The sequence below is a fragment of the Periophthalmus magnuspinnatus genome, chromosome 17, assembly GCF_009829125.3.
Source record: "Periophthalmus magnuspinnatus isolate fPerMag1 chromosome 17, fPerMag1.2.pri, whole genome shotgun sequence".
Classification (NCBI taxonomy): domain Eukaryota; kingdom Metazoa; phylum Chordata; class Actinopteri; order Gobiiformes; family Gobiidae; genus Periophthalmus; species Periophthalmus magnuspinnatus.
This window is the reverse complement of record NC_047142.1, coordinates 10,485,812-10,546,759: the sequence shown is the minus strand read 5'-3', so window position 1 is coordinate 10,546,759 and position 60,948 is coordinate 10,485,812. Positions and strand designations below refer to the sequence as shown.

The 60,948-nt window shown below is 41.5% G+C and overlaps 3 protein-coding genes and 1 non-coding gene across 4 annotated transcripts in view; 1 reads left to right on the top strand and 3 right to left on the bottom strand.

The window, feature by feature from the left end:
* Positions 1-22,151: 22,151 nt before the first annotated feature.
* cldn18 (claudin 18) lies at positions 22,152-29,243 on the bottom strand. The gene is made up of 5 exons (XM_033982618.2): positions 28,945-29,243; positions 27,286-27,450; positions 26,230-26,392; positions 25,066-25,179; positions 22,152-24,130 (listed from the first exon to the last, which is right to left on the bottom strand). The coding sequence occupies exons 1-5, from the start codon at positions 29,162-29,164 to the stop codon at positions 24,049-24,051; spliced, it is 744 nt and encodes a 247-aa protein (XP_033838509.1). The 5' UTR covers positions 29,165-29,243; the 3' UTR covers positions 22,152-24,048.
* A 3,131-nt stretch (positions 29,244-32,374) lies between these two features.
* On the bottom strand, positions 32,375-34,225 carry LOC117385584 (transcription factor SOX-14). The gene is made up of 2 exons (XM_033982875.1): positions 33,815-34,225; positions 32,375-32,635 (listed from the first exon to the last, which is right to left on the bottom strand). Exons 1-2 carry the CDS (start codon positions 34,223-34,225, stop codon positions 32,375-32,377), a joined length of 672 nt encoding a protein of 223 aa, XP_033838766.1.
* A 16,503-nt stretch (positions 34,226-50,728) lies between these two features.
* Positions 50,729-50,800, bottom strand: trnap-ugg (transfer RNA proline (anticodon UGG)). Its single transcript has one exon. It is a non-coding gene; the product is annotated as a tRNA-Pro (tRNA).
* Positions 50,801-52,470: 1,670 nt separating this feature from the next.
* septin2 (septin 2) overlaps positions 52,471-60,948 on the top strand; it is a 14,925-nt gene continuing 6,447 nt past the window's right edge. Inside the window, exons 1-7 of the mRNA XM_033982082.2 lie at positions 52,471-52,613; positions 53,553-53,593; positions 55,804-55,918; positions 59,482-59,568; positions 59,653-59,776; positions 60,096-60,230; positions 60,627-60,744. Coding sequence (XP_033837973.1) covers positions 53,570-53,593; positions 55,804-55,918; positions 59,482-59,568; positions 59,653-59,776; positions 60,096-60,230; positions 60,627-60,744 — 603 coding nt within the window. The 5' untranslated portion in view covers positions 52,471-52,613; positions 53,553-53,569. The remainder of the gene's footprint in view (positions 52,614-53,552; positions 53,594-55,803; positions 55,919-59,481; positions 59,569-59,652; positions 59,777-60,095; positions 60,231-60,626; positions 60,745-60,948) is intronic.

The window sequence follows — 60,948 nt, the reverse complement described above, 5'->3', positions numbered from 1 at the left end:
TTGTATCTCAAGATCTTTCTGATGATTTTGTTCCTGAAGCTTTTTGTTTTTCTCCACTTCATCCTGGTGCAGAGAGGAGACCTCCTTCAGTCGTGCACTATATGTATTGAGTGTTAAATGCATACTCTCCAACTCATCCTTTATTGATTCCATCTTATTTTGTAATGGACAATTATTGTTGCAGACGATTTCCTCTTCTCGAGTAATAGACTGACAATTGTCCAAAGGAGAGCTAACTTCTGGCTCCACCAGTTTCTGCTCCATTTCTGCAGGGTGCAATATCTCAACTGAACTGTGTGTGTTCTGATCAAAAGAATTGCAATTTTGACCATCCATCTCAAAAAGAATAAAATCTGAGTTTTTAAATAATCTAAAACTAAAAGGTCGTGTGAAGTTTCTATCACTATTAACTTGTCGGCTGCTGCTTCAAAGTGTGGCTTCTCTGTTCGGTAAAATGTTCAGACCAACCACTTACATCGGTAGGGCTGGCTACAGCTATGACATCACAAAGCCTTTGTGATAAAGGCTTTGTGATGTCATAGCTTTATGTCATAGCCAGTCCACGGTTGCTATGACAACACTAGGTGGGTTGCTATGAACACATTAGGTGGGTCGTAGCAACAGAACTGGATCTGTAGAATCTAGAATGTGTTCTGCAGTGCTAAGTTACCATGTTGCTATGGCAACATGGTAACTTAGCTTTAAGAAAAAAAAACAACACACATTTTCAGAGAGAAGCCGCATAATGGCATGTCAGGGGCTATAGAAATCTTAGAAGCCACGCCACTGTTCTGAGGCTATGAAGTGTGTTCCAACAGAACCACCTCCATGTTGGTACAGGACACTTGAGCATTCTACCATAAGAATCAGTGCAATTAGAGGTCCACCAAAAGTCATGTTTCAACGACCTTTACACATATTTTACATTTTGTATCAACAGCCAATATGCCTCTTTTATACAATAGAGTTGGTTTGGATTTTATATGTTAAGATTTTTATAGCAACAAGTTTCACCATATTAAATACCCCTCCAGATCCCTCTTGTGGCTGCTAACGTGTACTACACTTAACAATTAATTTGCCTGTCAAAACGGATTTAATCAAATCATTTATGAATGACAAGGAATGAAATCGATGGTAACAATAGTTTTCTGGTACTTACGTTTTGTTTTGTTAGTTTAAATATCTTTATTACCAGTATATGATAGATGTTTATTTTCTAGTCTTAACTGGGCTTTAACTATTACATTTACTGGCTGCTAGCTTAGCTAAACACATTTCAAGCAGTAAGTTAGTGTAAGTGAACTTTACTTGTGAAAGGATTATCCATTTTTTCATGGCGTGGTTGTTTATAGAATTAAAATGACCAAATAACAAAAGCTAAATCTAAAGGCTTGTTAGATGCAACTTGAGCAACACCAACAGCTATTGTCCCAAGATGGCTGCCACATCAGACAAACGCAAAGCCAGAGATTTTACTTTATTTATTTGGTCATTTTAATACTATAAACAACAAAGCCAGGATAATCCTTTCACAAGTGAAGTTCAGTACACAAATGTACATAAGTACGTAAGATATGTGGTGTGTCTTGTAGACCACACAGACAAATGGTTGTTACTTATGTTTTTTACTTTTGCCAGCAAGTAAACATGTTCACTAATGTATCCAGGATTTACGGGGCTTGATGAAATTAAAATGACGTAAGTAAAATTGTATGACCCACTATATTTTTGCATATTTGTCCAGCATAATGTTACATTTAAGAAATGTTTATTATGTGTTTTTTAGCATGTATGCTAATTTCACAAATGTTAAACATCAATGCAAAACAGTGCTACGTGTGGGGCCATAAAAAATTTCGAGCCATAAACAAGGCTCTGGTGTGGTCAAGTGGCCGAAAACAGCCATGGCTTTTCATAGCTTATGATGTTTGGAGGCTAATGATAACTCTCCCATTGAAAATGCTTTGGAGCTAATGTATGGAACAGTATCAGCTAATGGATGGACAAATAAACAGAATTTGATAGGCATACAAGACAATACAAGATATTAGATTTTTAAAATGTATTATTATTATTTTTTCCTTATATTGAAAAAAGAAACGGTGATGAGAACATTACCGAATAAACACTTTTAACCCTCTTTTAATCAAACGCCGACGCAACCAAAAACGGTTCCACTGCTCTGTTGCTGTTTTCTTCCTCGCACTCACCTTCCCCAACATTTGTTCACATGCAGCCAACAAGGTTCTTTCCACATTCTCAATATCCGGAGGATATTGAGCTTTGTAATCTTTGAAACTTTGAAACTGGGATAAGAGCAAGTTTAGGCTCCAGGGGTAGATGGGCTCCTGCCAGTCTGCCCCAGGACAGCTGTGGCTACAGTAGTTTGTTTCCACCACCAAGAGAGAAGAGGAGAGAATGAATAATGCTCAGTAAAGTGTCTATGAGTGTCAAAAAAATACATGAAAAATCTGCAATTTCAAAACAGTTTCATATGGTTTTAGAGCATAAATAATTTAGAACTGCAAGGACCACAAAAATAATGCAAATAAATGACCACAGAGAGTGTCTCCCTCTAGTGGAGCTACTGCAGTATTGTATTGTCTTTGCTCCAGAGATTTTGTTCAGAGTTTTAGTGTTTCCTGTCGCTGTGGGCCTCAGAGCACAGTAGTACACAGCAGAGTCTGTCACATCCACATCCTGGACCTTCAGAGAGAAAGAGTCCTTCTCAGCTTTTCAGTGAACTCTGCAGATTTTGGTCTCAGACCACTTTGACAGAGATTTAATTTCCTTCATGTATTTAGGAGCTCCTCGTCCTTCTTGCTTGTACCAGAACAGGGTTGGACTTGGGTCACTGGTTTTTAAATATCACTGTATTGTGGCTGTGTCTCCTTGTGTCTGGGTCACTGTGTCTTCTCCTTTACACTCTGGGGAAGAACACAGGAGCACAACCAGAGCTGAGAGCAGTGTACACAGCGCAGACTCCATCTTAAAAGCTCAAATCCTCTCAAGTGTCTGTGTCTGCTCCTCTCTTACAGTCTGGCTCCTCCCTCAGGTCTCTCTTGTCACAGCAGTCGTTCAGTGGCTCGTGAGTTCATTCTTGAACTTGACCCCAGTTCATACTGTTGATACCAATATTTGTTGTGCTGCCTCATTCTTTGTTTGTCTTTTGGAACAGACTAATGAATCAAAATGTAAATGGAAAAGCTACATAGTTATATTGCTTCATGTTTACACAAATTATTTTATATCTCAGATTGAACCATTTATTATTTGTGATCTTTACTTCAACTGAAGATGCATTTGTGGGACTTTATATGGATTTTAAAAGCTTATTGTTATCATGCCACAGAAGCAGGATAAATATTTGATGTTGGTATCAGCTCAAAAACTCCATATCGGCCCAAACTGTTTTTGTGTCCTCCTGTGTGAGTGTTTGGTGTTGGTCGAGGGGATAGATGGGCTCCTGTCAGTCTGCCCCAGGACAGATGTGGCAACAGTAGTTTGTTTCCACCAGCGACTGTGGAGAGAATGAATAATGCACAGTAAAGTGTCTTGGAGTGTCCAAAACACACTTTATAAATCAAAGGCTTTTTATTATTCTTCAGTCTGTGAGTGCATTATGTGAATGTGGTTTTGCACATGGTGCAGAAGTGCTTCATTTACAATGGCACAGTTTCTCTTTGCTTCCGTTTTATTCATCACAGCAATGGTCAAGCAGTGAAATAGTGGAATGACAATCACTACATTCACCTGCACGCTGAGAAAAACAAAACTCTGGCCTACTCCCAATTTCTAAAGTTTATGAACTGTGACTGATCATGATCTGAAACTCTCAAATGAGTTGTTTCTTATCTATATTAACAAAAACATTGTTGTATGTGTTAGCTGTTTGTAAAGCCATAATAGCTACAGCTCTTACCAGAATCAGAACAAGTTTTATTGCCATTGTCGCTGAACAGAATTCATAAACGAGGAACTTGATTCAACGTTTTGGTGCAACATGAAACAATAATATTAACTGACAGAATAAAATAAGACCATGCATTAAAATAAGATCAATAATAGACTTTGATAGAAAAATACAAAATATAGTCAGAGCAAAACAACAGAGCAAAGATATCAGTGCAAACAGCTTAAATACAGCTTAAATGACACAGTGACAGGTGTTATACACTGACAGGTGTTACACACTGACAGGTGTTACACACTGACAGGGGTTATACAGTGACAGGTGTTATACACTGACAGGTGTTATACAGTGACAGGTGTTATACACTGACAGGTGTTATACACTGACAGGTGTTATACAGTGACAGGTGTTATACAGTGACAGGGGTTATACACTGACAGGTGTTATACACTGACAGGGGTTATACACTGACAGGTGTTATACACTGACAGGGGGCTTTCCTGAAGTCTTCCATCATGTCTGTTCTCTTCTGATCATGTCCACTGTCTTTTGGGCGTTGAGCTCTGGGTTGTTGTCACTGTCCCAGGTCACCAGCCGGTCCATCTCTCTCCTGTTGCAGACTCATCGCTGCCCGAGATGAGCCCGATGAGAGTGGTGTTGTCTCAAACTTGATCAGATTCACAGAGTGGTGGCTGGAGATGCAGTAGTTGGTGAACATAGAGAAGAGGATGGGGAAAAGTGCACAGCCCTTTGGAAACCCTGTGCTCATAGTCCCAGTGTCCAAGACATTCTTCCAGTGTGTCCGCAAGTCGTGATCTACCTGCAGGTGGAGTCGGGAAGAGCAGAAAGAGCTTGTCCCAGAGCAGAGCAGGGAGGATGGTCTTAAAGGCAGAGCTGAAGTCCACAAGCAGGATCCTGGCGGAGGTTCCTGTGGCGTCCAGGTGCTGCAGGACGAAGAGTAGGGCCAGGTTGATCTCTGCCTCTACAGACCTGTTGATTCTGTAGGTGAACTCCAGGGGTCCAGGAGGGTTGAGGTGACGGACTTGAGATGGGACAGAAACAATAGTTCAAAAGTCTTTGTTACTACAGGCGTCAGAGCCCGTTCACAGCTGTTCTTTGCCCTGCTGTAGTCTGGGACATGAGTCTGATCTGGGCATGTAAACATAGTGACTGTGATGTCTCATAGCATTCATGTCAGAGGCGTTGAATCAGGAGTGACAGACAGACATAGCTACAGCAGGTGTCTCCCTCTAGTGGATGTGTGGAGTACTGCTGTTTTCTCTCAGAGGTTTTTGTTCAGTGTCTGTGGGTTTCCTGTCACTGTGGGCCTCACAGCACAGTAGTACGAGGGTCATTCATTCAATAAATAAGGTGAATTTTTTTGGTATAAGGACTTTTAATACACATAGAAGCTTACTTTTTAAATATTTTTTTTTGTTTTTCACATGGATTTAATTTCTTTTGCAGATAAAAAAAAAACTTTGAGACTTTTGTCGATTATCAAAGATGGCCGACCAAGAAGCATGCTCCAGGATTGAATAGCGGTCAGTTATCAAGTTAAGTTTTTGGTTTGTGAAGGGTGCAAACCCATTGAAATTCATAGGAGAATGTCAACTGTGTATGGTGCCACATGTTTCAGCCAAAAAAATGTCTACAAGTGGGCTAAATTGTTTAAAGAAGGACAGAGCGGTGTTGAGGATGAAGGCAGGCCTGGGAGGCCTACATAAGTAAGGTCTCCTGAGGTGATCGAACCATTTATCCGGGGCTGGGTCGCGGGGGCAGCAGTCTCCTGATGCCCGAGCCACCTCAACTGGTTCCTCTTGACGTGTAGGAGCAGCTCCTCCAGTGTGACCGAGCTCCTCACCCTATCCCTAAGGGGGCGCCCGGCCACCCTACAGAGAAAACCCATTTCAGCCTCTTGTATCCGCGACCTTGTCTTTTCGGTCATTACCCAGAGCTCATGACCATAGGTGAGGGTAGGAACGCAGATTGACCGGTAAATCGAGAGCTTCACCTTTAGACTCAGCTCCTTCTTTACCACAACGGACCGATACAGCGACCGCATCACTGCAGACGTTGCACCGATCCGCCTGTCAATCTCAAGCTCCATCCTTCCCTCACTCGTGAACAAGACCCCGAGATACTTGAACTCCTCCACTTGAGGCAGAGACTCGCCACCCACCCTGAGAGGGCAAACCACCTTTTTCCGGTCAAGAACCATGGCCTCGGATTTGGAAGAACTGATTCTCATCCCAGCTGCTTCACACTCGGCTGCAAACCGCCCCAGTGCCTGCCGCAGGTCCTGGCTCGAAGAAGCCATCAGGACAACATCATCTGCAAACAGCAGAGATGAAATCTTGTGGTTCTTGTGGTAGAAATTCTGCCCATAAATATAATGAACAGAACCGGTGACAAAGGGCAGCCCTGGCGGAGTCCAACATGCACCGGGAACAGGTCTGACTTACTGCTGGCAATGCGAACATATAGCCCTTAGCAAAGAGCCCCGGACCCCATACTGCCAGAGCACCCCCCAAAGGATACCACGAGGGACACGGTCAAATGCCTTCTCCAGATCCACAAAACACATGTGGACTGGTTGGGCAAACTCCCATGAACCCTCAGGGACCTGTAAGGTATTTTTTAACAATGTAATACTACCCCAGATGCCTGTAGCCCTATTCACCAAAGACTGTGTGACCCCCACCCTGAGAGGGTCATAAAACAATCTGCGAGCACTGGGGCCAAGAAGATAACATCTATGATCAGGGCCACTTCCTATCTGTAGCCCTCTTCACCAAGGATTGAGTGACCCCCACTCTGAGAGGGTCATAAAACAATTAGATTGTTTGACTTAAAAACACACACTGTTGGATTTTGCCAAAAGGTTTTTAATGTGTAACCACATGTTGACGAGAAGAAAACCCGCCTCTGGGAGACCTATAAAAGCTGGAAACACAAACATCTCAGGACTCTCTTCCTATCCTTTCCTGAGAGTCCGGTGCTCCATTGTTAACTTTACCTGTGAGGAACTCATTAAACCCTTCTGACTTATACTTCAGTCTCTTAGTCCTCTTTGACGCTTGCATCAGAAATGAACATTTCTTACAGACCCGATGGAGAGTATAGAGCTGGTCCAGTGTTCCGCGACCAGGACAAAAACCACACTGCTCCTCCTGAATCCGAGGTTTGATTATCGGTCGGATTCTCCTCTCCAGTACCCTGGAATAGACCTTACCGGGAAGGCTGAGGAGTGTGATTTCCCAGTAATTGGAACACACCCTCCGGTCCCCATTCTTATACAGAGGGACAACCACCCCGGTCTGCCATTCCACAGGTATTGTCCCGGACCGCTCCGTGATGTTGCAGAGATGTGTCAGCCAAGACAACCCCACAGCATCCAGAGACTTGAGGTACTCAGGATGGATCTCATCCATCCCCGGAGCCTTGCCACCAAGGAGCTTGCCAATCACCTCGGTGACTTCAGCCAGGGTGATGGACGAGTCCGCCTCCGGGTCCCCAGTCTCTGCTTCCTCCTCGGAAGACGTGACCGTGGGATTGAGGAGATCCTCAAAGTATTCCTTCCACTGCCCGACAACATCCCTAGTCGAGCTCTCCACCCGCACTGTAAACAGTGTTGGTGAGGCACTGCTTCCCCCTCCTGAGGCGTCGGACGGTTTGCCAGAATCTCTTTGAGGCCGTCCGATAGTCCTCCTCCGTGGCCTCCCCGAACTCCTCCCAACCCCGAGTTTTTGCCTCTGTGACTGCCTGAGCCGCGGCATGCTTGGCCCGCTGGTACTCATCAGCTGCCCCAGGAGTCCCATGAGCCAACAAGGCTCGATAGGACTCCTTCTTCAGCCTGACGGCATCCCTTACTTCCAGTGTACAGCACCGGGATCGGGGATTGCCGCTGCAACAAGCACCGCAGACTTTACGACTACAACTACGAGCAGCCGCATCGACAATAGAGGTGGAGAACATTAAAACTGTAAACTCTGTTTAAAACTGTAAACTCTGTACTTAATGCTCCACAGTCTGTCTGTGTTGAGCCCACTGTTGAAATGTGTGACAGTTTCCTTAATTTCTTTGTCTCTAAAGTTCAATACACCAGAGCTCTTATTAGCCCTCCTCTGTATAATCCCCCTGCTCTTGTCATGCCCTGTGATGTTTTTGATCACTTTGAATGTGTTACTTTGTTAACTTTAAGAGAAACTGTCGATAGCTTGAAGCCTTCTGGGTCCGCCCATGATCCAATTCCACCTCGATTGTTTAAAGAGGTTTTCCCAATTGTTTCTCAGCATGTGCTCAATATAGTAAATTGCAGCCTATTAAAAGTGGCGGTACCCAGGAGTTTTAAGCTTGCTGTAGTGCAGCCTCTTCTTAAAAAACCTGGTCTTGATACCGCTGACATGGGAAATTTCAGACCCATATCAAAGCTTCCTTTTGTTTCGAAAATCTAAGAAAAGATTGTTTACTGTCAACTGAGGGATTATCTAGAGGGCCATGACATCCTCGAAGTGTTTCAGTCTGGCTTTAGACACAGTACTGAGACCGCAATATTGAGGGTTTTTAATGACATTTTCGAGGCTACTGATTGTGGACATAGTGTCATTTTGGTACTTTTAGATCTGACTGCGGCGTTTGACACAGTAGACCACCAGATCCTCCTGTCACGACTGCAGCATTCTGTTGGTATACAAGGGTGGGCACTCGAATGGTTTAAGTCCTACCTAACAGATAGACAATTTTGTGTCCACATTGCAGCCACTGAATCCTCTGCTGCTGCCCCTCTCACTTGTGGAGTACCCCAAGGCTCCATTCTTGGGCCACTTCTCTTTTCTTTGTATCTCCTCCCTCTTGGGTCAATTTTTCGCAAGCATGGCATTTTGTTTCATTTTTATGCAGATGATGCACAAATTTACATGCCACTTAAGAAGGAAAATTCCTACAGTGCTAAAACTCTCAGAGACTGTGTTGAGGAAATCAACAATTGGATGTCCTTAAACTTGCTGTTCTTAAATGACAAAAAAACTGAAATTGTAGTGTTTGGGCCTAGTGAGGCAAACACCGTTAGTACTGATCTTGGCTCTCTTGCCCAATATGTGAAACCTGTTGTGACAAATCTTGGTGTGAGGCTGGATAATGATTTAAAACTTGATGTCCAGATAAGCGCTGTTGTCAAAACTAGCTTTTTTCAAATTCGTCAACTCGCGAAAGTCAAACCTGTCCTGTCACAGCATCATTTTGAGATTTTAATTCATGCTTTTATCACCAATCGTTTGGATTACTGCAATGCTCTTTATATTGGTCTGAACCAAACTTCTGTCGCACGTCTCCAACTTGTTCAAAACGCAGCTGCTCACCTTTTAACTGGTACAAAAAAATGGGAACACATTACACCTGTTTTGATGTCCCTACATTGGCTCCCTGTCTCTCATCGAATTGATTTTAAAATTCTTTTATTTGTCTTTAAATGCTTCCACGGCCTCGCCCCACAATATCTGTCCAACCTGCTTCATCCATATGCCCCTCCTCGCTCACTCAGGTCTGCAGATCTTTCACTGTTGGTGGTCCCCAAAACGAGGAGGAAACTTCGCGGGGACTGGGCCTTCTCTGTGGCTGGTCCCAAACTGTGGAACACGTTGCCCCTGCACATTAGACAGGCTGAGTCACTCTCTACTTTTAAATCAGCTCTTAAAACGCACTTTTTTTCTTTAGCTTTTCACTGATATGTTGACTTTTATAGTGTACAGTTTGTAGTTATTTATTTGTATGTTTGTCATTGATCCATGTTTTTTAAAATGTCTGTTGTGTACTGCACTCTGGTCAACTCTGTTGTTTTTAAAGTGCATTAGAAATAAAATTGGATTGGATTGGAACATGGCCCACTCAGAGTCCATGTCCCCAGCCTTCCCCGGGATCAGGGAGAAGCTCTCCCGGAGGTGTGAGTTGAAGACCCATCTGACAGAAGGCTCCGCCAGACGTTCCCAGCAGACCCTTACGATACGCTTGGGCCTGCCAGGTCTGTCCAGCTTCCTCCTCTGCCAGCGGATCCAATTTACCACCAGGTGGTGATCAGTCGACAGCTCAGCCTCTCATCACCCGAGTCCAAGACACGCGGCCGGAGATCAGATGACACGACAACAAAGTCGATCATCGACCTCTGATCTAGGGTGTCCTGGTGCCATGTGCACTGATGGACACCCTTGTGCTCGAACATGGTGTTCGTTATGGACAAACTGACTAGCACAGAAGTCCAATAACAAAACACCACTCGGGCCATTCCTCCCAATCACGCCCCTCCGACTGTCACTGTCATTACACACATGGGCATTGAAGTCACCCAGGAGAACAACGGACTCCCCGGTTGGTGCACTGTCTAGTACCCCTCCCAGGGACTCCAAGAAGGCCGGGTACTCAGCACTGCTGTTTGGCCCATAGGCCGACACAACAGTGACCTTCTCGTTCACCGGGGATGAACTCCAACACGTGGTGGCTGAGCTGTGGGGCAATGAGCAAGCCCACACCAGCTCGCCGCCGCTCCCCGCAGGCAATGCCAGAGAAATGGAGAGTCCAGCCCCTCTCAAAGAGTTGGGTTCCAGAGTCCAAGCTGTGCGTGGAGGTGAGGCTGACTATATCTAGCCGGTAACGCTCAACCTCCCGCACAAGCTCAGGCTCCTTTCCCCCCAGCGAGGTGACATTCCATGTCCCCAGAGCTAGTCTCCATGTCCGGAGATCCGGTCGTTGAGGTCCCCGCCTTCGACTGCCACTCGGATCTCTCTGCACTCGCCCCTCATGGCTCCTCCCGCAGGTGGTGGGTCCATGGAAGGACGGCCCCACGTCGTTCTTTAGGGCTGGGCCCAGCCAGGCCCTGTGGGGAAAGGCCTGGCCACCAGGCGCTCGCTGCCGAGCACCCACCCCAGGCCTGGCTCTAGTGTGGGGCCCCGGTAACGCCAGTCCAGGCGACCTAACATTTCCATATTGTGAAATCAGGAATTCTGGAGATTTTCCAGGATGTTGTTGGTACCAGACTTACCACTCGACAAAATCAGGAGCAGTGCTGCCATTAACAGGAACTAAAAGAAGAGACCACATCAGTCCTGTACTAAAAATTCTGCACTGGCTTCCTGTCGAGCTTAGAATCAAATTCAAAGTCCTCCTCCTGACATACAAAGCCTTAAACGGTATGGCCCCATCCTATCTGCAAGATGCTATTGTCCCGTACCATCATTACGGCAGCGTGGCAGAAACAGGGCTTCATTTATGAGGGGAGGAGAGTAACCATTGATCATGATTATGCACCGGAGATTTTGATGCAGCAGAAAGAATATATGGAGGCAAAGAAACTGCTCGAAGAAAGGAAAATACGCTTCCAAAGCCATTTCCAGCAAGGCTCCGGGTGTTTTATGATGAAGGGATGCAGATGTACAACACAGCGACGGAGGCGACCAAGGATATGGCCACGAGGGGCTACCAGGTGACTGTGGTGACACCGGTGGAGGATGTGTTTGAGAGGATGAAGCGCTTAGGAGAAGAATTGATAGTTTTTCAGTAATGCTTAAATTTGATGAAAAGTTCCTTCCAGATAAAGTCTTGATTTCATGTGCTATAATGTTTGGCCGTATATTCCTCCACCGCTTCGATGTTTCAAATGTCAAAAGTTCGGACATGTCGTTGCCGTATGTAGAGGAAAGCAGAGATGTGGAAGATGTGCAGGAGAGCACGAATACGGCAAATGTGAGGAAGGGGCAAAGATAAAGTGCTGCAACTGTAGAGGGGAGCATAGCTCGGCATATCGAGGATGTGAAGCCAGTAAAAGAGCGGCTGAAGTGCAAAAACTAAAAATCACGACGGGAGTGACGTATGCAGAAGCTGCAAAAAAAGTGCCTGTGGGGCCCAAGAAAATGGCCACTGTAGTAACAAGTAGCGTGCCAAAATGTCATAGCTGTAGTAAAATCACAGGAAATACATTGATGATGGAAAAACAGAACTTCTTATTGTTCATGGTTGAAGCTATAAACTGTAGTATACAGGTGAAAGGAAAAAACGAAAAAATTGTCATTATTGTAAAGGCAGCGGAGAAGTACTTAGGCATTTCAAATATTACATGGGAATCGATTCAGGAAGAACTGATGCTGAGAGCAAAAAAAGCTTCCTCTAAGCAACCTCAACAATGGAGTGGTACATCTACTTCTGGATGTTGATTGTATTCCAGTGGAATGCAAGGAGCTTGATAAGTAATGGGCAGGAATTCAAAAAGTATATCTTAAACTTAGAGGAAAAGCCTCATGTACTTTGCATTCAGGAAACATGGCTCAAACCTAGATTGGATTTTGTTATTCCGGGCTACACATCAATAAGGAATAATAGGCAACAGAGGCAAGGTGGAGTTGTTGCAACATTTGTTCAAAATGGTTTGAGTTTTAAGGTAGAGGAAATAGGGCAAGATGATGAATCAATAAATGTGTCGATATGGACAAGCAAGGGTAAATTTAATGTGATCAATTTTTACAACCCTTGTAACAGGCTGAGCACAAAAGATCTAGATAACCTGAATATTGAAGCTCAGGGAAAGGTTATATGGTGTGGGGACTTTAACTCTCACAGTTCACTATGGGGAAGTTGTAACATGGATGCTAACGGTGTGGTCATTGAGGAATTTATTGAAACTGACCTCTGTTATTATTCAGGCAGCAGAGGCTACTATCCCGAAGGCTGGAGGGAGAGGAAGAACTAAAGATGTCCCGTGGTGGAATGAAGGGTGTAGTGAAGCTATAAAAAACAGGAATAAGGTATATAAGCAGCTAAAGAAAAATCATTCTATGGAAATGCTTATTGAATTCAAAAGAACCCAGGCCCTCAGTCAGGAGGACTATTAGACAGTCAAAAAGAACTTTTTGGAGGAAATACTGTAATACAATTGGACAAGACATGAAACTATCGAATATATGGGGAGTCATTAGAAAAATGAACGGAATAAAGAGAAATTATTTAATGCCGGTTTTACAAAGTAACGCAATCATAGCAGTTAATAACAAAGATAAAGCAGAAATGTTGGCAAGAACGCTAATTAAAATACACAGTTCGAATAACCTCTCTGATGATTCAAAAGAGAGCAGAGATAGAACCCTTGCAGAAAACCCAGAAGTGACTACCCGGAAAAATCCCTCAAACGATAACTTGGATAAACCTTTTACTATATTTGAATTGACGAAAGCTGTAACGGTCCCTCATATTTATGTGTTCAATGTAATGTTTGTCTTAAATTTCGCATTTACGCCATCTAGTGGTAAAACCCACGGAACAAACAATTTTAAATAAAGTTCCGCCCGACCCTAATCAGATGCGCACTCAGCCATCAGCGTTTTGCCACAGCCACGTTTTCAAGATCTCCGGTAAGATAATAAATTGGCCAAATATAGAAATAATAAACAACATTTGACATCTTTATTAAATGTATTTAGAATAAGAAGAAAGAGCCCAAGATACCAATTAGCCCCTCGTGGATGTCGGTTCACGAGGTCTGTGTACTTTAATTTTGTGTGATTTAAGTTTTATGTAATATGTATATATTGTTTGAAATTAATTTATATTTATGTATTGTTTCTCTGTCGTGATAGTTCTCACGGGTTGTTAAGAAGAATAAACCTTGTTTTCTCTACCTCGTGCTCATGCTAAATCCTTGAGGGTGCTACAGTGAGAACTCTTCTGCTCCGCATGGGTAGACGAGACGGTGCCAGTGCCAGCAACGGGAGGGACGACAGCGCCTCCATAAGCCATAGCCAAACGCACGTAAAGACGCAACGATCGCGGGAAATCCAGGTTCTCCCAAATGAATGTTGCATCAAGGACTTTCATTAAGATTATTTCATAAGCAAATAAGACAAGTTGAAAAGAGACTGCAATAAGATATTTTAGTTTCTGTTTTGATCAAAAGGACTGAGATCATTTTATTTTCCTTCTGTTCAAGTTGAAGTGTTTTTATACAATAGTAACATTTATTTTGTGTTAAGTAACCTGGATATTGTTCATAGTCAATGATTCCTGGTAACAGTAATGAGATGATGTAAGATTACTGGTTTATTCAAGACATGTAATGGTTGCTCATAGCATACAGTAAATTAAGTTCATTATTTAAGTTATAGTAGAAGGATAATATTATATTTTACCATGTCTTTAAGTTAAAGTTGTATTAGTAACCAACCCAACATTTAACTGTTTCCTTACTACAAAATACTTACTAATCTAAATCACTCCCTTGAATGCTTAAACTCAAACCCAAACTAAACAATGGCAGAATTTGATGTTTTGTCTGAAGTTGGTGAAGATGCTGATGCAACACTTCAGTCAAATGAGCAACCACCAGAAGCTGAATGCACTGGAGATGATATCCCCACTACCTCACAAGATGCACAAAGGAGCCAAAGAGTCCGTACGCTAACGGAAAAAGGGCAAGAGCTGCATGATGAGCAGGTAAAGAAGGCTGCACATCGCTTCAGCACGTGCTATGAGAAGTGGAAGGCTATAACTAAAGAGGCTAAGAAAGCTATGGATGGACAATGCTCAAAAGATCTTCTCCATGAACATGTCACCAAGATAACAAGTGCTGCAACCAATGTCTGCAATGCATATGATGATTTAAGACGCATTGACTCTCCTGACAATGATACAAGACGCAGGATGGACACGTGTGATGCAGTAACAAGAACTATCATTGAAGCTCCTGAAAGGTCTCAAAAGGCAAAAAGTGTAGAAGGTCAAGGGGATGAAGAAGTATGGAAAGATGCAGAATCACTGTTTAAGTCTGCCGCCCCAGCAAAGATGAGTGTTAGGTCTCACCACAGTGGTTCTTCTTTTGCAAAGACACTTTCTAGGCATTCAAGCAGGAATTCTATTAAAAGACAAGAGGCAGCAGCTGAAGTCGCTGCAAATGAAGCTGCCTTGGAAGTTCTGCTCTAACAAGAAAATCAATTAAAGGAAATTGAAATACAAGAAGCAGAAATTGCACAGAAGCAAAGAGAGCTGGAAGCAAGGTGTAGAGAAGTAAACTGGCTAGAGATGATTAAAAGACTTAAAGCTGCTAAGGCAAGACAACAAGTATATGAGCAGAGTGAATGTTCAGATGAAGAAATATATGGTCTGCTTCACCAGCACACCTCTGACAAGGAAAATGAGGTCAAGTCTGAAACCAAAAGCTCACCGCTCAGAATGCCTTTTGCCCCTCAAAATATGACTCTCACACAAGAAGTCAACACAACAGAGCTAGTAAGAGCCTTTGCAGAGTCTCTCAATGCAAGTCGTCTCCCAGTCCCTGAGCCGATTATATTCAGTGGCGACCCACTCAGATACAATGACTGGAAGATTTCCTTTCAGACTCTCATTGACAGAAAGGGCATACCAGCTGAAGAGAAGACGTACTACTTGCGAAAGTATGTGGGTGGACCTGCCAGAAGAGCCATAGAAAGCTACTTTCTTCTTGGCACAGAATCAGCCTACCATGCAGCATGGACAGTTCTTGAAGAGAGGTATGGCAATCCATTCATCATTGCTAAAGCATTCAGAGACAAACTCGATGCATGGCCAAGGATAAATTCCAAAGGCAATGTGGAACTTCAAGAATATGCTGACTTTCTTCGTAGTTGTATGGCAGCCATGCCACAGATCAAAGGTCTTGAAGTACTCAGTGACTGCAATGAAAATCAAAAAATGCTCACGAAACTTCCTGACTGGCTCACATCAAGGTGGAACAGAAAAGTTACGGAAGTGCAAGAAGAGAGCCACACATTTCCAAGTTTCAGCCACTTTGTTGAATTCATCTCACGTGAAGCCAAAATCGCATGTAACCCGATAACATCTCTCTATGCTTTGAAACCAAGTGAAGGTGAAAGGACAAGGGTGCCAAGAAACAGAAGTCATGGAGCAAAGGTTATGGCAATAAACTCCAATGAAAAGGCTGTCAATGGAAGCTGTGTCTACTGTGAGAAGGCAGGCCACAGTCTACAAAAGTGTTTTAAGTTTATGAATGAGAACATTGGAGAAAGACTAAAGTTTGTACAAGAGAAGAAGTTATGCTTTGGCTGCTTGAAGTCAGGCCATCGCTCTAAAGATTGTGAAAACAGAGAAACCTGTGGCACATGCACGAAAAAACACCCAACAAGTCTTCATGACACTCGCACTAAAGAAGAAAGAACTCAGACAAAAAACAATCAAGCAAAGAGCGGTGACAAGACAAAGCAAAGGAAACCAGATTCAATCTCACCAGACACAAATGTCACACAACCAATAAGTGAAGCAACTTCAAATAGAGTAATGCAGAACGTCAAGGATACTCACACGTCCTCTATCGTTCCAGTGTGGGTTTCAGCTGAAAGCAAGCCAGAGCGCGAAGTTCTAGTGTATGCACTCCTTGATACACAGAGTGACACGACCTTCATCTTACAAGAAACAGCAAGAGATCTGCATACTGTATGTCAACCAGTTCAGTTAAAACTTACCACAATGTCATCAAGAAACGCAGTTGTGTCCTGTCACAAGCTCTCCGGTTTGCAAGTAAGAGGATTTTATTCAGACATAGTCATTCCTCTGCCAGTAGTGTATGCAAGAGATTTCATTCCAGCAAATCGAGATCATATTCCAACACCAGGAACTGCAAATGCTTGGCCCCATCTCGAACACATCGCTGATGAAATTGCTCCTCTTCAAAGTTGTGATGTTGGCCTTTTGATTGGCTACAACTGCCCTCAAGCACTAGTACCTCGTCAGGTGGTGTCTGGCAAAGAAAATCAACCATTTGCACAAAGGACTGATCTGGGCTGGAGTATTGTGGGCTTTGGAAATCCATGCCTTGATTATGGAGATGCTTTTGGAGTGAGCCACCAAGTCATTGTGAAGCAAGTGGTGCCAGGTGTTCAGCCATCTTCAAATTTAACAAGTGAAGTGCACTACGTGTGCAGAACTCAAATAAAAGAAATGATCTCACCTGCTGACGTCATCAAAATGTTGGAGTCTGACTTTGTAGAAAGAGCTGCAGAAGACGTTAATATCTCTCAAGAAGATCTCAGGTTTCTTGCAAGGATGAAGGAAGGCATTAGGCTCAAAGAGGATGGACATTTTGAGATGCCACTTCCATTTAAAAGTGATAAGCCTAACTTGCCTGACAACAAATCATGCGCCGTTCATCGGCTCAGGTGCTTAGAAAGAAAACTGAGAAGAAACAAGCAGTACTACTTGGACTACAAGAAGTTCATGGAGGAAATCATAGCTCACGGTGATGCTGAGAAGGTTCCTGAGCAAGACATCGCCAAGACCCCAGCATGGTACATCCCACACCATGGGGTCTACCACCCACAGAAACCAGGAAAAATTCGAGTTGTCTTTGATGGCTCCGCCAAATTTCACGGAACATCCATTAATGACCATCTTCTGACTGGCCCAGAGCTTACAAATACCTTGCTTGGAGTCTTGTGTCGCTTTCGCAGAGGCCCGGTTGCTATAATGTGCGATATAGAACGCATGTTCCATCAGTTTCATGTGTGTGCTGCTGATCAAGATTATCTAAGGTTCTTATGGTGGGAGAATGGTGACTTCAACACTCCTTTTGCAATCTACAGAATGAAAGTTCATCTGTTTGGTGCGGCTTCCTCCCCAGGCTGCGCTAACTATGGCCTCAAGCACTTAGCAACTGAAGGAGAAGGACGCTTCAGTGAAGACACCATCAAGTTTATTAAAACAAACTTCTATGTCGACGATGGATTAGCAAGTGTCAATACAGAAAGTCAAGCAATACATCTAGTAAAGGAGGCACGTGAGCTCTGTAGTACTGGCAGTCTTCGGTTACACAAGTTTATCTCAAACAGCACCAAGGTCCTAGATTCACTGCCGAAAGAAGAATGTGCTGTAGCTGCCAAAAAACTCGACATGGCTTTGAGTGAAGTGCAAATGGAGAGAGCACTAAGTGTGCAATGGTGTGTGGAATCAGACCAGTTTCAATTCAGAGTGACTGTTAAGGAAAATCCACTCACTCGAAGAGGAGTTTTGTCCACAGTTGCCTCCGTGTTTCATCCGCTTGGATTTGTGTCACCCTTCATACTGCTAGGAAAGCAGATCTTGCAGCAGATGTGTCGAGATAAACTCAGCTGGGACGACACTTTACCCGAAAGTCTTCAACCACAGTGGGAGTCTTGGCTGCTTGATCTGAGAAACTTGGCAAAGGTAAAGATTCAAAGATGCTACACTCCAACTGACTTTAAGGCAGAGCATTATGAACTGCATCATTTCTCCGATGCAAGTGCATCTGGATATGGCATGTGTACCTACCTCAGAGCAGTCAGTACATCAGGTGAAGTCCACTGTTCTCTGGTTATGGGTAGATCAAGAGAGAGAGTTCCACCATCTAAACTCACCACAATTCCACGACTTGAGTTGTCAGCTGCTGTAGTTGCTGTTCGCACCAGTGATATGCTGAAAAAGGAACTAGAAGTAGAACTTTTACAAGAAACCTATTGGACAGACTCAAAGGTTGTCCTTGGATACATTGGAAATGAAGCCAGGAGGTTCCATGTGTTCGTCGCAAACAGAGTTGAGCGTATCAAACAAAGCACAGAGCCTACACAGTGGAGGTATGTGGCATCTGAAGAAAACCCAGCAGACCATGCCTCTAGAGGCCTTACAGCTGAACAACTTGTAGCCTCGAACTGGTTTAAAGGTCCAGACCTTCTCTGGCAAAAGGTTATGCTCAGCGGTGAAATCAAGGTGGGAGAGTTATCAAGCAGTGACCCAGAAGTAAAAAAGGTTCAAGTACTCAAGACACAAGCTATAGAACAAAGGTCACTCCTAGATCGCTTACACAAGTTCTCCGACTGGTCAAGAATGATCAAAGCCATTGCCAGACTCAAGCGCCTTGCAAAAGAAGTGAAGGAATGTAAGAAAAGATCCTGTGAAGTCAGTAATCTTGAAGAAAGAAAGGAAGCAGAGCTAACAGTCATCAGAATGAGTCAAGAAAAAGCCTTCTCACGTGAAATAAGGTCTCTCCAACGGCACACTGTAATCCAAACCAAAGACAAGGTCAATAAGCTACACAAGTTGAGTCCATTTCTAGATGACCAAGGCATACTTCGAGTTGGAGGGTGTCTCACGCATGCTGCTCTACATTCCAACGTGAAGTATCCAATGATCCTATCAAGAGATAGCCCTTTGTCCACATTACTTGTCAAGCACTATCATGAGAAAACATACCATCAGGGGCGAGGGATCACTATGAATGAACTCCGTGCAAATGGATACTGGATCCTTGGATGCAGCAATTTTGTATCCTCTCATATTTACAGATGTATACAATGCAGAAAGTTCAGAAGGTGCCCAGAACAGCAGAAGATGGCAGACCTCCCAGAAGATCGGATGGAGGCCACTCCGCCATTCACCTACTGCGGTATGGACTGCTTTGGTCCTTTTTATGTAAAGGAAGGCCGGAGGGAGCTGAAGCGCTACGGCTTGCTAATCACCTGCATGTGCTCCAGAGCCGTACACATTGAGATGCTTGATGATTTAAGCACAGATTCCTTCATCTGTGCCCTGCGTGCATTCATTGCCATAAGAGGTCCAGTCCGACAGATAAGATGTGATCAAGGTACAAACTTTGTTGGTGCAAGAAATGAGTTTGCAGAAGCACTCAAGGAAATGGATCAAGCAAAACTGGGAAAACTGGAATGTGAATTCCTCATGAACACCCCAGCTTCAAGTCATATGGGTGGTGTCTGGGAACGACAAATACGTACCATAAGAAGTGTCCTGACATCAATCCTAGAACAATCAGCCACACAACTCGACAGTTCTTCTTTAAGAACATTCCTGTATGAAGTCATGGCAGTGATAGACAGTCGACCACTGACCACGGATCAACTATGTGACCCATCAAGCCCAGAACCTCTAACACCGAACCACATACTGACCATGAAGTCCACGATCATCTCTCCACCTCCAGGCAAATTTGTTAAAGAAGATCTTTATCTTCAAAAGAGATGGCGTCGTGTTCAACTCCTTGCCAATACCTTTTGGACAAGATGGAAAAAGGAGTACCTGCTGAATCTTCAAAGTAGACAAAAATGGACCAAACAACACAGAAACGCCAAGGTCAATGATATTGTACTTCTTCAAGATGAAACAGCCCCACGAAATCAGTGGAAGTTGGCGAAGATTGTTGACGTATATCCTAGTAAGGATGAGAGAGTAAGAAAGGTTAAACTACTAATGAGTGATCCAACTCTGGATGGAAAAGGAAAGCCCATCTCCAAACCTGTTTACCTGGAGAGGCCCATTCAAAAGATGGTTGTTCTGTTGGAAGCAGAATGAAGAAATCAAACCCTTACTTCCAAAAAATAGTAATTCATAAATAGTTCATAATTCATAGTTGTTAAATTAATTAATTCATAAGTTTAAAAAGCAATGTTTAGTTCTATAAATCACAAGTGATTTGGTGGGAGTGTAACGGTCCCTCATATTTATGTGTTCAATGTAATGTTTGTCTTAAATTTCGCATTTACGCCATCTAGTGGTAAAACCCACGGAACAAACAATTTTAAATAAAGTTCCGCCCGACCCTAATCAGATGCGCACTCAGCCATCAGCGTTTTGCCACAGCCACGTTTTCAAGGTCTCCGGTAAGATAATAAATTGGCCAAATATAGAAATAATAAACAACATTTGACATCTTCTGTTGTTAAGAAGAATAAACCCTGTTTTCTCTACCTCGTGCTCATGCTAAATCCTTGAGGGTGCTACAAAAGCTATTACATATGCAAGGCAATCTGCCCCCGGGAAAGATAGAGTCTGTTACACCATGCTGGCGAGAATGGAGGATAGATCTCTGGAAGCTGTGTTACAACTATTTAACTTAGTCTGGGAGACAGGGAAGATTCCTGATGCGTGGAAACAATCCATTATTGTACCTATCTTAAAGCCAGGCAAAGAAGCCTCAGATCCTTCAAACTACCGTCCTATAGCTCTTACCTCGCAACTGGGAAAAACAATGGAGAGAATTATTACAGCAAGACTTGATTACTTCCTGTAGGAAAATAAAGTACTTAGCCCTTTCCAAAGCGTCTTCCGTAAAGGAAGGAATACTGTGAATGCTATATTGTGTTTAGAATCAGAGATAAGAAAAGCCCAAACAAATAAAGAAATGGTCCTGGCAGTTTTCTTTGATATTGAAAAAGCTTATGATATGCTCTGGAAGGGGGGGATGCTAATAAAACTGTCTAAACTTGGAATAAGAGGAAAACTGTATAACTGGGTTTTGGATTTCTTATTTGGCCGAAAAATTGAAGTGAGAGTTGGATCAGTGTACTCCAACATGTACTCTGTTGAGAATGGAACTCCACAAGGCAGTGTGTGCAGCCCAGTACTTTTTGATATTATGATTAATGACATATTTGAAAATATAGAAGGTCGTATTTTAAAGTTTTTACAGCGGAAAATGCAAAATGCAATTAAGGAAGTGGAACTGTGGTCTAATAAATGGGCTGGTAAAATGTCTGTAGCAAAGACTCAAGTTATTTGCTTCTCTAAAAGACATAAGAGTGTAACGCTGAACCTGTACGGACAAAAGTTGGAGCAAGTTAAGAATGTGAGATTTTTGGGAATGATATTTGATGAAAAACTTACCTGGAAACTACATATTGAGTCAGTGCAGATTAAATGTAAAAAAGTGAATAATCTATTACGGTGCTTGGCAGGCCAGGACTGGGGAGCAGTGAGGGGAGACTTGCTGAGAGTATACCAGGCCCTTGAGGTCATCTCTTGATTATGGATGTTTTGCATATATGTCTGCTGCTGAAACACATTTAAAAAAAATGGAAAGAGAACAAACGCAAGGGCTAAGAACATGCTGTGGAGCATTTAAAACGTCGCCTCTAACAGCACTCCAAGTGGAGACAGGGGAGCTCCCCCTTCGTCTAAGGAGAATTAAACTCATGCTAGCATACTGGATCAACCTTCAAGGACATAATGATACTCACCCAACAAAGGCTGTTCTTAAAGACTGCTGGGAGCATGAAGAGTCAGACCTTTTCAGCTTCGGATGGATAGGTAATAAAAGCACAGCAACTCGGCCTCACTGACTTTAAATGTAGTCTCACTGTCCTATGCTCTCCAGTTCCTCCGTGGTTTTTTGTTGCCCCAACAGTGGACCTCTCTCTTCATAAAGTAATCAAAGAAAAGGCTAGAAGTACTCCAGAATGGTTTATTGCACAAAAGGACTTTGAAAAGCATACAGACAGTCTTGTATTGTATACAGATGGGTCAAAGGACCCCGAGAGCGGCAGGACAGGTGCAGCAGTGAATATTCCTCAATATAGAAATTGCATCAGAAGAAGAGCATCAAACCATCTTGCTGTCTACACTGTTGAAATGGTTGTAATCTACTGTGTTCAGTTCAATCCAAAATGCAGAGATTTACGAGCAAGGAAGACATTTATCTGACAGTTTAAACACTGACATAACAAAATAAAGGTGTTGTCATGTATTTTTTATTCTTTAAATTAAAGCTATTGTGCAATTTAGATAAGGTTTGGCCTTTATTAACATTGTGGTTACTAGGTAAAATGCCTCTACATACGCACATTTGCTTACTTTTTGTCCAAACAGCAAGTAAAATTATAAAATTTACCAACGTGACAAAACTCAAACACTTTTAGTAAAATCTTAAATATAATCGTGTGAACTATATTTTAGAGAAATGAGTGGTCTATCCTGTCATGTGCACTTTAACTTGTGTCAGCCCCAATGTCCAAAGTGACAGTATCAAAAGTGAACTATAGTGTCGACAAAGTAAATATGACTTTAAAATGTAGTGCGGTGAGTTTCAGCTTAATAAGTAAAAGATGGTTGTCAATACGTTTAGTGAAAAATGATTTTAATTCAACAATTGTAGAGATATGTCATAATAACAATTTAGTAGAAACGGAGGTGTCATGATGTGTGTAGTTCTGTTCCTGTTTTGTCTCCCTGTGTGCTCTTCCCCCTCCCTCACCTGTCTGTACCTGGAGCTGGGCGGAGCTCTCAGCTCCTCCCGCGCGCACCTGCTGGTCATCTGGCTAATCACCACACCTGCCGTGGATAAGAGGAGCTGGGAGAGGACACTCAGGGCGAGATGGCTGTTGTGAGTGGTGTGGAGTCTCTGAGACCGTGGTGCATGTTATGCTGCACTGTCCAGTATATAGTGTTCAGAGAAGTGACATGTTTAGGGGGCTATCTAAGATAGGACTCAACAACTTTTCCCTGAGGACAATACTAGGACATGGAGCTTACCCCAAGGAGAGGGCTCAGTTGGTGACCCGATTTCTAATTCAAACAGGGGTGTATTATAGAGTTTAGGGAAGAGCAGCTGTAATGTCTTTTTCCTTAGGCGAGCACTCGCCACGCAGTAAAACCCACATGAAATCTCCTGACCAGTGGAGGGCAGCAATGCACTAACCGTGCCCAGTCTGCCGGAAATAACCACAACAACAACAACAACACTCAGGGCGAGATCGTCTGTCGTCCCTTTCGTGCCTGTGTTGCTTCACCCTGTTCCGTACTGGATTATCTGCATTTGGTGCCGGACCCTATGTGTGCCTTCAGCCCTGCTTCGACCCTGCTTTTACCCTGCTTCTCAGCCCTGGTACTGTCTTGGTTTTTCCCTGCACTCCACGTTCCTGGATCCTGGCCCGCACCTGGCTTCCTGCTCAACATCAGATCAACCCTCAGTTTTGTATTTTGTCTCAATCTGTACAATAAACACTGTAAATATTCCCCGAGTCTGCACTCTTTGGTCCGCTACACCCACCGTTACGACAGGAGGTCAGAAAACAGTCAGATAAATGGGGTCACACAAACAATTCATCACACACAGGGGAAACCGCAGATCACTACATATAAAATGTTCCCAGTGCACATGCCTGACACACAGTGACTCAACAGTGTGTAACAAAGATCAAATATATGAATTTGAATAACACTATGATGCATATACCACTTCATCACTTATTTTATATTGAAATAACAGAACATTTCTAAATACGGTATAACATCTAGAATACACATTATACATACACATTTATCAAGGCAAAAACATTAAAAAAACAAAGATATAAGCTGTGAAGTTACACATATTTTTGGCCCCCCTCTAATGGGTGGTCCTCTCCTTTGGTGTGAGACTGAGGTTTGTACACCACTCCTGGATACCTGCAGCAGAGAGAATGGAACCAATAATCCTCCCGTTATATAGGCGTTGTATCTGTTTCTATTCAACCTGATATGATTATGCAGTGGTTATGGTTAGGCCTAGTCAAAGTGGCACTGGCTGTGTTTACATGCATGTCGTTATCTGATTTCTGGAGTGATCGGGTTATTTAAATGCCAAGAAAACTACATCTGATCAGCGGTAGAAGAAGTAATCAAGTACAGATACCAGAGCAAAACAAATACTCAAGTAAAAGTATCACATGACAAAATCTACTTAAGTAAAAGAGTTTAACTACCTGTTCAAAAATGCACTTTAAGAGTAAAAGTATTTCATGCTGATTTTTAGGTCTTATAAATCTTCAAATGTAGTGATTTTGATAAAGATTTGTGCTGAATTTTGTTCAATATAAACAACAATATCAGGCATTTTATATTTGTGTTTCCTCAAACTACGAACATGTTAAAAATAAACCGTCAGCCTTTTCAGCAGGTCTCAAACAATAATAAAAATACTTTTACTTTTCAGTCCTGAAGAAAGTACAGATACCAGCTCTCAAATGTAGTGAAGTAAAAGTAAAAAGTATCCACTGTAAAATCTACTTGAGTAAAATATTTAGGTATCTTTACTTTTCTACTTTTACTTCGTTACGTTCCACCGCTGATATGAGTAATCTGATTTCTTTTTGAGTCACACCTGTGCAGGTTTTGACAAGGAAAACTGTCCAAAGGGTCTAACTAATGTGATTAAAAACAGCTATTTAAAGAGATAATGTTAATGTTTGAAGAGTTATTTTAAAATGTATTGTATTTTGTCTTCCAACACACAACAGTTAGTCTAAAACTTCACTGGTTTTGTGCCAGAATCCGGTGTAAGTATTGTGTTATCGGATTAGTGATGTGATTTGTACTGTCCATGTAAACACACACTGTCTCACCTTGGTTTCTCATCTTTCACCATTTCCCTGAAGGCCAGAGACTTGAGAATTCCTCCGATCAACAGGACCCCACCTCCAATCCACGCCACAAAGAGGGCGGGGCCAAATGTGTAACTGCAACACAGGTGCACAAAGTTACACTACAGGGATGTGTTATTAAAACATCTAGATAGAACCTGGTTTCTGTTGCCGTGGCAAACGTGGCGGCCATCTTGTGAGTGGAGCAAGAGCTAAAGTTTGATTGAAAATAATGTAAAAACGGCCAGAAAATTCATTGATTAGTTTTTTACTGGTGTGTGTTTCGTGCAGAATTAAGCTATGTTTGTATGTCAGTACACCATATAGTCACAGCCATTGATAATTATTCTATCTACTTCACACCTATTAATATAAAACAATAGTTTATTACGTAAAAAAACCCACAAAAAAACCCACACATTTCAAGATTTGTTTGCATTAGTTTGGTAGAACATGGGCATTAGATAAAGTACAAATGCAAAAAAGCCAAATTATCAAAGTTGTAAGGGAAAATTTTAAATGAAAAGGAAGTGTTTGTATGTTTTCTTTCTTGGGCAGTGTTTGCAAATGTGCACATTGTGTTACCATGGCAACTGGTGAACATTCCTCCATAGACATACATGCAGAGCACACCCACAATGATGTCACTCCAAAGTATCAGTTAGTTTGTACGAGTTCTTGAGTAGGATTCAATCCACTCTCAACCTGTCGGCTGAAAGTGGACAGTCTTTACTACAGGTTACCATGGTGATGATGTCTCTAGAGTCTAGTACCTTATTATAGACTTATTTGTTGTATTAAAATCTTGCTTGCATACATTTTACAGGCTCTAGTATTTATTCTGTGTACTTTTTCTTCGCACTACAAGGTACTTTTTCCTTAATTTTATGTAGTATTAGGCTTATATGACGACATTCGAGTTGTACATGGTCCAATAAAGAATTTACGTTACACATTATAAACACTAGAACTAACTACGGGTCCTTTAGCGTTTAATTGTGCTATTTATATATTGCTGACCACATTATGCTTAAATTCATTTCAATATTATCGTTTATCGTGTTATTTTTAGAACCAATACATATCGCACTTCAAAATGTGTAATCAGGACAGTCCTACGATTTTAAAATAATGTCTATATCTCACGTCGGAATCCCAGCTCCCATGCCCATGCCTCCACCGTACTGGCCTCCGAATCCTCCCTGTCCGTAGTTGTTGTAGTTGTTGTTGTAGTTGTTGTTGGCTGTTATTTGGAAACTGGACACAATCTGGTTAGCATAAACAGACGCTCCAGCTATGCCACATACACCTGGGGAACAAACATGAAAATTAATGTGTTATTTTACGAGTGAGTTATTGCAGTATACAGCCAGTAAAACGTGGAACACGCAAAAATGTATATACTGTTGTGTTGTTGCAATACTAACATTTCAAACTTGATTTCTATACTAAGGAAAGACTAAGGATTCAATGCTTGATACCGATTCTGATATCGATACTCTCTTTTATATTACAATGTGGTCTGTGTAATCCCTCAGTCGTCCTGGTAGGTTCCATAGTGGTCCATGGGTGTATACTAGTCTATGTGTCTTATATTTGTTCTGTTACTGCAGTGGGTGAAGTGTGGCATTACTCAACCTGAGATATGAACTAGTTACTATTTGGTTAAAGGGTGACCACTTACCAACTGCATCACTGTTACTCTAAGATATGTGAATGCAATTAGAAATCTGTATATGACAAAAATCTGATCATATATAGCAAGAAAAGTATATTTCTTTTTTTTTTTTTTTAACAACACCTAAACTCCGCCCACAGCCATATTTGAAATAGAACTGCTAAAGGGACAGTACTTCTTGACTAATGGGGAGGGGGAGGGAGGAAGAGGGAGGTCTGGAGGTATAAGGAACAGTGAAATTGATCTAACAGGTATCCACGCTTCAAACTCCGCCCTTGCAGCTAGGTGTTTGTAATCAGACACACCTGACTTTAATCAGGTCAGTAATGTGTGATGTCACCAACTAGTGGACATTGCAGAACACACACTTAGATTTAGGCGTTTTTGACCAGAAAGCTGCAAATTTACCTATAGTTTGCACTAAAGTTGCCAAATAATGACTAGGAACAGTAGATTGTGCCATTAAAACACCATATGCACAGTTTAGTAGTGAAAAAGTGGATTTAGTGTTTAATTCCAGTTACCGGCGGTGATGAACATGAGGCCAGCGGTGAGGCTCATCTTGGCCTTGCTTCTGTCCTCCATCTTATTCATGGTCAGACACTGCAGTGAGAAAATGGACAGCAGTGTACCGAGCGCGCTCAGTACCACTCCTATGATCATCAGCGCCCGCACCGCCTGGAACGAGCCTGCAGGGGGGCGCAAGACGCAGGTCAGTCAGAGGTTCGTGAGAGGTGAGTTAGAATCTGTTGATATTTGTGAAAGTGGGAAAAATAGGCAAAATTGGATCGAACAGGCACTTAAAAAATTTGATATAAGTAGAAATGTGTTGTTCATATAATTACAGATACAAGAGTGAAGCATTATGTTGGTCACAACACAAATAAGACAGGTCTAATATCTAAAACAAAATAATCGTTTAAAGGTACAGAATGTATCACCTGCATAATTCCATAAAGCTAGGAAGTTAAAACCATACTTTAGAACATTTTCTATGGAGATGGATAAACCAGGCCAAAAAAGAGTCAGGTTTGTGGAGATGCAAGCCCAATCAAAGTAAGGACATATGTTTTTAATAAATACCAGCCAAACTGAACAAAAAAGCTTTTATTTATGTTTTGGCTAAAAAGTTACATACTGTGGCTATAAGTGCAAATTTTAAATAAATATATTTCAGAAAAACATAAAAAAAAAAAAACATGCCTAACTCAAATTTTTTCGTAAGTATTTAATTTATTCAGAAAAGTTCTCAATAAAATACCATTTACCACTGAGTTTAACACAATAAGTCATAACTGTTTAAAATTATTATTATGCAAGTTCTTTTTCAAGGTTTGACTCCACCGAATGCTATGTCGAAATATCCTCTATAGGTACGTCAGACTTGCCGCCTCCTCTTCATTTCATAGGTGTATATTAGATTAGATGTGTGTTAGAGTACAGGTCAGTGGTGGAGTGAAATCTCTGTTTGTTCTGTTATGATAAGTGAGCTGAAGTGCATTATGGGTAATAAAGGTAAACACGCCACAATCAGACTAATCAAGCAGAAATCAGCCAACAGTTATACTAGAAACTGGTGAACCAAGCCTCAGTCTGCATTTGCTTTATGTATGGAATATAAAATGAATAACAGCACAAAGAACTTATAGCATATTTACACTTTTCTTATAAATAGTTCTGCTTAAGTTGTTTTCTATGTAGTTACAAAATTAATCCAAAATCTATATGTTTGTTGAAATGCAATATTGTAATTCTGTAAATAAATCTCCCCAAATTCCAAGATAAAGTTCATATATTTTGACCAGAATGAGACTTTTCTCCTCAGATTTATTATTATTATTATTATGTATTTATTTATTTTATTTTTTTGTAGAAACCTCAAGACAAAATGGTCCTATCACAAGTTCAGCATGTCAGGACTCAGAGATGAGACATAAAGCATCTGAGCTTCAAGAAAAGAGAATTGAGCGAGTTTGAGGAAGTCTGAGGAACAATGGAAAGCTTGTGTTTTGTCCATACTTACACTTTTACTAAGAATACCATGTACCACTCTATTTATCACATACAAAGCTCAGTCTAAAATCTGTTTAATCACGTTACTCTTTTTAGAAAATGAAACAAACAGAAATTTTACTCACAATCTGACTTCACATTTTTTACATTTTACATTTCCTCCTCCTCACCTGAGAATCCCAGGAGCCCGTAGAGAGGCCTGCACTCCGTCATGCCCGCCGTGGTGGTCTCGCAGTCCTGCCACAGCCCCTTGTACGTGTACACAGAGGTCAGCAGGTCGCCCTGTCGGTCCTTCACGCTCCACTTGTTCATGGCTGTGGCCGCGATCAGAAGCGAGGACCCCAGCAAGCCCAGCGCAAAGCCTCCGTTCTGTAGTATCGAGGGGGCCATGCGAAAGGAGAAGTGGACAGGTGCGGTGGACAGGAGCAGTGCCAGAGGTGGTAAGTAGATTGGAGTGATGGAGTAGTTGGGTGGTGTCCTGGTTTAACACTGAGAGGGTGTGGCGGAGGTGATAGGGGAGAGTGGCACTGGCTTAAAGGGGAGCGGCAGGTCTAGGCTGAAAATGGCCAATGTACCACAAAGTATATAATTAGTTTAAATAAAACACTGCACCGCTTGCTGTGATTGGCCAGCGCTCAGAGAACATGCAGAGTAAGGTTTTAAAATCACTTCATTTTAACCCGGCTTTTTCATGCTTACGTTATACTTTACTTACAAGTTTTGGCAGCAGTATTTGTACTTGTAGTTACACTATACTGTACATTTTTAGCCATGTTACTACTTTTACTTGAGTACAAACCCCTCTACTCCAGGACTCTTTCCAATACAGCCCTATTACGTACTGAAAAAAATAATTAAAAGCATATATGTTTTGGAGTGAGGTGACTTGTAAGTTTGAGTGACTCAGTGAAACAATCAGGCCTGTTAGACTGTGTGTGATTCATGATCTGGGTTATCGTTCTGTCAACAGCACCAGGAGAGCTTTAGTTCTGCTCTTATCGACGTTTGAATTCAAATGAGAGAGGACTAATTTAGCGTCATCATGTTGGGAGTTTCTGTTCCGCTTACTGTGGTTTGTGCTTTCTGAGTCATTTTTAAATCTGTTTATTTATTTTTTTTAAAGCATTGTTAAAGGTTACACTTTATTGTCCCCATTGGCAAATTTGTCCTCTGCATTTGACCCATCCTTCAATGTTGCTGCGGCAAGAACAGTGGCTGCCGGAGTGCCGCACTTAGCGAACCATCTCCAGATCATGAGCTCGGCTTGGTCAGGACTGCCTTAGCTGGATTGCCTATTGTGTGTGATTTGGACTGATGGAGAAAACTGGAGTGCCCGGAAGAAAACCCACGTAGACACAGGGAGAAACATACAAACTCCCACAGAAAGGCCCAGATGACTCAGGGGATTACACTCTCCTCACAGAACACTACTCTGAGACGAGACTATGAGCCACTCTGCCACTGCACCACCAGGGGCACTATGTCACTTCTGTGGTTGGAAGTTCCACTACAAAAATTATTGCATTGCCTTTACAGGTCTAATCTGGGGAGGGGCTCGCAGTCTATTTTAAGAGAACTTTTGAGCCATAAAACACCTGTAACTGAATAGATGCAAGATGGATCAGAGTAATGCCATAGTGTGAAACATTTCAGGTAAAATCCACAAGCATGTGAAGACTCTCCACCAGAAACGTTACAAATGCTATGTGCCCCTTTAAGTTGAACACACAATAGACACATAATAGATTTCAACAAGTTTAAAGTCTGTACACAATATCAAAACACAATGAAAATACCTTAATTAATAATCAAAATTAAAGCCACAAGCAGCAATGATGCCTCTCTCCCCGGCCAGTGACCACCTCTGCGTTGTATTCTCCCCAGTTGGCCACTGCCCAGCCGCTGTCCGCCTGCCTTCACACCTTGGCTATAGCGCAGTGTGGCCATCGCTTTATACATTAGGTCTCCGTGGCTTTCAACCAGCAACCTTGTGCATATTACAGCTACAGTGTAATTGACTTTTTGCATGTTTTAAGGCCTACAATTATTTCCCAAGTTTCATACCAATTGGAAAATGTTGTGTCTTTTACGTGTACTATAGGGGGCACTATTTTGTGGAGTGGCCATGTGCTATTTTCTTAGATCTGTTCGTGTTTGGATTTTGCACCCATGGACACATTTGGAGCTCTCCGGCCAATGCCTGTGCGTGTAAGACATATTTTAATGTGTTTTTTTTTAGGAGTCATTGTGCCCCTGTTGGCCAATCGTGAGAAATGACAAATGTCTGTAATATACCTTTTTTGCTTTGTGTCATGCATCAAATGTATTAACCAAATTTTGTAGGAATCTGATAATGTTGATGTCTCACATCTATGGTAGGCTATAGTTTTCATTTTGATTAGAGTTTATAATCCATTCCATTCCTGCCTGGATCATGCCTCTGTGATTGGAATTTGAGCTCTGTACGCCAATGGTTGTGGTCGTCAGAAGTCATTGAAGAAACCGGAAATTAAGGTGTTGAATCTCCCAAAAGCTGGGATGTTGTATGAAAAGCCATTTGTGTTGATATGGCATGTGAAAGAAGAAGGAAAAAGAAACCGAGAAAGAAAAATGCCCCTCGCTTTTCATGTGAATGGCTTGGGCAAATAATAATAATTATGTTTTGTTTTTTACAATGCACTTTACACTTGAAGACAAATCTCAAAGTGCTACAGAAAAGGTCATGGTGCAGCTTGTTCTGATGCATACTGTACGGAGACACCACATAAGCAGGAGTTTGTTTTCTAAAATTAGGTGCACTTTTCTAAATTGTTAATTTCACAATGGTGTTTCTAGTGATGTTTCTGTTAAGTCTGTTTCCCAGCAGGAAATAATCTAGTAATTTGGCAGTGCAATTTAATGCTAATTTCTATACATACATTTTGAGCTGTCTCGGCCAATTCCCGTGTGTGTAAGACATTTTAAATGATTTTTTTTAGATGTCTTTGCACCCCTGCTGGCCAACCGTGAGAAATGACCCATGTCCGTAATATATTTTCGTCGATGTTCAGGGGGTGAAAAATGCGAACCAGGGAGGGGGAAGGGGGCCCTCTGCCATTCACTCTGTGACTGGTGAGGGCCAATAAATTATCATTTTGACGACATTTTACATTTAAGAAATTGAAAATTGATTTTCTTTGAAAATTTTCAATTTGAGAGTCAAAGTTGAGTAATTGTCCCAATATTTGACCGATCCCGCCATGCCACAAAACAGCTTGAATAATGGGTGCCTGGCTGTATGTAGGAGTATCTAGTTGGAGGATTAGCCTGTTATGCATGTTTTGGTGGGTGGAGGATATTGGGGCATTAGTCAGGAATGTTACCTTACAAACCTCATAAATTACTACAGTACAGTTTGTTGTCCATAAATATATAAAATGATTATGATGTAATCAAAATGGTCATTGGACTCAAACTGCTCTCTTCTTCCTTGTGCTGTATCCATGTTTTTTGTTGTTGATTGTAAGTTTTCTCATACCATGTAATGATAGCTGATTGTCCTCGGTGCTTGGCTTAAAATCCAGTTGCCTCGTGTTTGCAGATCTAATGTGTGTCCTCTTATCACACAGTGGTGGATGGTCCATACCCTTCCAGTCCTTTAGCGCCCCCTCCTGGTCCAGGGAACAGGATGTAGGCCACCTGAGGCTGCAGAGAGGCCCAGGGAGGAGCACATCCACAGGGCACCATGTATCCTGCACTGTGGGCCCCAGGACAGGCTCCCAGAGGGCTACTATGGGCCTGGGGAGGAGGAGGGTGGTGGTGAGAGTGGAGTCCAAACGCACTGAAGGGGAGCGGGCTGTGGCTGAGGTGACCCATCAGCAGCTATGGAGAGGAAATGAGAATATATTCAATTACAGACTCATTAAAGTGAGACTAAACACCTAAACTCCACACACAACCACATTTTACATAGAGCAAAACTGGAAAGCACCTGGAAGACTGAATGGCAGAGTGAAGAGGGGAGGGGTATCCACACTTCAAACTCCACCCCTGCAGCCAGGTGTTTGTAATCAGAAACAGCTGGCTGTAATCAGGGCAGTCTTTCTTGATGTCACCAACTACTTGAAATTGCAGAGGCCACTAAAGGTAGCAGAAATTTAGATTTTGGCGTTTTTGACCAGAAAGCTGCAAATATACCTAGTTTGCAGTAAAGTTGCCCAAAAAATAGATAATAGCTAGTAATAGATAATGCTATTAAAACACCATATACACAGTTTAGTAATGAAAAGGTGGATTTAGTGTTTAGTTCCACTTTAAGTTGAATGGTGCAAAAGAATGATCAGCTTCACTTTTGGTTGTCCTGCGCAGTCATTTAGGCTCTGTCCCTCGTCCCACTTATTTAGAGCACGCCCCACGTTTTCCTTGACGCCACATGAATTGTATAAAAACAAAACATGATAATATAATTTGTCTCACAAACGAATCAAGAGTTTTTGGGTGTACGGGCATTCGGGGTTGTAATATGCTGCCACCTTTTGCTATTTCAGTCTCTTTCGCATTGTTGACTGACAAAAGAATCCTATGGTGTTATTGTATTTATTATGTACGAGCCTTAAGTTCGTCCCTCCATGTCCCACCGCACTCAGTTTGTCCCTCTTTTTCTTCAGTTTGAGGTGGTCATATTCAGAGGTGGGAAACCCCAGTTTTGCTCAGGTAAGCAATAATCACAGCACGTGCACAGAGCAGGGACGCGCTATAACGCAGCTTCACACACATCTGACATGTAACATTCTGTCGGTCTGTTAAGGCGAATGAGAATCTCATACACTGTGGAAATATGGCGTGGTCTTGTCTGGGGGGATTATGGTACATTCAAAATTTGTTGATGACTGTTTTTAAAAGTTGCTTCAGTAAAATCTAAGTTCTGTGTATTTGCTGCAAATACAATTGGAGTTGGTTCTATATGCAATAATTGTAATATGAAATAATAATATACACGCTGTCACGACAACTTGCTCGTCTAAGTCGCTGCGCAGAGTAAAGTTGATGGTCTTTACCCACATTCTGTTCCAGGAGAGACGCAGAGCGCGGTCCCAGCAGACCTCTCGCTTTTTCTCCTGCTGTCAGAAACGAGTCCATAGGTACGTCCTCGAGCAGAGCAGCGGGCGCGTCCCCGAGCAGCGCTGGGATGGAGAACAGGTAGCGCTCCCTTCGCAGGCGCTTGGCTTTACGCCGCGGTCTGTACTTGTAGTCCGGGTGCTCTTTCATGTGCTGGGCGCGCAGTCGCTTCGCTTCGTCGATGTACGGCCGCTTCTCCGCGTCGCACAACCGCTTCCACTCCGCGCCGAGCCGCTTACTGATCTCGGAGTTGTGCATCTTGGGGTTCTCCTGCGCCATCTTCCTCCTCTGACCCCGGGACCAGACCATGAAGGCATTCATGGGTCTCTTGATGTGATCCAGAGGTTTGGCCATTGCGTAAATCACACCCCTTTTCCCACACTACTGTCAAAACTCCATGGAGGCTTTGTGCGTAAAAGACAAATTACGCACCAAGAACTTTTTCGCGCAAAGGTGATTCTGTTTTTTAACAAAGTTATTTTATCAAAAGTAGAGAGTGGTCAAAGGTGCTGCGCGTGAATGGCATTCATAGTGCGCGAGGAGCCTTTTGGCTGGAGCTGAGACGCGGAGAGAGCCAATGGCGAAGAGAGTGACACGGTAATCCCTTCAGTAAAAGTCACTTAAAGACTCCATTTCAAACATGTGCATTGTGTATGGACAGCACTGCCACGCCAAGGAGGGTGCTAACAAATGAAAAAATGAAATCTATTGGTGTTTAAATGTCTTTAAAGTGCTTCACCTTAAACAATTTAAAATGAATTTTAGAATTACATCTTTTATAAAGTACACTCATGATCCTGGTGGAGGTCTGCGGGAAGGGTCCTCTGGGTGGAGGTCTGCAGCCAGACTCATGGTATTTTAAGTAATACATTCTAGGCATGTAATGATTGATTGAGTTGACAAGTGGTGGATGAAGTTCTCAGTACAGTAGTAAGTAAAAGTACAGATAAAGAGGTAAAATTTACTTAATGAATGTAAAAGTATTAGTACTTGTTTATAAATGTACTTTTAAAGTAAAAAGTAAAAGTATTTCACACAAGTGTTGTTAATTTGTTTAAGTGTAAATGTAAAAAAAAATAAATAACACATACATATTTTGGTCAACAGTAATGATAAGAATACATTATTTATTTATTTATTTTTTGCTCAAAGCTGAACTTTGAACTTCAGCCATGGTGTTACCACGGACATGGTAAAAATAACCCCTAAAGTAGAAAGTAAAGTGCAGATACCTAAAAGTTCTACTTAAGTAGTATTTTACTACTTTTATTTTGTTACCTTCCGCCACTGGAGTTAACAATATTACACATTTGATTTACAGAAACACATATGTTTCCATGCACACAAATCTGATCATGATCTGACCTGGTCTGGAGTTTTCAAATGATTGAAATGTCATGTGAACAGTTACATCTGATGTGAGGAATCAGATTTCTTTCAGATTTTCTTTCATTTCATTCACACCTGTGCAGCTTTACAAGGTAAACAAAGAGTTGTACGAGTTATACTTTGTCTTCCAAAGAGTAACCTACTGATTAAGTGAGACATGTCACCAGGGGTTTTTGATAATCAATCTTTGTGCATGGAAAAACACACCAAAAATGAGATCTAATTATTGAGTTATCTTCAGAGATAGGTAATACTCAACTAATCTCTGTGAGATTTAGTTGAGTAGAACAGAAATTGTACTTTTTTTTAACTTTACTCCTACATAAGTATTATTTTTATTGAGTTTTGGTTGCTCTTCCTTGAGTACAATTCTACCCAGTGTCTCCTGCCCCCTTATGAGAGCGTGACATAAACTAAAAATACCTTTCTACTCTTTTGATGTAATCTTGCTTTTGTTTTTGTCTCGGCCCTGTCTTCTCTGTGTTTAATTATCTTCTCCGTGTGAAGGTATGGACATCTAGTGTGCGCTGTGTAGATAAGAGCCACCCATGGGACCGTGCCTCCGGACCACCCCTAGCACCCTGAACCTAAGCCCAGGTCTGCAGCCGGTTTATCATCTCCGCGTGCACCGCTGGATCCTTTGTGCTGGCTGATCTGGTCTTTGAGGAGCCCTGTGGAGTGTGCGATTGTGGGAGGTAAATAGAATAAAGCCCTCCTCTATGGCACAGCGCTGATATGTGCCGCTCGCCCCACCTCTGTCCACCTCTGCGCTGTGAAAAGCCCCTTATGGGACTTTAAGGCGGATCTGTTACTTTCCACCTTAAGACATATTTTGCTACTTCAACTTTTGTGTGTTTTTATTGTGTTATTTTGTTAAATTCACTTAAAGTTACATAATTCTGTTAGATGTAAATGTTTGCTTCATTGTCAAGCCCATGGAGTTTGATTCCAGCTCCAATCACTGCGTGCTGTTGATATGTCCTTGGGCAAGTGTGTGGAATAAATTAATAATGATTAGGGAACAGCTGCACTTTGAGAAGCTTGTCAATATTGTAAAATGAAATAATAATTGTCAAAATGTTCCTTGCTCTATCCTACAATGGTCGTGAATTGTAATAGTGTAGGTCTCAAACACTCATCTAGTTTTATTGCGATAATCCTTTCAGATGTGTTTCTCAAACTGTGGTATTTGTACCTCTGGAGTTATTTGTTATATTTAAAGGGCCCATATTACGCTATTTTCAGATCTTTGTTGTATAGTAAAAGCCAAAGTTTGGCTTTTACAATGGATCAGACTTGTATGACTGGGGGATTACAGAGAGATAACACTGTTTCCTCACCCAAAACACACTTAAGTTGTGTTTTGTTTCATTCACACTGACGTCATGTGGTAATATAGGCAGTGCTCCACTGTGTATTTAAACTCATACACCATCACTAGAATCATTTGGATAATTTTACTTCCGTAATTTAGATTTACCTTTTATTTGAATAATGTTAAAATATTTTAGTGATTTTATTTTGGTGGTCAGGTGGGAACTGCTGTTGTTTTGTTTTGTTCCCCTCACCCACTTGATAGAGACACACACCTGGTTTAGTGTGGTGTGTCGGCTAAGTATATTAAAGTTAAGATAAAGTTATTCAAAGTTTATTAAAGCTCATTCTACCTCCTAAGTTTGGGTCAGACCGCGAGGTATGTGTTTGTAATTTTCATTATTATATATTTCTAATTGTAATGTATGTAAATTATTTAGTTCGATGGTGGTGGTGTTGGTGGTGTTGTTGGCATCAGCGACCAAGCATGCACATATTCCAATTAAAAGATTTATCAAGTCATCAGTAAAAGAACTCTTTACTGATGCACGAAGAGGTGGCGCGATATTCGAATTTGGACCTGCATGATTCTTGGGCTCCTGGTGGTGACTTTGCATCATTACAACAAGACCACACTGCTGCAAATGTTAATGGCCCCGCATGTTCACCAGTTTCCTCTTCAGGAAGACGTCAAAAAAAAAAAAAAAACAGACCTTAAAGTTAAGTTTGAAAAAGTGACAAAAGGAAGGAGAAACTACAAGGAACTGTGTTAAGCCAGACAACAACTGCACAACGGGTAATAAAAAGGGGAATTCACACAAATAAAGTATCAAGAAGAATACACATGTTTGAAATAAGTGAAACTGATAATGAAGGAGATGTTGTAGATGAGGCAGATACAGAGCAAGTGGATAAAACTTGTTTAGAGCAAACTGTGCAGACAGATCCTCGTAGAAGTGAAAGGCCTTGGATACTGTCAGAAAAGGGGAAAGAATTCCATAAAGATAAGTTACAAGGACTGCAACTTCCAAATAAAGAAGTGCTCATTAACTCTGCAAGATACACAGAGTGATTCTTCTCTTATTTTAAATGAAGTAGCAGACAATTTGGATACAACCAAAACTCAAGTCAAACTTAAACTATCAACAAAAAAAAAAATTGAGAAAAATGAAATTGAGTTCCACCGGACTCCAAATGTGCAATTTGACTAAAAACTCTCACACACACATACGCACACACACACACCCACGACAGAAAGTGTACACATGCATCAACAGTAAATAGACATAGACAGCATGCAAGCATATACTCTTCCAACAAAAGGAAGTTTGAGGTAGATAAATGTGCCATATGGAAGGTGCAAAAGTTGTTGAGGTAGAATGAGATGTACTATATGTAAGGTGCAAAAAAATGAAAGTGCAGTTGCAATTGTAAAGTGCCAGAGTGCTGAGCTGCCTGGACATTATTGTATGTGAGATTGATTTGGATGTCACTAACAATAACAAATGTTCATGGTATCTTCTTCAGTGTGTTGATCAGCCTGATGGCCTGTGGAAAGAAGCTGTTTTTGAGTCTTTTTGTATGGCACCGCATGCTGCAGTACCGCTTATGGTAGGAGGGAGAACAGTTTGTGTGCTGCATGGGTGGTGTCCTTGATGATATTGATGGCTCTCTTGGAGCAGCGTGATGTATATAAGTCCTGGATGGCTGGTAGGGGTGATCTGATGATCTATTCAGCAGTCCTCACCACCCTCTGTAGAGCCTTTCTGTCCGCCGCCGAGCAGCTGCCGTGCCAGACAGAGGCTGCTGGTGAGGATGCTCTCAATAGCACCCCTGTAGAAGGTGATGAGTGCAGAAGTGGGGAGGATCGCTCTCTTCATCCTACGCAGGAACTGAAGGCGCGTCTGTGCTTTTTTGACTAGAGAAGTGGTGTTTGTGGTCCATGTGAGGTTGTCTGAGATGTGCACTCCCAGAAAGTTGGTGCTTTCCACAGACTCCACGACACTGCCATTGATTGAGAGTGGGGTGTGTGTACTGTGTTTTTTCCTTAAGTCCACAGTTATTTCTTTTGTTTTGTTGACATTGACCTGTAAGTTGTTTCTGTCACACCAGTTGATGAGTTGATGTACCTCCTCTCTGTATGCCAAGTCATCATCGTCACTGATGAGGCCCACCACTGTTGTGTCATCAGCGAATTTGATGATGTGATTCGACGTGAATCTGGCACAGCAGTCGTGGGTCATCAGTGTGAACAGCAATGGAGACAGCACACATCCCTGGGGAACCCTGGTGTTAATGATGGTGGTCTCTGAGGAGTTTTTACCAACTCTTACTGTCTGTGGTCTGTTGGTAAGAAAGTCCAGTATCCAGTTGCATAATGAAGTGCTGATGCCTAGTGTACTCAGTTTGGTCACCAGGTGTTGTGGGATGACCGTGTTAAAAGTGGAGCTTAAGTCAGTGAACCGCATCCGTTCGTGACAGTTTTTATTTTCCAGATGAGCCAGGCATAGGTGGAGTACTGTTGCTATGGCATCTTCAATGGAGCATTTAAGCAAACTGGTATGGATCCAGGGTAGTGGGAAGGCTGGATGTTATGTGAGCCTTGACCAACCTTTCAAAACACTTAATCATAATTGGAGTGAGTGGTATGGGTCTGTAGTCATTAAGTGATGAAGCTGGGGATTTTTTCAGCAGTGGTATGATAGTGGTGGTTTTAAAGCTCTCTGGAAGGATGGCTTGGCTCAGAGAGATGTTGAAAATATCTGTGAGGACATCTGTGAGTGAGTCTGCACAGTCTCTGAGCACACGCCCCGGGTATATTGTCCGGACCTGAAGCTTTCCTGGGGTTCACCTTGAGTAGGGTCCCTCGCACGTCTGCTGGGTCCAGTTGGAGTGCTGTGTTGTCTGAGCTGGTGGGGACTTTTGTCGGTGTAGTGGTGGTGTTTTCTTCAAAGAAAGAAGATGTTGAGGAAGTCTGTATTATCCTCGCACGAAAGGGGGGTTGGTTTGTCGTCTGTGACTGACTGGATGCCTTGCCGCAGTCGTCTTTTGTGTCCCTAAAATGAGAGTGGATTTTCTGTCTATAGGCCCGCTTGGCTGCTCTCACGCCCCGGTGCAGGTTGGCCCTGGTTGATATGAGGGCGTCCTTGTCCCTGTGCTTGAAAGCAGCGTTGCGTGCTCTCAGGAGCTCCTGTACCTCCTTAGTGAACCAAGGTTTGTCATTTGCTCGTACAGTGACATTTTTGGTGACAGTAACATCGTCCATGCATTTGGATATGTATCCAGTCACAGACTCTGTGTACTCATTGAGGTTGATGTACTGGTTGGTAGTGGCTACCTCCCTGAAAACAGACCAGTCTGTGAGGTCAAAGCAGTCCTGAAGAGCTGAGATGGCTCCCTCTGGCCATTACCTGATCTGCTTCACAGCTGACTTGCATTTAAAATAAGTTTTATGTACATGATGGACTTAGTAAGATGTCAGAAGAAGAAGAAGCTATACAACTAGTCAAAGAAACAAGAGAGCTTTGTAGCACAGGTAAACTACAACTCCATAATTTAATATGAAACATTACCAAAGAAGAGTGTGCTAAAAGTGTTAAAGACCTTGACCTAGCATTTGGAGAACCACTCTTGGAAAGAGCTCTTAGTGTACAGTGGTGCGTGTCTTCTGATGAGTTTCAGTTCAGAATAACAGTGAAAGACACGAAGAGGAGTCCTGTGCACAGTAGCTTCAGTGTCCGACCTATTGGGATTTGTAGCACTGTTCATCTTAAAGGGGAAGCAAATCCTACAACAGGTATGCCAAGACAAAGCTGGATGGGATGAATTACTCTCAAACCAACTCTGGATCCAGTGGGAATACTGGCTTCAGAACTTGTCAAAGGTGAGTGAGCAGAGATGTCTCTTACCTGCAAACACAGCTATTAAACAATGTGAACTGCATCACTTTTTGGATGCTACTGTTACAGGTTACGGACAGTGCAGTTATCTAAGAACTGTTAGGTCCAAAGGGGATGTCCATTGTGCCCTAGTACTGGGAAAGGCACACGTCGCCCCTACTAAAGTCACTATTATTCCTAGACTCGAGCTAACAGCTGCAGTAGTTGCAGCAAGGACAAGTGTCAGAAATGAACTGGAGATAAGTCACCCTGGTTTACCAGAAGAAGTGTGGTGTGTCGGCTAAGTATAAGTTAATATAAAGTTAATATAAAGTTATTCAAAGTATATTAAAGCTCTTTCTACCTCCTAAGTTTGGGTCAGCCAGGGAGGTATGTGTTTGTAATTTTCATGTTTTATTATGTATTTCTAATTGTAATGTAAGTAATTTTAGTTTGATGGTGGCATTGGTTGGTGGCATCAGTGACCAACTTTGCACATTTTCCAATTAAAAGATCAGTAAAAGAACTCTTTATTGACGCATGAGGAGGTGGCGTGATAGATAATTTCAACCCTGGAATTGCCATTCTCTACTGAACAAAAGTTGAAAGGTAGCTGCTGACTTGAAAAATACCTCTACATGACATCACAAGGTGGGACAGAGCATTTTGAGCTTTGGAGATGTAGACAGACTAATAATAAATCGATACTCAGACATGTGAATGAAACAAAACACAACTTCATGTATGTTTTTGAGGAGGTAAACAGTAAATTTTGTGTAATATAGGACCTTTAAAGACAAGCCTATTGATTATTTACCTACTGTATTTATGGTTTAAACTCATTGTAGTACGTGTTTATGCCTAATGTATGCCTGGTATATAGGTTTAGATCTGGTGGTACCTGGAAAGCCAAATTTGATCTTAGGTAGTACTTGATGTGAAAAGTTACCTCCAGACCAGAATCCGGCTTAGAGCTGGAGAAGGGCCCTATGTGATGCACTATGGCTGCACACTGCTCTTCAAGTTTCTCTATTGTCTCATCTATAAAACATCTTTTACCAAACACTGTTATTTGTTCTCCCTTGTTTTGTCCAAAGCGTGAACTCTTTTTGTACTTAAGTGAAAGGGCATCGTCTGAACTCTCAGGAGAAGACGGAGGAAGTGACAGCGGTCCAAAATGGCTGCTATAATCCGGTTATCCGCAGGCTCGCAGATACGGCCTCTCCTTAGGACGTCTGCTCTGCTTCTGTCAAAAGTGTCCTCTGTGCACTCACATGGATTATAGACCTGCACACACAACATAAAACAACAAAACAGGTAACACAGCAGAGGGCAGAGGGCTGTGGGGTCAAATAATATGTGTCTATAGAGCTGTGCGAAGAAGGAGCTGACGGTGCACGTGGGAAATATATCGAAAATGAAAAAAAAACGTAATGTTGTTGTTGTGTAGATTGTATAATGAAGAATAATATCAATAATTTCCTTTTTATAGTCACTTTTTGTAATTTCACATTTTTTCCCAAAACTTCAGATTTAAAGGTATACTATGTGACTTTTTAAGAGAGTCCACCACCTTCTTGTCTCCATAGAGATATGATTACTTTGCCTGGCTTATAAATATGTATATGTATCTGCATGCAGCGTGAATACAAACGAGTAACACCACCAGGCCAAGTTACAGGTCAGATCTATGGAAATGCGACACTGCACAGTAAGAATAAAAAAAACAAACACATACACTTGTAACTGAATGAACATTCTAGGGAAATGAAAAGCATCTTCATGGAGACAAGCTGGTGGCAAACCCTCTGCCAGAAAACTTACATAGTGCATCTTTAATATTTAAACTTCTTTAGTTGATCACATTCCACTGACAGATAAAAGTATTCATTCATGTCTACATTTCTAGGTTGCCCTAGCTATTCTTATACACTGTCCATACTGTACAATATGTTTATAAAAGTTAGCCTACCTCCTCCCTGCTCCACTTCTTGCCTTCTCAGCTCTGTTTAAACATATCTTAAGATTTCTTAAAAAACTCCTCGTTGCCTAACCCCAGCTTCCTGACACCTCGGAGTGGCCCTTCAGCAGACAGTTTGTGCCCAAATCCCTGCTACCGCTGCTGCTATGGGGGATTTCACTCAATCTTGTGCTTATTCTCGTGATACTTAGCCAAAAGTAAAGCCGTTTTAATAGCTTTGCTCTGACACGTCGATAGCGGAATATGCTTTGGTAGATCTCTGTAAGGGAGGAGGGTGGGTTAAACTTGGGGGCCCACATTGCAGCCAATCAGGGGCCTCTAATACAGTTCAGTCAGCAGCATATATTTACAGTGTAGTAGCGTTAGCACCGGGCGTATGACAGGGCCACCACAGCTCAAGATTTAATATGTCATCTCTGTGGAAAATTAAGTGCTGCTTGAGAAAGTGAAAGGTGCCAGCTAAGCACGTGGATACTTACTTAAATGTGGTTAAAGAGGTGTTATGGGGTGAGAGGGTGCACTCAAACATGTTTAGTTCAGTTTTTTGAATTTCTAAAACAGAAAGAAGAATAAATGCTCAAGCAGTGCTCTTCCATTCAACAGTTCAAATCAAAATGATGATGAAGATGATATGATATAAGGCAGGAGAGCCCGATATGTTGTGTGTTTTGTATATGCTGTTCAGTAGATATGAAATAATAACAAAGTAGTAGCTGTATATTTTTTGTTAAAAAGTTAACCAAAGGTTATGTAATTGTTGGAATGGTAGGATGACATTCACATTTAGTTGTGAATAGTTAATTAGGGTGAGAGTATTTTTACATTGTCTCACTCCCTTTTGAGCAAAAAGTGCCTTTTGTTAGCAAAAGATTAGGTTTAAATCTGTCAACTGGACAAATCGTTGTAGGTCCAAGCCGCTTCTTCAGTTCTGGTCAGATTGCTGGTGGACACTGCCTTATATCTATCTGCAGGGAGGGGTTAACTACACTGAAACTGTAAACAGCTATTGTCTCCAGTTTCAGCCTTAACGACCCTATTCAACCTTTAATAACCCTCCTGTTGTCCTCTTTTGTTTCTTTTTGTTTGCTTTGGGTCTGTGGAGGGAATCATAGATCTGTGAGAGATGATGCCTCAGACTCCCATTCCCGTTTAACAAAGGATTGTCTTTGATAACAAAAATAGCTTCTTTAACTCGCCTCTCAAACCATTTCTTTCTCTGGCTAAGATCTGAACCAAACCAGGGTCGTCTTCATTCCTACAACGATTTGTCCAGTTGACAGAATTAAACTTTGTTTTTTGCTATGGATCAGACCTGGATGACTGAGGGGTTACACAGACGGTGTCTTTTTGTTATTATAAATATTATAATACATATATGTTATATATGTAAATTGAAAAATGTAGACATTTCTTTTGTGTGTGCTTAAAATAAAATAATCACATTTTAGCATGAATAATTAAGCTGATTACTGCCACATGTTTTGCTTCATGTGCTGTCATGCAAGGCAGTGGCATTATGTATGGGCACATATGTGCAGGGATCAAACTGTCAACCTTCTGAGCATGTTCATATAGACTATTTTATGAATGAATTGGTAGCTAAATAAATGTCTTATGTTGTGAACACAATTTTACATTCATTGAAACTGCATTATATGAAATATTTGAGCTAATTAAACAAACATAAATAAGTAAGTTAATAGTACATGCAGTGTACATTTTCAGGTGGCTATTCAAATAGATCTTACTATGGAGATCTATTAAATGTACTCAAGAAGCTTTATGGGCCCATAACAGCACATTATAAATGACAGGGCGATGCTGTTAAGAGGCTTATTGGAATAATGAGTGTAGTGCTGTCCGGTGCCAGTGATATAGAGCTTAAAAACATGGAGAGGGAGAAGTACAGATGCAAGAGAAGACAAGCTCCCGCTGTGAGCCCTGTAGGCTTTCATAAGGTCCGCTTATGTCACTATTAAGGCCAATGTTACAGAGCTTCATAAGAGAGTTAAACATTTACAAACATTACAGGAACTCTTTTTACATACCCACTAAAATTTCAAACTCCACTCAATACTCAATACTGATTCTGACTACCACAATGATCATAAAAACACTCCTTATTTAGACAGTAGAATGTGATTTTCACCATTAAATTGTAGTACTTTCTTTTATATTAACATGTGGCCTTATATCTGTGTATTCCCTCAGTTCCAGAGTGGTCCAGGGGAATTTACTAGTCTATGTGTGTTATACTTCTGATACATCTCAAGATCATTCTAAAGCTAGGCAAGGTTCAATTCTGTCCTGTGAATGTGACTTTTTTAGTATCAGTACTTGCTGAAATGAGTATCTAGTTTGGATACTAGTGTTAGTAATAATTTATTATCATGGGTTTGGGATTGTCTGATTTTAAAACTATGTATATGGGACATAACAGCCGTACAGTGGAATCAGTGGATACATACATTTGGAAGGTGAACAGATACGCAGAGCCACATATTTCAGACCAGCTACACTTGGTTTGCTTCTACCTCTCTGTATCTTGTTCTATTTTGTATAATACTGAAATATTAATTAAAATACAACCCCAATTCCAATGAAGTTGGGATGCTGTGCAAAAAAAAAAAATAAAAAAAAAAATACAATGATTTGCAAATCTTTTTCAACCTATATTGAACTGAATAAACTACAAAGACATGATATTTAATGTTCAAACTGATACATTTTATTGTTTTTATGCAAATATTGACTCATGTTCAATTTGATGCCTGCAACACATTCCAATAAAGCTGGGACAGGGGCATGTTTACCACTGTGAATCAGAATCAGAATCAGAAGACTTTTATTGCCATAGTCTGTGAACACAGTTCACAAACTAGGAACTTGCTTCGGTGAAAAAGTGCAACATAAACACACTGAATAAATACAAATACAAATAAGGGCATGCACAAAGTTAAAAAGATATGCTTAAAAAATCAAATGAAATACTTAAAGGGAGAAAATATATACAACAGCAGCATCAAAACAACAGTGCAAAGTGGCTTATTAAAGTGACCGGTGTTATTAAGTGTCCAGGTTAGTGCAGATATTATAAAGTGTTCATGAGACGAACAGCAGAGGGGAAGAAACTGTTCTTATGGTGAGAGGTTCTGGTCCCAATGGACAAGCTGTTACATCAGCTTTCCTTTTAACAACAATCAACACTAACTGTTGAAGCTTTGCAGGAGGAATCCTTTCCCATTCTTGCTGAACTTAAGTTGCTCAGCAGTCCGGGGTCTCTGTTGTCATATTTTGCGCTTCATAATGACCACACATTTTCAGTGGGAGACAGGTCTGGACTGCAGGCAGGCCAGTCTGTTACCTGCACTCTTACTATGAAGCCACGCTGTTGTAACACGTGCAGAATGTGGCTTGGCATTGTCTTGCTGAAATAAGCAGGGACGTCCCTGAAAAAGACGCTGCTTGGACGGCAGCATATGTTGCTCCAAAACCTGTACCTTTAAGCATAAATGGAGCCTTCACAGATGTGCAGGTTACCCATGGGCACTAACACACCCCCAGACCATCACAGATGCTTTTGAACTTGAGGTGATAACAATCCAGATGGTCCTTTTCCTCTTTGACCTGCAGGACACAACGTCCACGATGTCCAAAAACAATTTGAAATGTGGACCACAGCTCACTTTTCCACTTTGGATCAGTCCATCTCAGGTGAGCTCGAGCCAAGAAAAGCAGGCGGTGTTTCTGGGTATTGCTGATATATGGGTTTCGGTTTGCATGGTACAGTTTTAATTTGCATTTGGAAATTTGACGACCTGTGTTAACTGGCAAGGGTTTCCTGAAGTGTTCCTGAGCCAATGTGGTAATATCCTTTACACATTCATGTCTCTTTTTAACACAGTACCGCCGGAGGGATCAAAGGTCATGGGCATTCAATGTTGGTTTTCGGCCTTGCCGCTTATGTGCAGAGAATTCCAAATTCTCTGAATCTTTTGATGATATTATGGACTGTAGATGATGAAATCCCTAAATTCCTTGCAACTGTACGTTGAGAAACGTCGTTCTTAGACTGTTGGACTCTCACAGTTTTTCATGTAGAGGCTAGAAAAATGCCAAGTATAAAAACAGACACCCCTCAAAATTTTACTTTCTTATTTTAGTATTTTATTTTCATTTAACAATTCATGTGGTTCCATTATCTCTTTTGAGTTAAAGTGCATTTCCTTCATTGGCCAGTAGATGTCAAATGTCACACAGTTTTGTTAGAGAGTAGACTGAGCACTGCAGAGGAAGAATCAATCCTCTGTCTGAAGTAAAGCAGCTCAACACATATGCTCTGTCTATTCTTCTATGAACAGACTTCAGTGACGCACATGTCCTCTGAACCTCTGGTCACAGGAGCAACATTTACAAAGTGGTGAAGCTCATCCCATCCTTGCTTGTGAATGACTGAGCCCTTCAGGGATGCTCCTTTTATACCCAATCATGACACTGATCTGTTTCCAATTAACCTGTTCACCTGTGGAATGTTCCACACAGGTGTATTTTAAGCATTCTTCAACTTCCCTATTATTTTGTTGCCCCTGTCCCAGCTTTATTGGAACATGTTGCAGGCATCAAATTGAAAATGAGTGAATATTTGCATAAAAACAATAAAGTTTATCAGTTTGAACATTAAATATCATGTCTTTGTAGAAACGGCCAATCATTGTGTTCTGTATTTTTGTTTTGTTTTACACAGTGTCCCAACTTCATTTGATATGGGATTGTAAAAAGAAATGTGTGGAGCTGCAAATGGACACTCCAGTCCATAAACTGAAGGAAAAACAGATTCTGTCTGATCTCATGCATTTATAGACCTCCAAGTGCATCAGCCTCTATGTTTACATGCAGACAGGAAAACCAGATAACTGGCCTAGTCCAATTTAAAAAGCTTTTTCTAAATGTTGTAAAAACGAGAACTATGATTGAGGTGTTGTGAATCACATCTCAAAGATCCCAATGACACATCAGGAAGAGCCGATACTCGATACCTGCTGCATGTAACAGCACAGTCTGTGAGGATCCAAGTACAAAGTCTTCAGATCCATGGAGCGTCTCAGAGCCATGTCCCTCTGTCCTCTGCTGCTCGTCTCCATTCTAACAGGTCTTATTCTTTTCTGATCATTTCTACAGCTGTGATGAACACAAACTAACTTATTTTTGAAGGCTCACAACTACACACTTTACTGTAAATATGTAGGTGACTTATGTCTTCTGCATAGAACTTAATATTCCTGTGTCTCTATTGGGTCTTATTAAGAAAACAGCTAACCCGGGAAAGTGTTTTATTAGTTTGTTAGTTTTGCAGTTCAAAATGTCTTTATTAAAGCTGAATTTCCTAGAACACATTTGAAATGTTCACAGTGAGCTAAATATTAAATTCAGTAGATGTGTATATCCATGTTAGTTCCTCATTGAGCCCTGTGTGTTTCAGGTGTGAGCGGTGATGTCCTCTCTCCTCTCAGCCTGGAGCAGTCTGTCTCAGAAGGCTTCATGGTGTCTGTGTCCTATCAAACCTCAGCACCTACAGCAGAAGGAGACGATTTCTTCTTTTATCATCAGAATCCTGGAGACGCTACTCAGTTTCTCTTCTATGTCTCTGGAATGAACTCTTCGAAGCCGGCAGCGTCTGTCCAGTCAGACACACGACTCTCGGCTAAAGTCTCAGACAATAGACGTGGACTGGAGCTGCTCCTGTCCTCTGCTGCAGTGGGAGACTCTGCTGTGTACTACTGTGCTGTGAGGCCCACACTGACAGGAAACCCACAGACTCGGAACAAAAACCTCTGAGAGAAAACAGCAGTACTGCACACATCCATTAGAGGGAGACACTTTCTGAGACTGCTCCACTCAGAATCAGAATCCTTTTATTGCCATCGTCTGTGAACACTGTTCACAAACTAGGAACTTACTTTGGTGATAAAGTGCAACATAAAACATAAAACACACTGAATAAATACAAATACAAATAAGGGCATGCAGAAGGTTAAAAAAGATATGCTTAAAAAAATCTAATAAAATACTTAAAGGTAGAAAATATATACAACAGCAGCATCAGAACAACAGTGCAAACATGACTTATTAAAGTGACCGGTGTTATAAAGTGTCCAGTTTGTGCAAATATTATAAAGTGTTCATGAGACAAACGGCAGAGGGGAAGAAACTGTTCTTATGATGAGAGGTTCTGGTCCCAGTGGACCGTAGCCTCCTGCCAGAGGGAAGCGGCTCAAATAGTCCATGTCCAGGGTGAGAAGTGTCAGCTGCTATACGGCCTGCTCGCCCCCGAGTCCTGGAGACGTACAGGTCCTGTATAGATGGAAGGCTGCAGCCAATCACCTTCTCAGCAGAGCGCACAATGCGCTGCAGTCTGTGTCTGTCCCTGGCCCCAGCAAACCACACAGTGATGGAGGAGGTGAGGATGGACTCAATGATGGCCGTGTAAAACTGCACCATCATCTGGACCAGCAGCTTACGTTTCCTCAGCTGCCGCAGGTGGAACATCCTGTGATGGGCTTTCTTGATGAGGGAGCTGATGGTCGGCTCCCACTTGAGATCCTGGGTGATGCAGGTGCCCAGGAAGCGGAAAGAGTCCACAGTGGTGATGGGGGAGTCTGTGAGGGTGAGGGGAGGCAGAGGGGCTGTCACTTTCCTGAAGTCCAAGATCATCTCCACTGTCTTCTGGGTGTTAAGCTCCAGGATGTTGCTGCTGCACCAGGACACCAGCCGGTCCACCTCCCTCCTGTAGGCAGACTCATCGCCGTCCGAGATGAGTCCAATGAGGGTGGTGTCATGCGCAAACTTAACCAGTTTGACAGAGTCGTGGCTGGAGGTGCAGCAATTGGTGTACAGGGAGAAGAGCAGGGGAGAAAGTACACAGCCCTGTGGAGATCCTGTGCTGATAGTCCGAGTGTCCGAGACATTCTTCTCCAGCCGTACGCGCTGTCTCCTGTCCGTCAGGAAATCAGTGATCCACCTGCAGGTGGAGTCAGGCACATTGAGCTGAGCGAGCTTGTCCTGGAGCAGAGCAGGGAGGATGGTGTTGAACGCAGAGCTGAAGTCCACAAACAGGATCCTGGCGTAGGTTCCTGGGGAGTCCAGATGCTGGAGGATGAAGTGAAGGGCTTTTTACTCTTTACCCTCTTTGTTTGTTTGGCACTTTTTGTAAATAGTGTGTATTTTCAGAAACGCGGTGTTTCTGTTTAGTTTAAGTTTTTCTTCTGTTTGTATTTGGCCAAATCCGGCGCGATGTGCGTGGGACCGCGACCACCCATTGTTTACTCCAGAGAGCAGATGAAGGCTCTACGCGGGTCTGTCGTGCTCCCGCAGGATCGACAGGGCATCCCAGCGGAGCTGCTACGGAGAACGCGGAGGGGCAGACGAGCGGGACGTAAACTCCGGGAAAAGAAGAGACGCTTCAGACATGTGCTCCCCTCTGTCATCGCGGGAAACGTGCGGTCTATTTCGAACAAGTCGGACGAAGTAGCGGGAATACAGAGACAGCAGCATCATGCTTTTCACGGAGTCCTGGTTAACCCCGCAAATCCCGGATTCAGCTGTTGCTATGGACAATTTTCACCTTCTGCGCGCAGACAGGACGGCAGAGAGCGGCAAGAGGAAAGGAGGAGGTTTGGCTCTGTTTGTGAATGAGAAGTGGCGCAAACCTGGACACTGTACAGTGAAGGTGCAACTGTGTAACAAAGACATTGAGCTGCTGGCTGTTAACATGAGGCCATATTATCTGCCCGGGAGTTCTCACTGTGATTGTGATCGCTGAGTATGTTCCTCCCTCTGCTAATGCTGAGACGGCCTGTGACACGCTGCACTCCTGTACCAGCACACTCCAAACAAAGCACCCAACCATACCATTCCTATGTACTCAAGTCACTTTACTGAGATGTTATATTAGAGTCTATTTTTAGTTTATTTTTCAGTCTATTTTTTAAATTATTTTAAGCTATTTATCTATTACCTTGTTTTATTGCATGTACCATTTCCCTTCTGTCCTTTAACTGTGTGGTGCAATACTGGAATTTCCCCACTGTGGGACTAATAAAGGCATATCTTATCTTATCTTATTGGAGATTTAGGATTTTGCAATACCAATATAATCCTCTGGAGGTCAACCAAGCACTGAATCTGAAGAAAAATACTGCACCTACCAGTTTATTTTCTCATTTATTTCAAGCATTTTCTAGTTACATTAAAGCATCCAGTAGGAAAAAGCAACAGCTACTCTGACAAGAAAACAGTGGGCTCGTCCGGGATTTGAACCCGGGACCTCTCGCACCCAAAGCGAGAATCATACCCCTAGACCAACGAGCCGCCTGCAAGAACTTCAAGCGGTAGGGTTTATGTGGATATACAGACGGTACAAACAGTACAAACAGTTAATTATTCAAATGCAGAATTGAAAAGTGAAGCAATATATAAAAAAAATTGCTATAAGCCTGACTGATTTGCAGATTCTATATTCTATATGGAGTTAGCGCCTACATTCTGGGTGGCATTCTAGCTCTAACCTAAGACTGTATATGGATCTAAATGACCTGCTAAAACACAATTATTATTAGTTTGATAGAAACATATATTTAAATTACTGTTATTTAGCCATATTTACCAAACAAGCAAAACTGATCACGTTAAATCACAGTGTTTCAGAGACTATGAAATGGCGCCCTCTATTGACCAAACATCTCCAATGTCCAAAGTAGGCAAGGCAAGTTTATTTGTATTGCACAATTCAATGTGCTTTACAGAATAAGAAAGACATTAAAATCACAATAGACCCATTCAAAACATAAGTAATCGCCATAAAATTTACATTAAAGGAGAAAAGTGCAGAATAAAAACCTTTCAGTCATATGCACAGCTAAACAGAACAGTTTTGAGCCTGGATTTAAACATTGTCATAGTAGAGGCCTGTCTCACACCTTCAGGAAGACTATTCAGGTTTTAGCTGCATAAAACTTAAACGCTGATTCCCCATGTTTAGTCCTGACTCTGGGCACCAGCAGGAGGCCGGTCCCTGAAGTCCTCAGAGTGTGAGATGGTTCATATGGCTCTAACATGTCGGAGATGTACTTTGGTGCTGGTCCATGGAGAGACTTGTTCACAAGCAGAGCTCCTTTAAAGTCTATTCTCTGAGCCACAGGAGCCAGTGCAGAGACCTGAGCACAGGACGCATGTGCTCATACTTAATGGTTCTAGTCAGGACCCGAGCAGCAGTGTTCTGGATGTACTGCAGTTGTCTTAAGGCTCGTTTGGAGAGGCCAGTGAGCAGGACATTACAGTAGTCTAACCTACAGGAGACAAATGCATGGATAAGTCTCTCAAAGTCTGGTTTTGACAGTAAACCTTTGATTTTTGCAATGGTTTTTAGATGGTGAAAAGCTGCAGATGTTATTGATTTGATGTGGCTGTTAAAGTTCAAGTCTGAGTCCATTATTACCCCTAGAGTTCTAGCCTGATTTGAAAGTACATTTATTTCATGCGCAGACAACAATTATAAATGTGACTTTTAATATTTGTTCCTGTTTCTGGTGCTATTTTTCCTTTATGTAGCCAGTCTCTCTACATTCTGTTTTTGGCACATATTAATATGCTTTCTAGTCACTGCTGGCACTGATATAAACTATGATATCCTGTCTGTATAATGGACTGTACGCTCTGTACTCAGAGGTAGGCAGTACTCAGTTACATTTACTTGAGTAACTTTCTAAAGAAACTGTACTTTTTAGAGTACTTTTCAGTTACTCTTTAAGTTACTCTTACCTGAGTAGTACTTTTCCAAAATACTCTTTTACTCGTACTTGAGTAATTTCTTGGACCACTACTGTAAATGCTACTTCTACTTGGAATAATATTACTTTGAATTAGTGTTACTCTTACTTAAGAAATAAAATTGGCTACTCTACCCATCTCTATCTGTACAATATTGGAATGTGTTAATATTTTGGGTATTTTTCCTCGCCCCTCCTGTAGCACGCTCTTGGCGCGTTGCATTCTGGTCTTGGTAGTCTTCTGAGCCAGAGGAAGCTGTTGTAGCGGAATCCGAAGAATTTTTGAGGTGCTCCGCCGCCAACTCAGCCTTGTCTGGACCGTGCTCTCCGCTGTTCTTTTCCACCACCACTGTGAGGTAAAATAATCTATACATTTTACCCACGGGTCGCATTTTAAACCTTTATTCCTCTGCGCCTTTTGTTTAGCTAGCGCATTGTAACGGCGCAGACGCTAACATTAGCTCGTTAAGTTACGCGTCCTTGGCTAAAGGCTTGTCACGGCTCAGAGAGTGGCCAGATCAGTCGCTTTAGCTTGATAAAAACATGAGCAGTTTGTGTTTTAATCATCATAGTTCGCTACAGAACAACTTGAGTAAAACATGAACGATGAATGATACTAGCATCACTCAGCCCACACCCATTTGCCTCATCCCGCTATAAAAATGCCCATATCAGGAGCTATTTTGTAAGTTTTGAGCATTTATTTGCATTTTAGAACAAATGCAACACACGGCTTAATCTCTGTCACCACTTTGAGTTACTTGTAGCTTATCATTAAACTTTAATAAGGTAGTTTTCCGGCAGAGAGCTGAAGTGGAAATGCGCAAAACCTTCTACATCCGTGCGTAAAAGTCTTCATTTTGATTTTGTTCAAGAGTTTGAGGTCTTTTTTTGTTACTAGTTTTCTCACACTGTCGACTTCCTGTCTCAACAGTCACTCGGTGAAGTTGGCCACATTTGCTCTCCTGCCTCTTGTTTTACAGTTCTTTAGTACAATGGCTCTCAAACTTTTCACACAAAGTACCACGAAAAAAAGATTCGGCTTTCCAAGTACAGCCAGATATACCACAGGACTACTCCAGGTCTAATCTAGAGCTAAACCCGAGTACACTATGTCATTTCCACTGTAGTTCTAAACAAATAAGTATCCAAAGGAGGACTACAATGTGGATAAAATGATAAATTAGCCAAATCCACATATTGAAGAGCTGTCCATGTGCCATCAGAAAGAGCTTGTGCACATGTACCACAGTTTGAGAAACACTACTTTGATAGTTTTGTCTCTGTTTTTTTAGATTCAAGGGAAACAGAAATGTCTCAGGGCGAAAAGCTAAAGGTAAGTGTGAAGACCATAACCACTGATTAAGTATTGTTATGCAGTTATTCCAGATTCCCATTTGATTGTATAGAGTTGCACTGTAGTATAGGCCTACATGCTGCTTAAGCTAATTTGGCCAAATGTTGGTCAAATGTGTATTTTTGAGTTGCACATTTTACAGAATATGCACAATTAACTAAACCAGGACTAGAACAGGACTAAACCAGAACAGTTGTGAATGCAGATATCACCATATTGGCATGTTTTGGGTCTCCAGTCTGCCTTTCATCATTCAATCATGTTATAAAGTTATGAGCGTTGACAATTAGAATATTAAAGTTTATACATTAAACGATACCATTATTATTTCTTAGCTTAACTTTACAATTACAATATAAAGGTCTATTAGAGATACAGTATTTCAGATGTCTCCTACACTTAAGATTGTGTCATATCCCAGTCTGTAATTATGACGAAGAAGACATGACAGGCAGTTATTACCGCTCAGAGTCACCCATCTGTTTGCCTGAGGGCCATTTCTAGGTTTATGGCTCTACTCCACAGAGCTAAGAGACCATTTTTCTTTTCCTTGTATTTAGGGGCTGTAAGGCTTTAGTCATTTAGTCGATTAATCGGCTGACAAACAATTTTGGATATTAAGGATTTATATGGGACAACAGCAGCAACAGTTTGTAACACTACAGGTATATAGTGAATAATTTGAAGATTTGGAAGTGACATGAGTTTTAATCTACTTTTTTACATATTGTAGTGTTCTGATTGTTTATTTTCTGAACAGAAGGACTACTGTAGGCCTTAATCCATGCCAAAACAAGAGCAGAATGGATCCTTCACGTCCTTGTCGGCATAGCAACCAAGTGTCGCAGACAAAAAGCGGTTACATTAACAACAAAACATAAACCGTTACAAAAATAACAAAAGGTGTCAGTGCTGATCTAAACACAAAATATCATTACAATATAAATACATTTTCTTCGCACTTTTCTTGTAAGTGCAGTTTTGGTCAGATACATGTTCATATTATAGATGTATTGAGGAGTTTTAAGAGCTTTTGTTTCATCACTTGGCTAGATACGTCTTTAGTCAACCAAGATTTTTTTTTTGTTGACAACACCCCTACTTGTATTGAAGTTGCTGTATTAGCAGTGACACAATGGTAACTGCGATACAAAGGCGTGTGCAGTTTGCTCTTTGCTGAAGACCTTTCAGTAGAGATGTCTGATAAGCCCTGTTCAGTCTTTACAACACGCCTCCTGGGTTGTCACTAGGATCGAAAAGCCCTCTGTCTGTGGGAAAACATGTGAGACAAGTGGTTCCAGTTCAAAGGCTATTTTTCACTTTAGGTCATGCTTAATTTTGTATTTCTTTTGGTTTTGTCCTCACATTATGGACCTGGTTGAGTCCTGGTTGAGTCCTGGTTGAGTCCTGGTTGAGTCCTGGTTGAGTCCTGGTTGAGTCCTGGTTGAGTCCTGGTTGAGTCCTGGTTGAGTCCTGGTTGAGTCCTGGTTGAGTCCTGGTTGAGTCCTGGTTGAGTCCTAGATCTGGTATTTATGTCCTAGTTTAGTCTTAACAAGATCATGTTGGTTTAGTCTTGGTTTAGACTACTAGAAAAGGGTTTTTAACTTATCATTGCGTCGTTGAAAGGGATATGGGGTATAGAGCCTATTTCTTAATAGTGAGTTTGAAATTTTAGCATTGTGACATTAGTTCGACACTTGATCCACCCTCACATCTAGGCTACTAGTGGACACTTCTAATCTGCACTGATGATGAATTTGAGTTTTATGAACTGCACTGACTGTACAAGTGACTGGAATGCATTCATTTCTATTTTTATTCTGCTATCTGTTCCCCTGCTGGGACAATAAAGTTTCTTATCTTAGTTTAGTTCCTGGTTTAGTCCCAACTTTGATATGGTGTGTGAGCAAGCGTAAACACAGCCTTCTGGTCCTGGTTAAGTCATGGTTTAGACCTAATAACTGTCCTGCTTCAGATCTTATATTGTACTGATTGTAGTTCTGTGCTAATCCTTGTTTAGCTCAGGTTTGATCATCACACTCTAAAATATATAGGTGTGTGTATGTATATATGTATATACTGTATGTATATACTGTATGTATATACTGTATGTATATATTTGTTGGAGCTCTTCAGGGACACGTGTGTGAATGATTGCCATTCTAACCCTGCCTGTTTCTCATTTGCAGCAAGGCCAGTTCACAAACCCTGAGACCCCGGGCTATGTGGGTTTCGCTAATTTGCCAAATCAGGTTCACCGCAAGTCCGTGAAGAAGGGATTTGAGTTCACTCTGATGGTGGTCGGTGAGTGTGGACTCTTCCATTGTTTTTCTTTCATATCACTTCACTGCCACAGGGCTGATTTACAAAATGATAGTTTGGATTACAGTTAAAATGTCACATTTCTACATGTTTGTGTCCAAAGAATACAATACAGACCTTAACGTAGCTTTCCATGCCAGCTGTGCAAGTGCGTGCAATAGAACACATAATGATAACAGAAAAGGGGCATTTCGGGCTCTGGCCTCAAATGTGTACCACAATATTAAAGGAGCAGTACAAGATTCTTGACATAGTTCTTTATAGCTGTGGTTCTTTGAACTTGTTTTAGCCTGTTTAATTTACTCCACAAATTATTAGTGTAGTGTTTTTAGCGTTTGCAGAACCTCCACTGTACATGCAGTGTGTATGCAAATTACTGTGTATACTACCACAATATCCAGATTTCAATTTGTCTCTCAAAAATATACTGTTTTGGCCATCCCAGTCCTACTCCACTGCGTGAAAATGCAGCATCTGCATATTTTGGCAAAATTTGTACCTGTCTTACTTGGTGATGTTGCAGTAACTATAAACTCTTCAGTGATACAAAGGAAAAGTGCAGTAACTGCACCTCTTAATGTTCTAACTGATAATTTAAACACAGATACAGAACTTTTCTGTTGCTTCACTGGAAAGTTTCTCACGACTCTGAAATGGACAAACTAAAATACTTAATATATTTGGGGAGATCTTGTGCCACCAAAAACATTTTCTCAGGCCACTTAATTTTTTATACTTTAACTGTACATTCAGAGGTCAAAAGTAAAATCAGTGTTGATGGTTGTGAATGGAATATTAATAGTAACACATAAACATACGGTCATTACTGTACCTCTGAGGTTCACAGAGAGACGACATCAAAACATTAGACATTTTTCTCAGTTTAACTGTCAGCGCAGATCTTTCCTTTGCAGGACAGATGTATTGTAATGCTCCAGCCTTTATAGTACTACCTCTGTTGTTGTAGTAGTAGTAGTATTAGTAGTAGTAGCAGCAGTAGTACATGTCTAAAGTGATGTAAATACATGTGACTGTGCCTGGCCTGGTGCAGTCTTGTTCTGACATAACAGAGCTGCCGGACAGAGGATCTCCGCTCTTCACTTCACAAATGGGTCACATGGCATGACGCACACACTTTGTCCTGCTCTGTTACACTCTGCTCTCTCTAGGGAGAAATCAAACCGAAAAAGTAGAAATCAAACCGAAACTGCACTTTGAGTGGATGCAATTAGGATATTTTGGTGTTTGTGAGTGTGTTACAAAATTGCATCCTTTTGCAGTGATTTGCTGTGTTATTCTACATAAAACTGCTAAGCTTTTTTAGTTTAGATTTAGACAAATGTGTTCTAAAATACATGTGATTTTTGTAGTTGTTAGTTCATAGTTATTTTGTCAATTCTAATTGCAATGCTTATCGATATTCATACTTTGGCTTTTGGTATATACAGATTTCCGATCTTAACCGATACCAGTGTAGGGACTGAAAAAGACATTTTATGTCCATTAAAACAGTTAACCTGCTACAACATTTATCCAATTGTGTTATTTATAGAGTAAGTAAATACTGAAGTTCAAACTATATGAAATACTCTAGGCCAACATTAGCCAGTCACTTGTCTTATTTAGATGAATTGATATCATGGAACTGATACTCGATACAGCAAATTTTCCTTTGTTGCTGATATCTGATCCTAGTATTACTATTGGTGCATCCCTAGAAAAATCATAATTAGCCATTTTCCCAAATCGTTACACCATCACTCTCTCCACACAGGGCTGGGATATCTCTCTCTCTCCAGGTGTGCCTTCTCTTTGGGGCTCGGTGCTGAGTGGAAAACGATCATGTTAGCTTAATGTTAGCTGCAGATGGAGGGAGAGGGGGGAGGAGAGAACGGTGGGAGCTCATCCTTTGGCTCTAAAATAAGGCGAGGAATGTGGCCTATGAGGCTGGGGGCTGCTGGACCCGGGCCTGCTCTCTCTGTTGGTTTAACCTACTGTTGGCCTACACTATAAACTACATGCTTCCTCTTCCACTTTTTTCCACTTTTGCTCTACCACAAAGTTATGAAGTTCCCAGAGAACTTTGAGATTACTGGGATTACACTTATAATAATAAGAATAATATTTGATATGTCCCAATGCTAAATGGCTATTTATATTCAAGAGAAAAATGCAAGTTTAGGATTGTTAAGAAAAATTAAACAATTTCTTCATCAATCATTCATAAGTTAAATTTTTTTAACAGCCTGATTAAAATAAAAAAAAAGCTTAAAGCTTTAACTTGAAAATAAAATGTAATTTGTACTAAAGGGCCAATATGCAAATTTTGAACCTTGAGTGAAGAAGATTTTTCAGACTGAACTGTTTCCCCGTTGAACCATGACTACGAAACAGTTGTCTGGGACTCTGATAGTCCATTGTTTCCACATGGTTCTCATCCAACAGTATCTTTGATTGGATAAAATTGTCTGAGCTAGAATAATGGAAGTCGGGAATAGGGCCATATGTGTTACTGATAAATCAGTGGAACATTTAGTTCATAATTGCTTATCATATGAGATTTTGCCGGCTTCCTCAGTGGTCAGTGTGCATTTTAAATCTTAAAATGGTTCACTGCTTATATCTTGCTTTAACAAATAAATTGATGTAAATGGTATTGCCTTATTGTTCTTCCCAGGGCAGTTCTCTGTTTGGGTGCTGAGTCATCTTGAATGGCCATAGAAAGCCCAGTGCTTGTTTAAACTATTTTTAGAGCAGTTACTTTGAAAAAACAATGTTCCCTTTTTAGCAGGGTCACATGAGTCTCAGCACAGACCAGGTGTACCTTTTATAATTGTTAGTTCTCCTTATTATGTGGAGTCTGCGGCCTGTTTACTTTTCCCATAAATATCATGTGGGTCATTGTTCAGGCAGAGCTCTCCTTGTGCTCCAGACCTGTGCGTCACCGAGGTGCTGTTTCCTAAAGTGACTTAACATTTTGAATTATATCTTTTTTTTAAAGTTCATAATAATAAATGGGCAAATGTGTTTAAATTAGAAACACAAATGCACACTAACATCCAATAAAGTATCCCAAAAAAAAAGTTTGACAACACTAAGGAGTAGACTTGATACTCAATACCATTTCCAATACTACAATAATAATAAAAAAACTCTTTATTTAGAAAATAGACAAATTTTCAATATTAAATAATGGCACTTTCTTTTATATTCCCATGTTGCTTATATCTGTGTAATCGCTCATAGTGGTCGTATACTATACCATGGCGTATGTGACTTTCTTAGTATATGTATCTGTTTCGATTGGTATCAATTAGTATTTGATTTTTGATACTTTTGACAAACCTACCAATATTGTCAGTTTCTTAGAATTTTTAGAAATTACATTGTTGAAGGAAAGTAATTTTCTTATAAGCAGTTTTCAGCAGTTTCTTGGTGCAGCAGGTCTACCATAGTGTAGTGTATACTGTAGTAGTACCTTTGTACTATAGTAGGACCATCTCATAAGATGTTTTATCTCTAAATATTTCTCATTTTGTTCTAAGGTGAATCTGGACTGGGGAAGTCTACTCTGATCAACAGTCTATTCTTGACGGACCTCTACCCAGAGAGAGTCATCCCTGGAGCAGCAGGTGACACTTGTGAACTGAGAGAGTTTGACAGTTGTGTTTTATTGTTGTTTTTGAGCTTGTTTTAAATTTGTTTTGACAAAACAGAGAAGATTGAGAGGACGGTCCAGATTGAGGCCTCCACGGTGGAGATTGAGGAGAGAGGAGTGAAGCTAAGACTCACTGTCGTGGACACTCCGGGATATGGAGACGCCATCAACAGCCAAGACTGGTACAACAGCACAGCTAGATTATTGAAAGCAGAGCTAATTAAACCACGTTTAAAGTGGGACTGAAACAGGTTCAAATTGGGACTCAAATACAGCTAAACCAGATCTAAACCTAACCTTGAAAATGTCACCGCTAATCTCTGGAATGGCACCCATTGAAATTCTTAACGATGAGGAGTGAGTCTGATGTTTAGGCAATTACAGGAGCCAATTGACTTACTTAATAAGCCCAGTCTAAACCAGTACTTACTCCGGTTTAAAACAGGTCTCAGTCTAAACTCGGTTTAAACAGATAACATTCTGCATGTTTCCCTTTTCCAGTTTCAGCACCATCATCAGTTACATCGATGACCAGTTTGAGCGCTACCTCCACGATGAGAGTGGACTGAACAGAAGACACATCGTCGACAACAGAGTCCACTGCTGCTTCTACTTCATCTCCCCCCTGGGACATGGGTCAGAGTTAAACTTTGTATTAATAGAAACAATTTTTTTCAGTTTTCACAGAAATATTGTTGGCTTATGCACTTTCCCAATCATCATATAGAGTTTGGGAAAGTGTTGGCAAATCGCATTGAATTCTGTGAATACTGACACAGCATAATAGATTGTACAGAGGTTAAAGGTATTCACCAATAGTAACCCAGCAGGTGTTTTAGGACTTTTTTTTTTCTTGAATACTGGACAATGAAGATGACTCAAACGTGAATGAATCACTCCAGTTCAAGTTTGAGCGGGAGAATGATTAGGGAGATGATTCTAGCATAGTTAAAGCTCACACCAGTCACTTTTGCATTATATGTCCCCTTTAACTAATGCTCAAATTAAATCCTACCTCTTTTGTCCAACCAGACTCAAACCTCTGGATGTGCAGTTCATGAAGGCCATTCACAACAAGGTGAACGTGGTGCCGGTCATCGCCAAAGCAGACACCCTCACCCTGAAGGAGAGGGAGAGACTCAAGCGCAGGGTGAGGCATTCATACTGCTACATACTTTCTACATATATTTATGACACATAGGGAATGGAGTAAACAGTAAATACACTCAAAATACCTCAAAACTTGTTTCAGATTTCATTTTTTTTTAAATAGCCACCCTTGGTTTTGATCACTGTATTGCATACTTGGCATCTCTTGACCCTGACATGGCACACCTGTGAAGAGAAAACAATT

Coding starts and splice junctions, on each gene's coding strand:
- cldn18 (XM_033982618.2), bottom strand. CDS start 29,164: ATGGCCCCCTCGATACTACAGAACGGAGGCTTTGCGCTGGGCTTGCTG. Junction 26,393..27,285: donor CCTCATGTTCATCACCGCCG/GTAACTGGAATT, acceptor TTTGTTCCCCAG/GTGTATGTGGCATAGCTGGA. Junction 24,131..25,065: donor GTGAAAGATGAGAAACCAAG/GTGAGACAGTGT, acceptor TCTCTGCTGCAG/GTATCCAGGAGTGGTGTACA.
- LOC117385584 (XM_033982875.1), bottom strand. CDS start 34,225: ATGGCCAAACCTCTGGATCACATCAAGAGACCCATGAATGCCTTCATG. Junction 32,636..33,814: donor CGTCTCTCCTGGAACAGAAT/GTGGGTAAAGAC, acceptor TCCTCTCCATAG/CTGCTGATGGGTCACCTCAG.